The following is a 62,861-nucleotide window of genomic DNA, read 5'->3' on the forward strand; positions in this document are numbered from 1 at the left end:
GCCCCAGCGTTTTTCAGGCCAAAGGGCATCACCTTGTAGCAGTAGGTGCCCTTATCGGTGATGAAGGCCGTCTTCTCCTCGTCTTCTGGCGCCATTTGGATTTGATTGTACCCTAAAAAGGCGTCCATAAAAGTTAGCAGTTGGTGCCCTGAAGTAGAGTCGACGAGCTGGTCGATGCTTGGAAGGGGAAAGCTGTCTTTCGGGCAGGCCTTGTTCAGGTCGGTGTAGTCCACGCACATACGCCATTTCCCGTTGGCCTTCTTTACGAGGACTACGTTGGCGAGCCAGTCCGGGTAGGAGACCTCCCGGATGAAGCCGGCTCCGAGGAGTTTGTCCACCTCCTCGGCCGCAGCACGTTGCTGTTTCGGGGCGGAGCCCCTTTTCTTCTGCTTTACAGGCCTGCTGGTTGGCCTCACCTGGAGTCGGTGAACCATGACCTCAGGGTCAATTCCCGGCACGTCCGCAGGCGACCAGGCGAAGACGTCAGCATTGTCCCGCAGGAAGCTGACGAGGCGATCCCTCTCGCGGGCGCCGAGGCCGGAGCCAACCTGCATGGTTAGCTCGGAAAAATTTTCTTTTAGTGAAACTTGAACAAGAAGCTCACCGGGCTCTACTTGCTTCTTCCAGAGGGTGTCCCTCGCATCGAGGGTTTCTATGGGCAATGAAGGGCCCGTTGGCTGAATTGTCGCCTCGGTCAGTTGCTTTACTCCGTGGGCCGCCGTGTAGCATTGCTTGGCGACCAGCTGGTCTCCTCGGACCTCGCCTACTCCTTGGCCGGTGGGGAACCGCATGAGCAGATGGTGGGTTGAAACTACGGCTCGAAGGGCATTCAGCCCTGGCCGCCCAAGGATGGCGTTGTAGACCGAGGGCAGTCGGACCACCAGGAAGTCCGTCCTCACAGTGCTCTCCCGGGGGGCGAGGCCAACTGTGACAAGGAAGCTGGTCTCACCTTCGACCGGGACCGAATCTCCGGTGAACCCGACCAGTGGGGCGTTGATCCTCCGGAGATGTCCTTCTGTCAACCCCATTTTTTGGTAGGCATGATAATACAAAATGTTGGCTGAGCTTCCATTGTCAACTAGGACACGCTTTACATCAAACTTATTTACAATCATTGAGATGACCACAGCGTCATCGTGAGGGGTCTCGACCCCTTCTAAGTCCTCGTCCGAGAACGAGATGACTTCATCAGTGCGTGGGCGTTTCGGGGGTGCTCCCGGGGCGGCTGCTCCTGCTGAGGCCCTTCCAATCATGTTGATGGTGCCGGCAATGGGCCTGTTGTCGTCCGGATTTTCGGTTGGTATGACATCCTCCGCCGGCCTCCTTTCCTCGCGCCGGTTTCTCACGAACCGGTTGAGTACTCCTCGACAGATGAGTGCTTCTATCTCGTCCCGGAGCTGGAAGCAGTCCTCCGTGTCGTGCCCACGGTCTCGGTGGAAGCGACAGTACTTCCTGGGATTACGGGGAAATCCCGTGTCTCGCATAGGCGGCGGGGGTCGGAAGAAGTCCCGACCCTCGATTTCCATCAGGATCTCGGCCCGGGGGGCGTTGACGGGTGTATAGTTCTCGTACCTCCCCGGGTACGTCCGAGGCCGTGGTGGGGACCTCGGTCGAGGAGGGGTCCTCTGCTGAGGTCGCCCCTGCTGACGGGGCGGGCTCCTCAGTCTGGAGAGATTCTTCTTTCGACGGGGGGATCGGCTCCTTTGTCGGTCGCGCTCCTCGCGGCGCTTCTTCTGCTTCTTAGAGGCGGGCTCAATTGCTCCCCGCCTAGAGGCAACTGCCTCCTCGGCCTTGGCATACTTCCGGGCCCGGGCCAACATTTCGGTGAAGTCGGCCGGGAAGCTCTTCTCGATGGAGAAGAGGAATCGGTAGGAGCGAACCCCAGTCTTCAGAGCCGACATGGCTATCGACTGGTCTAGCTCGCGAACCTCCCATGTGGCGGCGGTGAAGCGGTCCAGGTATTCCTTGAGGGACTCCCCCTCTTTCTGTTTGATGTCGAGGAGGGAGTCTGACGTCCGTCGCTGGCGCCGGCTGGCAGCAAAGTTGGTGGCGAACTGCCTGCCGAGTTGCTCAAAAGAGGACACCGTGTTCGGCTTCAGTCCAGAAAACCAAAGCCGAGCGGTCCCTCGGAGGGTTGCTGGGAAGGCCTTGCAAAGTATGGCCTCCGAGGACCCTTGTAGGGCCATGAGGGCCCGATAGCTCTCCAAGTGGTCGAGAGGGTCGGTGATTCCGCTGTAGGGCTCCATCTGAGGCATTTTGAACCTCGCGGGAACCGGCTCATCCTCGATCCGGCTGGAGAAGGGGGACTTGGTAGTGAACTCAAAGTCTCCCTCTTGCCTCGCCTTCTTGCTGTGGAGTGCCGCGATCTGGCGCTCCAGATGCTCAACTTTTCGGTCGAGCTCCCCTGCCTGCGGAATTGTTCCCGTGGTTTGCACCGGCTCACGGCGGTCCGGAGCTGACTCAGCCTCAGAAGGCTGGAGTCTTCTGTCGAGATCTTCCCCCGGCAGCTCTCTCTGGGGGAAGTCCGCTCCTCGTTATTGGCTCTACAGGAGCCATGTAAATTCTGGCCGGGGAGAACCGGGCCGTTGGGAGGAAATTCCGGCGGGAACTGGGCCCGCGGGGGAAGCGTTGGTAAAGCTTCCTCGCGTCGCAGGCCCTGAACGGCGGCGGCCAGGGCCTGGACTTGCTGTACTAAGGCGTTGAACTGTTCCGGCTGGACCTGAGGAATTGGGTCAGCCGGAGTTGGAGAATTCTGGACGGAGCGTCCAGGACTTTGCGGGGGACGCCGGGAGACGTTGGAGGCTCCCTTACTTCTCAACTTCATGACTGCTACTCGGGCCCTTCCTCTAGCGCCAACTGTTGCTGGAAATTGGACCCGGGGGCAATCTTCGGTCGAGTGAGAGGGAGCAGCGGGTCACCACGGCGGGGCGGCGACCAGTCGGCGGGCGGCGTCCTCCGCTTGGGGTGGCCGGAGAGAGGGAGCTGGGGGTCCTCACGGCGGGGCGGCGATCCGTCGGGGAGCGGCGTCCTCCGTTTGGTGTGCCTGCAAACAAGCCGGTGGCCGGGTCTTCCGGCGCCGGCCCTCCGACGCTCAAGTCAGGGAGGGGGCAAATAGTGTTGAAGAGGAGATAAAGTGTTTGTAGAGCGTGTAATTTCCCCCCCCCCCCGCCTGAGAAGCCAAGGTTCCCTTTTATAGGCGGGGGTTGGTGTACCTGTGATGTAACGGGGCAAGGCCGTAGTACGGCTTGGCATGTTGTCCAGGTCGGCGCACGGTCAGGCGAATTATTACATCGATGTCGGCGGTGAGGTCGTCGTACGACCTGAATTGGGGCGCTGCCAGGCGAATTATTGCATCGGTGTCGGAGGTATGGCCGAGATCGGGGACTTATCATGGTTGACTAGACTCTGCTGGGCTAACTTGCCGCGGAGAGCCGAGGATCCGTAGATGTCAGGAGCCATGCGCATTAATTGTGGAGTAAGCCGGAGATCCGCATTAATTGTCAAGTAAGCCGGAGATCCGCATTAATGGTGGAGTAAGCCGGAGATCCACATTAATTGTAGAGTGAACCGGAGGGTTACAACGGCCATGCGCAATAAATGCTGAAGCAGTGGCAGAGTATGGTCTTCAGTTGGACCTCGGAGGAGTATGGCCGTAGTAGGTGGCTGACAAGGGTAGACCTTGAGCATCAAGATTTTCCTAGGTCAGATGTTTTGAGGTCGGGCGTTCCGAGGTCGGACGCCGACTTCGGCTGTTCAGGGTCGGCGATTGTGCGGCTTCTTGGGGGCATTCGTGTCACTTGGGGGAAAAATCTTATTCCCCCAACATTTTTCTTTGTATAAATATAATTAGTGATTTTCTTCGAGATGGAAATCAGCTATCTGATGCATTGGTAGGCTGCTAGAGTCTGTTGGGTTAGTTGTAGATTAAATAGATAAGGTGAATCTACAGTAATATATAGAAAGTATTAGAAGGATGATTTTTTTTTTTTTTTTTGCTGAGACGGATGAACTATATATAGCGAATAGGAATATATCAAAAAAAATTAAAAAATAATAAGTACTAAAGCATATCGGATAAATTCTATTTTTTCGGCCAAAGCGTTTTTCTAGCATGATTAGTTAGGAAAATTGGTGAAAAGTGATATTTCTAGAATAAGTGATATAATTAGTACACCGATTTCATTATATTTCTGAAAGTGTCTAGTCACGGGCAGCACGCAGGGAGACAGACGGGAAAGAATGGAGACGCATTCGTGGAGATAAGCTTTCCTGGGCACATCTGGATCCAGCTGGAGGCTACACAGATGTCACACATATGGACACCGGTCCTATCACCAGGACTCCAGCTTTTCTCTTGGTAGGCTTGATGTTGAGTCAATCAATGTCGTGCGGCCCCCTTAACCGATAAATGATGGCTATATATATTTAGGCCACATTTAGAGGGTTGTTGCCGGTTAGACTTTTGAAAGTAGAGATTTTATAAAAAAATATTTATTTATTGGTAACTATATTTTTAAAATATTAGTACTGCAATATGTTTTTGGTAAACAAACTAAAAAAAATATTTTTGTATTACAAAATTATCATAAAGAATAGTGCATAGTATTATATAACAGAGCATAATAAAATATAACATATATAAATATATGATATAGGAAAGAAGAATACTTTTTTTTTGTATGGAAGAAAGTCTGATCCACGGTTAGGATTCTTTGTTAGGGCTCCAGTAGATTTTTAGGTTTATAAAGAAACAAAGTATGTAATTGTTATATTTTTTTATAGGTATTTTGATAAAAAAATAGCTTTCTGACAAAGTTCAAAACAATTTTTTCGGAAAGCTCCAAAATAGAGTTTCTTCCAAAAAGCTATTTTTAGCTTTTCTGCAAAAAACTAAAATAGTTTCTTAAAATTTTTACTAGACACCTTTTTCATCTATATTAGATTCTTAATTGCCAAGATCTAATTGCATCCATCTGTTGGCTTTTCTTCAGAGGCATAGTTTGGTATGATTCCACTTGAGAAACAAGTCTGCCCGACTCTTTGAGAAGTTAGGCGAAGATTTTCCTCCTAGATTTCCATAATCAACGGAACGGCTAGCTTTAAAATGCACACCTACCCATAGAATTTCATGATGGTTTGGGTCATTCTCTCTCTTCTATTAAGACGCGAGGAGCTGCCTTGCTTAGTCTTTGCAGGATATTCTATAAATTATTATGAGAATTTCAATTATTCTTGGTTTTGTCCTTGAATGAATGATTTCTTTTGACTTATTCTGCGGAGACGAACCGATCCATGAATTTTATGATTTATTCATGAACATATCACGACTAATTTAAGAAAGTTTTATTGCGCCGCAAACTAATGAAACCGAACACCTTTTGCTGCCGGTGATATTTTTCACAATCATTTGTTGCTCGTCTCTCCTATATTTGTACCTGAATAAATAAAGTTACAAATATTTCAGAAAATCTATTTTCTTAATTTTATTATTTTCTAATTTGTTGCTATCCGGAGTCATTCTAAATTGCTGATGCATTTCTTAGTTTTTTCCAAATTCCGGATCATTAAACTTGTGATTTTGCCTTACTGCATTGAATCCTTGCAACTTAGTCCACAAAGTTTGGTATCAAGTTGGTGCGGAAGCAAGAATGATGTTAGCTAGGTGGTCTCAAATCTGATTGCTGTTGTTGTTGTGGTGGTGGTGGTGATTCCACACATAAAAAAAGCAGTAGTAATCCAGTGAGATCAGCATTGTTTTATGGGTCAACATAGACCAAGGTTCCATGGTCAGAACTTTATTTTTGTTTAGTCTCCTCGCTCATTGATTCATGAAAAGTTACCAAGTTTTACTCGAGAAAGAAAATTAAAAAGGCTGTGGTTTGAAACTCTCTTAACGCATTTCTATGACGACCAGCGGTCGGGGATCGGAGCACTGCCATTGAAGCATGGGAGTTGACGACAATAGCTTCGCACTGAGAAACATGCTACTATTTGATGCTCGTGGGCATGGGGCACCGTGCTGACGCCTACAGTGTCGTCCCTCCCGGCCCAAATCCAATGCCAACAGAACTATCTCCAGCATTTTCTTTATCGCCCCATCAATTGCCTGACTCGTTCATGAAGGTTGATACTGTTACGAGGTGCATTATTGTTGTTTCCCTCGGATCAGATCATGATGGACAAAAATGTTGGCTTTGTGTTCCCTACTTTACATGCATGATTATATCGGAGTCAAGTGCTGTCATCAACCTTAATCTTGAACGCATCAGAAATCAATTTAACACTGATAAATGCTGATCGTTCTTTCTTTCTTTCTTTCTTTTGATTTGAGCAAACATCAGCACTGCATGCATTTCCACAAAATAAAGATAAAAAAAAAAAGAAAAGAGAGAGAGAGAGAGAGAGAATGGCAGCAGCACAAGTAGTCACTCTTATCATTTTGTAAGGAGCATAATTTAGTATGTCCGTATCAATTTCCTTGTTCATGATTGCACTTTTTGCTAGTGCAAGTAAATCGATTGCATCCAGCTTTCCACATATCAATGATTAGCATCTTTATTATATAATGCATGGTGGTGGATTCCTCTTTGTTTCTAATGAATTTTCCTTTAATATATATACATATATATATATATAGAGAGAGAGAGAGAGAGAGAGAGAGAGAGATAGATAGATTGGATAGGAACATGGAGAGGAATTCAATAGCAGGAAATGTAGGTCCTAGAAGCATATTAAAAAGTCCAATCATATTAGGGAAAGCAATATGCATCACAGTATAAAAGGCAAGAGATTCCACCTTTTTTCTTATTGGAGGTTGGAGATGGAGTTGGCTCTTCCTTTGTCTTGGTGGGTCTCCTTCATGGATGAGGGCAGCAGTTCTCTTAATTAAACCGAACTGCTTCATACTTATGCCCTCGGGTTTTTCCTTTTTAACCATGGCTGGACCACCGCCACTTCTCTCCACTGGAAAGGGGCATCATGCATGGCCCATGCTGGCTGCTGCACCCAAGCTCACCCTAAAAACTGGCCTCCTTTTCATTCCTGCGAATATGGGTTGGCCTTGTCCCTACCATTGATTTCCATCAGCGATGAACATTAAAGGCCATGCTCGCTCCATCAGCTCCAGATTCTCGTCCCTCAAAGCTGGCCCAAGCCAGCCAACCACCCACTCATGCAGCAGCCAAGGAACTAATAGAAGACGGCGACCTGCATGTGGAAGGGGCTCGACGACAACGGAGATCGATGTTCGAAGCTGGCCATAAAGCATAGCCTGTCGTTAATGCTGATTCGGCGTGCATGGTAATTGAAATGGTCATGGTGCAAAGATTGGTTTTCTTGCGAAGCCTGTGGATGGACTGCGTGATTCTTGAGTAATAATTCAAGGGCTGTTACTGCCAAAGGATCGAGAAATTAGTGAGGCAGCACGGAAGTCCTGTAGGATGGGCGCAAGAGGACAGGAGAGGGAGGGGAAGGCGGTAGGAGCAGCCATGTGATGCTTGGTGCTTCATGTGATCAATGGATTATTAAGGTCGGAAAAAGTACCCTTTGTATATATTAAAAGGCAACGGTGGTTAGAGAGAAGGCGCCACCAAAGTAAAGGAGGGAGGGAGAGAGTGAGAAAGAGAAAGGGGGAATGCGGCTTTGGAGTGGGGAGAAAGAACAAAGCTCCTCTCCGCGCAGTGGGCCGCTTAAGCTTTCCTCTCCATGCTCCCACCGCAACGTCAAATGTCTAAAGTTAAAGATACAGATGACACTCATCATCTAGTATATGCGGAATGTGGATAAGATTCGCATGGGATGCTTAGCCAGAGGGTTTCATGTTTTCTTTAGCATTGGGCATAAGTAATGTGAGGACTCATGCGAGCATGTATTTAGTTCTACATCGGTTATTCTTTAGATAGATTTTAAGTACTTATAAAGGATCAAGCAATCCAAATAATACATTTTAGCTAGTCTTTTTGGATGAAGTCCTCCTGATTTGTTACAGATTGCATGTCCAAATTAAAAAAAAACAAAAAAAAAAAAGAAGATTCCATTTTCATGGGCTTTGCAAGAAAGGGAGAAAAATAAAAAAGGTAGAAGCTAGCTTATAGCCCTTTCAGCCTTGCACTTGTTCTTCTGCTCTTTTCTTCTTTACGCTTCTTTTTAATCTTTTTCACTTTTGTTCTTGAATAATATATTTGTTTTCTCATCAATCATTGTGTTTGGTCGATGGTTGGATAGCCCATGCGGGCTCCCTCAGGACCCTCCCCTCACAAGAGGAATATTGTAGCGTAATGTCCTCTGTGCTTTGTCATGTTTCAAGAATCATCATGAATAAGTAATTAAGATAATTGATAAGGTATTGATATATAAGCTCGATTTAAACATTGTCCATGGTGGCTGCTAAAACTTAATTATTGATGCCACTCTTTGTTCTAATAGGCAACTAATTTTTTTTTTTACATCTTCCCTTGACCAAATTATAGTCGGTCTATTGTCCTTTTAAGATGTCACATTATACCCAAGATCCAAAGTAAGAGGGGCCACTTGCGAGTATGGATGTTCCATTCGGACAATACGGTAGCTTTCCAAGGCCAAGACAAGTTTTGGAGTTTTGCAAGGCATACGACAGATCTTCTTTTTTTTTTTTATCCTTAGTAAAAATATGATGTTATGACCATGAGTCCACAATTAGGGTTGTGTCGGTCGACAAGATTCCAATGTGAGTCATCAGCCAACAAGAAAGAAAGAATAATTTCAGAGAATTTAACATATCTTATTTACAATATCTAGTCATAGCTTGGATTTATTTATCAGTAAAATGATGCCTCCCCAAAAAAAACCTCTAAAAATACTTTTAGTGATTTGAAAATGTAAATTTAAAGTATGAATTGCTATTGTGCATTATTAATTAATCAACATGGTATGAAAACATAGTATGTGTGTATATTAATATAAACAGAGGCATTTGAGATTGATGCAGTGTTAAATAGATTTTGCATAAAAGTTCTAGATGGTAGTCAGTTTTGTACTCTAGCATTCTTACTCAGACTACTTAGCCTCTACTATTATTAGTCAAAAAAAAAAAATCTAATTTTATATGTGTTTTGAATAAAAATGTTGTTGCTTTAGGAAATATCTTCATGTTAAATGCTATCATGTTTGCATCTAGAATGAATATGCATGCTAAAATAATCTATGCACTAATATTCATGATGTATATATCGATGCACATATGAATGTTTGAGTAAGTTACAAAATCTTCACGATATTAGGAAGAAATTATACTTATATTTAATAGTTTGAAAATTTTTGTTTATCTCTCTAAGTATTATTTTCATCTAATATTTTAATTTATAATTTAACAGAATATTAATCTGACCCGTTAATTTTCAACAGGACCTAAATACCATGTTAGAAAAATTTTAAAAATAGCTAAAATAATCTTAATTAATATAACGGCCATTCAAGAATATAAACAAATATTTATATCCTTCTCCTCATATTAGAACAATTTTGACTTTTCATGTAAGTTGAACGGTTTCATTTTATAAACCATTGGGTGTAACTTTAAAAAACACAAATCTTAAGAATATTGTTGTAATTTATTTTAAATATTTAGCAATAGTTTTATTAAAAATTTACAAATATATGATTCTATATAGTCTGCAATAGATTTTTTTCAAAAAATAACATATTTTCAGTAACAAAATAAAATTAAAGTTGTCTTGGCTCCGCAGGAGCACTCCATTCCCATACCATGTTCTTTTTGTCGCATACGCTGGATTCCAAGTTCTAGTGTGCTGTCCGCACATGGAAGCGGTCGGTACGGGAAAACAAAAGATTCTGACGCCACACATCTCCACTCAGCCCGAATCTTAAGACAACTCAGTCCACAGCTCGGGTCAAACTTTTCCAAGAGCAAGTCAAAAAGCCAACCGCCTCAATAGTCGTGCAGGCCGAGGATATACGATGTCAGATTCTCGCCTACCAAGATACGGTATACATATCCTATTACTATCCTCTGCACACCGCTGCATGGTCGATATCATTAAATATAGAGCGGGTTCTCCTCATGGGCCATCAGAGCCGTCCGTCCCTCGATAAGACTTCTAGACGGAGGTACAACATGTACAGCATCAGATCATGTGATCTAAGGTCCCCCAATTCTCACACGTGTGAGTTTGGCGGTACGTGTGCGGGAGAGTGGACGGTGATGCAAAACTTGGCCGACGCCGACAAGCCCAAATGACGGCAGGCTCCTTTGAATTCGTTCTTGGCAGGGAGCAAGTGGCTTCCAAGTTGCGACCTGAAAATATATTATTTTAAAACGTATTTATGGCTGTTATTAAAAAATATCTGTTGTTACTAATAAGAGCTTTGGATATATGGCAATAGGATCTAATCATAATATATATCATATAGTTTGGTTTTTCTGATATCATATTTTTTTATGCAAAATTCAGAATGATCTTAGTTGTAATACTTTAACAATTGTTATAAAGGCCTCTCCTTATGTTATAAATAATTTTGTAAACAATAGATATTTATATGTAATATTATCATAATGTGGATAAGTTATATGCAGGTAAAATAATATTTAACTACGCTAGCAAGAAAATCATATTTTTATTTGATTGATTCCAACTAAAGTAGTTTGTTTATCACATGGATAATAATAGTTACATTTTGCCACCAAGGTGGTAGTCTGGTGCTAAGGGGGCGATAATTCCATTCGAGTTGTCCGGGTTCAAAACGTGCGGCCGTCGATTAAATTTAGGAACTGGATGTCCCACGTTCGGACGGCTCGTTGGTAGTTATCCTTGATGGTGCCAGATATGACGTATTCACTTTCGGATGGAGAGGATGTGAGTAAAACGGTGCCACCCGTATCGAACATTCTTCTGGCGGGGCAGGAGCCCAGTAGGGGCTGCTACATGGGGGGTGGGCTGGTTCCTTCCTCCCCTACCCATTTTCCTGAGAAAAAAAAAAGTTACATGGCTACTCTATTTCTTTTAGAGAAATACAAATCAGGGCTTTTTTTTTTTTTTTTTTTTGAGATGGTATGCAATGCAATACCATTATATTCATCGATTCAAATTGTTGCAGCGCTGCTTGCAAGCAATTGTGTTATTTATAAGTTAACATAATAGCTCAATTTATATGATAATGCCATGTTGGATATTAAAAAAAAAGGAAAATGAGTATATCATGTAGTATAGCATTTTTTTTTCTTTTCTAGCATTAAAAACCAACCTATTGCAATTCTATTTTCCCAGTATTTTTCCTTCACATGATTTCATGAATACAGAGAAAACATCTGGCATTTAGCAATCTATGCATTTAATATGAAGGATATTTGCAATTTTATAACCACAATATATATTTACTATAGAAATTATCTGCACAAAAAAGAGTTTCAGAACTAAACAACAAAAGAGGAAGTAATTAGGTTATTCCTTCAAAAAACTCCCCAGCTCCATCCAAACATTTATTACCGTAGGCCATCCCTAACGGTTCCAACGGCCGTTAGTTGACCGCATGCGGTAGAGAAAAAAAAAAAAAAACCACCAGTCCAGGGCGGAGGACGGGGAATGGCAAAGATTTCGAATCCGAGGCGTCTCCCACGTGCGACGCCTCTCGGCCCGTGGGTGGACACGGAGCGTCAGAAGGCGAGGCCACGCGGGGGCATTTTGGGAAGACACCTCTGAAGTACACTCGGAAACAGTAAAAAGTTGGCGAGCCCGGGAGCGAGCGTCAGTTATCTGGGCCCCACCCCCGACCCCACCCCCCATACAACGCGACACGAGGGGCTAAAATAAGCTTCTCTTATTCCAATCCGAACAACACCGACGCACTCCTCTCTCTCTCTTCCCGTTATGCCCCTCCAACGGATACATCGATAATAGAAGAGAGATAGTGACTCCACGAAAAGGGAAGGGGAGAAAGGGGAGCAAAAAGAGGGAGAGGGAGAGAGAGAGAGAGAGAGGAGTTTGAGTGGGTGTGTGCGAGTGAGGGAGAGTGCTTGCGGGTGGTACCGGCGACGAGGTTAGGGGATTTATTTGGTTGATGATGAGATAAGGGGAGGGGGGATGAGATAAAAGAAGGAAAGAAGGGGATTTTTATTTGATTTTCAGCTGGTGAGGGATCTTTTTTTCTCTCTTTGAGGGAGGGGGAGAGAACGAGGAGGCGGCCATGGCGGCGCATGTTAGCGTGAACCATGGCTTGCTGGCGCTGTTACTGGTGCTGATCTGCTTATCGTGCGCCGAGGGTGGGGAGCAGGCCACGAGGCAGTGGCTGGAGGTGCGGCGGCACCTGAAACGATTCAACAAGCCCGCCATCAAGAGCATTAAGGTTCTGCCATCCCACTCTTTTTCTTATTCTCTCTCTCTTTTTTTTTTGTTTTTTTTTTGGATTTCTTTGTGGAAAAATGGCTCTTTTTTTTTTAGTTCATTCCTGGAATTCTTTGGCTAGATTTTTTTGAACCATTTTTAGGAAGAATCTATTTTAAAAACATATGGTTGTTGATTTATTAGTTTTTGAAGAATATTTAGTTGGTCGGGATTTCTTAAGATTATTTGCTTCATTATTAATATTTTAAGAAGCGTTTTGATCTCTATATATTTTTAATAATATTGCTGGGTTTAGGTTTGCTTCCCGGATCATCCCTGCTTAAAATAATACCTGTACAATGCTCGCATGTTGATGTCTTCTACCAAAATAGCAACTTTAGATTTTTTTTTTTGTTGCCTTTTTAGAATCAAAATTAGGAATTTTCATTTCGTTTCCTTGAAATAATTTAGTTATATTTTATTCTCTCACAGCAGTTCAATCTAATTTCTTGAATAAATATCATTCCTTTCTACTAATTTGTGAGTCGCAAATTGTTGAGCTGCTATCTTATTCCAATTTTTTTAACCTTGTGTTCTCCATTATTGGTGTGTTCTTGCCTAATCTTTCAAAGATTTAGCATTTCTTCTTAGATCTCTTTCCTTCTCGGACTAATTCTGTCTGTGTGTGGGTGTGTGTGTGTGTTTGGCATATTGGATTTTTTGACCAAAAATTACAAGCTAAGATACTTGTCGGAAAAAGAAAATAAATCTGATTTCTATTGTTCTTCTGGGTTAGTTTTTTTAAAAAATAAAAGTTTTTATTTCATTTCAGTTGTTCAGTACTGACCCATCTAGTTTCTCCTGTAAAGTTCCTCATTTGTTCACTGTAATGTTTCTTAATCTGTGGTCTCATTTGTTCTAATATCCTTTTTCCAAACCCACAAAAAAAAAAAAAAAAACAGAGCCCGGATGGAGATATCATAGACTGTGTCCATGTCTCTCATCAGCCAGCCTTTGATCATCCTTTTCTCAAAAACCACACTATCCAGGTCTACTCTCTTTCCCCTCTCACTTTCTCTTCTTTTCAAATTCTACTTGTTTCCCTTACTGTTTATACCTTGTGGTTTCTTTGCTTTACTTTATCTCCACTTTGTGTGAAATCTTCAGGTGAGGCCAGCTTTCCACCCATTTGACCTATATGATGAGAACAAGGTGGCATCAAAGAAGAAATCTAGCTCCATAGCTCAGCTTTGGCATCAAAATGGGAGGTGCCCTGAGGACACCATCCCCATTAGAAGGACCAAGAGGGATGATGTGCTGAGGGCCAGCTCTGTCAGAAGGTATGGGAAGAAGAGTCACAGGACTGTACCAAATCCCACTTCTGTAGACCCTGACCTTCTCAATGAGAGTGGCCATCAGGTATATGATTCTGAAAATATATGAAAAGAGTAACTTCGGAACAAAGTGGCTATTACTTTTCCATTTTCTTCCTTTCCTTTGCCCTTCGCCTTTCTAATTTGTGCTGTTTGTGGGTCTTTTTTTGAGCAGCATGCAATTGCTTATGTAGAGGGAGATAAGTACTACGGAGCGAAGGCAACCATAAATGTATGGGAGCCAAAGATCCAACAGCCCAATGAGTTCAGCTTGTCTCAGCTCTGGATTCTTGGGGGTTCTTTTGGAGAGGATCTCAATAGCATTGAAGCTGGTTGGCAGGTATATTATTATTGTTTCAACTGTAACTAAATAGAAAGTAGTTTTGATTTTGTGAAAATCTTATGAAGGTGCTTGCTCTCTTCATTCATGCATTAACTTCTGTTGGTTAATCCTTTGTGTGGGAAAAAATCAGGTCAGTCCAGATCTATATGGAGATAATAACACAAGGCTATTTACTTATTGGACTGTAAGTTATTTCTATTAGTTTTTTTTCTTTCCTCATGTTCTTCCACCTTGTCTTCTATGAGTTAGTTCTCTTCTGTTGTTTTCGGTCAATTATATGAAAGAGATAAGGTGCTACCGACGTTCTTCGTTTAAATAGACGAGACTAAGGCCAGAATTATCGCATATCCTTATTTTAAAAAATCGGGTGGCTTCTAATATTTTGCCATGAAAATTTCAGAGTGATGCTTATCAAGCAACAGGCTGCTACAACCTACTCTGCTCTGGGTTCATTCAAATCAACAGGGAGATAGCAATGGGTGCCAGTATCTCTCCAATTTCTGGCTTTGGTGGTTCCCAATATGATATCAGCATACTTGTCTGGAAGGTGAAAACAAGATTCACATGATCTTAATATTAAAATACAGAGAAGAAATAGAGAATCTCTGCCACTTGTTCTTTGTTATTTCTCATGCAAGCTCAGACACCCTCCCGAATCTCTACACAGTTCATATTTAATATTGCATCTTCACCTTTTATCCATAAATAATGATAAATATTTGCATGCAGGATCCGAAAGAGGGGAATTGGTGGATGCAATTTGGGAATGACTATGTGTTGGGCTACTGGCCTTCTTTCCTGTTCTCCTACTTGGCTGACAGTGCCTCCATGATCGAATGGGGAGGCGAGGTGGTGAACTCGCAACCGGACGGCGAGCACACGTCCACGGAGATGGGAAGCGGCCGTTTCCCGGAGGAAGGTTTCGGCAAGGCGAGCTACTTCAGAAACATTCAGATAGTTGATCAGTCCAACAATCTGAAAGCTCCCAAAGGGGTCGGCACCTTCACCGAGCAATCCAACTGCTACGACGTGCAGAATGGCAACAATGGTGACTGGGGAAATTACTTCTACTATGGGGGTCCTGGTAAAAATCCCAACTGTCCATAGAAGACCCTAGCTTTTTTTTTTTTATATATTCCCTCCTCCCCCTTAAGATTCCCCCGTGTACCCACTCAATGTAATACACTCCTTTTAATCCTAGGCAGTGGTGACGTGCATTGTTCTCTTCCTCAGAGATTTTGTGTTGGCTCCCCTCTTCTTCTTTTTTTCTTTTGTACCTACTCTCCTTGTAAGAGTTTGGAGAGATGGGAGGTCAAGTTTCTCAAGAGAGACAGGCCTGTGGTGTAGTCCCCTTATGTAATTGTTTCTTTATCCTTTGATCCTCTCTTGGAGTCATTTGTTGTTGAATTATCTTAATGGATTGATGAGATTCTGGTACCTATGAGCATGGTGACAGAAGGGTGACTAGATGTCTGCTATGGGCAGCATGAAGCATGGGACATGGCAGAACAAATAGATTTTTATAAGCAGTATGTAAAAAAAAACAAAAAAGCTTAAGTCTTTTTATATAGTTTTGTTGGTGAGATGTTGGAAAGGTTCAGGGAAAGAGAGGTTCTTGGGGACGGATGTTGGTGCATGTGGTGGGTGGAATGGTCTCACGGTCCAACATCTTTATTTTATGGACGATAATGGCTTCCTCCACTTCCCCTGTGGTCTTTGGCTCAACTTTTACGCTTAGATCCTTGCTTAGATTACACTTTATTCCATGACCACATCTTTTCTATATCATGGTCACGAGCATCTCAAAGAACGTGTGGTGCAGTCACATGACATACAGTGGGGTTTTGGTGGGATTCAAACCCCCCCCTTATGCCACTCTGATCTCTTGAATTCAGACTTACTAGTGGTGGCCTGCCAACTTTTGTATTCATGTGGGGGAAAGATCCTTTGTGGAAAAGGAAAGCTACTCCAAAGAAAGTTGGCATTTTGGTTGCTTGCAAAAGAGAGAGCTGTGATTCTTTTCTTTCCTGATCTCTGCATATTTAGTTCATATTGGAATGGGATTTGAATACTAAAATAAAAGTAAAAATTGAATTTTAGGAGATTGGGATATTTTCGAAGAATCTGCATGAGAACGAGACTCTTCTCAACCAAATGGCCGGAATGAGTCATTTCTATTCTCATTCCAGAGTTTAATCCTCCAACTAAGCATGCCCTTAGATCCTTATCTGAGATGACAATTTCCTCGTCAAATTTCTATCAGAGGATCTGTTCTAACGATGTCAAGGGTCAAACAAGGAAGTTGTTCTTGAGCCGGCTTTCTTTGCTTGTTCGACTTAGGGATTGGGTTCAGTTCAGTTTGATTAATCTCAAAAAATAAAAAATTTTATAAATTATATATTATTTTTTAACTATTTTCAGGAAAAATAATTTCATATTAATTTATTGTAAATTAATATAATTTATATTATATAAAATGTAAATTAATACTTGTCATGAAGAGCATAAGCAGAGGCTTTTACGATTTCATCGTACTCTTAAACAAGATTTCCTTTTAATTTCAGAAAAACATGGGAACCCAAGAAGATGGACCCATCAAATTCCATTGGGACCATGAATTGAGATGCAAGTGAAACAAGGAAGTTCCTCGGAAGGAGTTAAGACTATATTTGGATTAAGTATGGGCTCTTCGGAATAAGAAAATATTATATCAAATATATTAATTTATATCGATATAAATAAATATAAATCACAATTTCAATTTTAGACAACTCGGTATTATACCAAGCTTTTTATGTTTGGATACTGATGGGGGATAAGAAATGCTATTTAGATGTTACATGGAAATAAGGGGATGAGAAAGATGATTTTTTTAAAAAATTAGGCAAGTTTGCCCTTCAAAACCTATTATTCTATAATAAAATAATATATATTATAATAATATTATATAATAAGATAACAATATCAAATATTAGAATATTATGGTATGATATTATATTATGTATTATATCATATGATATGATAGAATTATAATAATATTATAATATCAGTATATAATATGATTATTGTACTATATCATATCATATGTTAGCACATTATTGGAGGGCTAAATTTATCGTTTTCTTTAATAAGAAGGGGGATGAGGGAGAGCCTTAAACCAAGTTATAGTGGATTAAACTTGTAACATGGAACCTTTGGTATAGAGTTTGGCTGAATAAATAGACCAAACTCTGAAGTTATCCACCGAAAAACACGTTGTGCTTGCCCCTTGTTCCAGGGTAAGCAGGTATTAAGTCGTTTTCGTTGCCAATCCAAACATTGCCTAAGAGATCGGTTTTTAAGGAACAAGGAATAAGAATCATAAGATCCTATTCCCAACCGAAGTCCAATCATTTCAAAGAGACCACTTCTTGGATCAGCATGAAAGTTAGTTAAAAATCCTTGATTATTTTTTCCACCAAATGGAGGCAGCAAAAATGTCCTAGGTCATTTTAAATTTTATAGAATTTCTTTTCCTCCACACTCCCCAGAAAGAAGCAAGAAAATGAGAAATAGAGCCCCACACCATCATTTGACTTTAGCTTTGAAAGATGAATATGGGCAAGATATAAATAGGTGCGATAAAAACACAAACCGGAGGACTTGGCCAAGCTCTCTTCCACAAGTTGTCAGCAGCAGCAGCAGCAGCAAAAAAAAAATAATTTTATGCGGATTTTCTATATTTGACTGAGGCTCTTATCCAATCTGCCACCAAAGTTAATGAATTTATTGTATAATCTAACAGTGAAAATCTGGTTAGGAGTCCATTTCCATCTAATCTTATCCTTGTTATAACATGGTCTAATAAGATTCAAAAATTTCATAAGATAAAGGAATTCATTTAAAATATCCCCAACAAGAGACATTCTAAGTGTAATAATAAAGAAATTCATTTAAAATATCCTCAACAAGAGACATTCTAAATGAAATAATCCATGAGTGATTATTGTTAAAAGCAGTCTAATATAAAGCCGCAGAAGCAATCTGATCTAAAGCAATTTGAAAAAGATTAGGGAATAGATCAAAGAAGGGAATATCACCAGGTCATCTATCAAGCCAAAATCTAATTCTTTGACCATCACCCAACAGAAAAGAAGCACCACAAAAAGCCATCTTTGGATTTGAGAACACCTTTCCAGCTTGAGGAAATAGGAACAGAATTAAAAACTCTGAAGCGAGCTCCTGTAAAAGAAACCATATCTCTTAAACAAGATTAATCAGATCTTTTTGAACAAGTTCATAAATAACCTTAGTTCAGCTCAGAACAAACATGAGCTTACTTGAGCATAAGCTCTATTACAGAACAAGCTAACCTTGCACCAGACCTGGCTCACTAAAGCTCCACACATTTACAACCCTACAAATCTCCTGCAAGGCTAGCTGGCAAGGATCTTTGCTGCATCTAATTCTTTCCAGTTACTAGCTTCACTCAACCTTTTGTTATGACACACTTTGCAACCTATGGCCGCTTCGACATTCTGCTTGTCTAGGAGAATATTAGGAAGATTAGGTGGGTGGATAACTTGTGTCATTTTCTTCGATTAATTGGAAGAACAGTCCAGACGAAGTTTCTTATGAATGCAAAGCTACAAGAAAGATTGGAGAAAACTTTTGGCGAGCCATCTGTTTCATGATCCCAATTTTTCCTTTCATATAATTCAAAAACATCAACAAAAACTACTTATTGCATTCGCCACCAATGGGTTTGCTTGACTACCTAGGCCTAGTCTTCCATCATAATGATCCCAAGCAATCAGCCTAAATTAACTTTTGCTGTCTTCCGGTATCAGTTTTTTTGGTGAACGATTTCTGATATAAGTTAATTCAAGGACATGGCATCATAACCAGCCTAACCTGCAGTATCCAAGAGAAGACAAAATATTGCATTCTAATCTTTCAGGAATACACAATGTGTCTCCGTAGCAATAAAAATGTTTATAACATGAAAATGATGATAATGCTGGGCAAAGTAAGCTTACAGACACAGCTGAAGAAAATTTAGTGGAAGATAAACTGCAAAGTCCCCTATATTCTCAACATGATAGCTAGTACTCGTTCTTACGTCTCTTTCCACTCTTCAAATTTCAGGAACATCAATCTCTACTACCAATTTAAGACCTAAAATGTACTGAGAAAGGAAAATTTGAGATATAATACATCCTTTACAATCAAATTGTTTATATCTGATTTAAACTTTGAGAATAAAGCCCAAATCCATGTAGCTACCTTAGAAGCATGCCAAGATTTCCATTTGCCATTACGGCAACAATTATTGCTTTCAAGTTTCCACATTCCTCAGAGTTACCATGCCCACGGATATCCTTATATGTACTGCACAGAAATCAATGATGCCTTTTAGACTTATTTCTCAGCAATTGGAAGTGATAACAGAACAAACTATGAAAAAAATACATGGACTCAAAGGAGAATAAGCATGAAATGTAATTATATACTTCATCTGATATCAGACAAACAACCGATAACTTCTCTCTCCTTAGTAAATTGTTCATTCAGCTGTGGAACTAGAGGATTTAGCAGCTTGAAGCATTTCCACAATGAGAGTCTTCACATCCCTAAATAACAGAGCACAAAAACTGGATCAAATATAAGCTCAGCTTTCACACCATTGTAAAATCATGGAAATCTTGAAGTGTACCTGCATATATTCTAGATAGTACAAAAGAAGATACATCTGACACCAAGGAGTTAACTATTGAGAGAATTCATAAAAATCTAAGCACCCACAAACAACAGTATTGCTTCTCTACATATATGCATATGAATGCACTAATTTATAAAATATCTTATTAATAGTTATTAGATCATGTTTTAGGGAAAAACCTTTAAAAGATTCCATATCTAACTGCATAACCTCGGGCATGAATGCTTATAGATCCAAAGGGTATCATAAAAAAGCCATTAAAGCAGAGATTTTCAGAATTGAATCACTAGAGCAGTGAAAGGAGGTATATCAATCTAATAATGTCCCGAGACGGAAAGGCTAACCATAAAGTAATTAACTCGGGTCCTTTGCCCTTTTTTAAGTAGTTAAGATCAGCCCAACGCACAACCAATATGGAACTAAATATATGCATGCACAAGTCCTCACACAGTCATCCCGTTTAAGCCCTGACATCCTCACGCAGGAAGGGTACGATCACAAATAGAGGACTTGTGCTGGCATGTGTTAAGTCCCACAATCAAATGTGCAGTATCGAGACCATGAGTACTTGAGCAAGGTCAAGGATCCCTAATAATAACTTCTAACATTTTTGGGAGAGGTTTTAATTCAATTATAAATAGTATCAAAGCTGACTTAATCCACGACCCACATGGAGTAGAGCTTACCACGAGCTAGTCATGGTATTTTTGTTTCTGATTGGACCCTTGTGAGGATGTTTGGGCTTAAAAGGGGGAGCATGTCAGAATCTGTGCAAGCTTGTATCAGTCCCATATCGGTTGTATGCTGGATAAATAATGGATACTTAAGTAGGGCAAATGAACCCAAATATAGAGTGCATCATCTTACATAACAATTATTTGGTCCGCTATAACATTTATTTAGGATATTAAAATAAGCTTGAAAATGGCTTACTTCCTATCTTGGGCACGCCTAGGAAATGGTATCCGAAGCTTCTGAGTGTTTCCTTGATAACCAGCCTGAAACCATAAACATGAATTGCTGTAGTATCAGTTGAAAAAGAAAACTGAAGTTGCAAGGTCCCTATTGAAATAAACTGCACAACTTTGTACGCTTGGAAACAGGCAAACAAAATACCAATAGAAATTCAACATTGCTCAAGGTGCTCGTGCCATATGACATGCATCATCGAACCATTTTGGACGTAGAATGAAGTCATACGGTTTCATGCCTCATTGCAATAAAGCATATTTTCAGTATCCTCATCTTTGCTGCTAATTTTGACCCTTTGAATGGATAGCCACAATTTATTTGTTTTATTTCCTTTGTTTAGATTAATAATAGAAGGTGAAAGACTAGACCAATAAATTTTGTAGTTTAAGAAGTAAGTTTCAGAATGTTACAAACAACCATCCAGGAGAAGAGGGTTACCCAATATATACAATTACGGTAGCGAACAATCCCTTATGCATGAAGTGAACATACCACTTAAAGACACATGTCAATGCATAAATATTTTTGAAGTACATATTCCTGCAAGTCCAAAATCTTCAACACCTCCACTACTAACAACTCATGGGAGATTAAAAATAACATTTGCCCAGTTAAAACTGGTATTTTGCCATCACAGGGGTATTTGGATGGTCTAAATTTCATTCATAACATGAGATGCAGCCTGATAAGTTAAAGATATTTGACCTGCTCAAATGAAATAGCTTGTTTCGCACTACAATATTGCTTTTTTATCTGATGACAGCTTTTGTTAAAGCTTAATGAAACAAAATGGACAAACATTTTATAGCTTACAAGGTAATCGTGTAACATAGGCATGTCTTGCAATTGATAGTATAGAGTATTAATATGCAACTTTCCAATCTTATAGATTTTCTGCTATGATCATCAAAAAATAAACTTTCTAGTTTTGGCTCATTTTGTCAGCAATCCTTTGAAGATGAAATTAAAAACCATAGTGTTTTGTCATTAGTCTAAGTCAATCTGTGCTCCAAGATCATAATTCAATCAGTTATAAAGCAATGAGTGCTTGATAAACCAAATGTAATGCATAAGAGAGTTAAAGTCATTAACAAAGTATAAATTGGACAATATGTGCTCTAGCTGCTCATTAAAAAAAAAGAGTATGAGCTATGTAGAGATTGCTGCCGTCAAAGAACAAGTCCTAGGAATATTAAGAGTTTAGCACGATTAATTAGAATCATTATAAAATCTTCTACTAATGCATTTTCAGAAAAAATTAACGTACCACCAGAACACTTGGTGCCACCTAATTACACAAGTGGAGCCAGGTAGGACCTCCCCTCAGAACACTTAGGACCAGACCATCTACCTTACAAAGATTGTGTGCTAGTAGGACAATACTTGCAAAATAAGTAGTAAATTCTTGCCCACAATTGGGACTCTCTGTATGTCAGTAGAAGCACTAAAACCAATAACCAAGCTATATTCTTTAGCAGAAAAACCAAAACCCAAATCAATGTCCTCCAGCATATCATCAGTACATCTACCCAAAAACCTTCCATCAAAATGTAGATGCATCTTCACCTATTTCACCAGAAAATGTGTTTTTTTTTTTCAAACAATCTCATCCAGAAAGCACCACCAACAACTTCTTCCCAAGGAAAGTCCTCCACTCTTGCAGCTCGTCACCCAAGTGAAGAGGGCTTGAAAAAATAAGAGAAATGACTTGCCACGGATAGACCAACCGCACAATGCATACAAACAAGTACCAAAGAAATGTTGTTATAAATACCTAGCATCTCAACTTCTCCAAGAACAGAGATCATATAACTCAAATGCCTTATCAACCGTTGTCAGTAAGTGATTCCACAACAAATCCTTGGTGAAGCTCAAATCAGCTAGCAATAGGACCTTTAGAAATGCGGATGCAGAACACTGGGGGGATTAAGAAAAGTAGCAGCAGATGTTGTCTAGGTAACAACCACAGCCCGTTAAGAAGGAATTAGAATGTCCTTTTTTTTCCTGTCTTTTTTTCTTTGTTTGTTTTTCTTCCTGCAGGGGCAGGGGGGGGGGGGGATGGAAATTAAGTCATACAACCACTGACAACCAATTACCTAAGAGCAGGGCTCCTTAGAAACTAAATTTTGAAACAACGTTCTTAAACTAGGCCAGGGCATAGACCTGTTTAGGGGTTCGAAACTGGCTCAGATATCGACCTGTTTTGGTTTCTGAGTCATGGGATAGTAGATCAACCCATTGAATGAGAGTATATATTGAAGGTAACATGGTAATAACAGGACTGCTATCATATTATATCGAAAGAAAGATTTAGTGTGGTGTCAAACTGTCAATGACCATCTTGTCAAAGATTAAACTTTTGAGCATTTGATTGTTTTTAAAGTACCAAATAGCAATTACCTTAAGGACTCTAAATTTGTCTTCTGAACTACACCACTGTAGTGAGCTATCACTTTTACAGATTTTATTCACTTACATATAAATGTGACCATAAATTGGAGGTCTACATATAAATTTTGTAACAATTCTTTATAATTAAACAAAAGTATGAAGTGCACATTATACTATTGAAAACTTTATCCGATTCACCCTTCTCATTATTGTATAGCCGACTTATTCTTCCTCAATTTTTTGTTTGCCAGTGAACAATCAAGAAGTAAATTTACTTTAGATGTGTGAATGGAAGGAAATGTGAGAGTTTCAATAAAATATAAACATCATGGAAGTTTCATGCATCTGACAGAGAACGTGCACAAGAATCCAAATCAAATGAACATTAGTAGCACCTTTACGTTGAAACCAAGACTGTCAACATCCAGCATATAAGCAGAGTCCACCTGAAAAATGTTCTTCCTTTATTTAGTCTGTCAGCCAGCCATAATGAACCAAAATCTTTGTAGTTGATGTGGTTGTAAAAATAAAACAACAAAAGTGTAACACTGAGAGAGAGAGAGAGAGAGAGAGAGAGTAACGCACATAAAAATTTCTTAAGGCAGTTGTCCATATTCAATATGAAAATTATTACCTTAACTGAGGTCGAATATTGTACTATAGCTTTTGTATCATCAGCATGATCCCTATTCATGTGGGACTAAAAAGAAAAAAGAAAAAAAGGGTTAAAAGTGCAAAAAGCATAAATAAGCATCATAATAACAGCCCTGGAAAGGGTAAGAATACCGTGATAGGCTTTGAAAACTGGTATATTGGATCAACTTTTGCAGATTTATACTCCTCCGCATCAAATTCTAGTACGCATGGAATCATAAGTAACAACCATCACATTTAATTTCGATGTCCTCAAGTAATAAACATGCAACATTTGAATTTGCTATGATCAGTAGCATTACTAATGTAGCAAGAAAACCTTCAAACCAATTTAGACAATAAAAAATGCAAGAGACGTGTAGAAAGATTAAAAGGACAAGTTGAGGTCGTGAGGTCATCAATTTACAGTTGCCACAATCCAACCAACAACTATCTTTTTTTGAGTAGTAATCCAATCAATAGCTCTCAAAAGGACTACAGAATTGAATTAGTTAGATTGCCGCTAACATCTCAGCATGATTCCATCCTCATTAATATCACACGGTATCTTAGGTCCAAAGTTTTTGAAGGTAACTAAGGCTTCTAGTTTCTATTAGACGTATGCTACTCCAGACCAGATTATACAAAGTGCTAAGATGATATGCCAACATGCCACATACCTCCTGATCCTAACAGAGCAGTAGCAACTCCAGATACGTATCGCACAAATTTGGGTTTGATATGGATGTAATTGAAGTCACCAAAGTCAACCTTCGATTGAAGAGTTTATATTCAGCAATCTAAGAAATGCATAGAATAGTAGCATAGCAAGGGGGGAAATGAGAAGGGAAAAGAAAAGCCAGAAAAACGGTCAGTAAAAATTACCCAGAATGCATCAGGATGTCTTCTGAGGTATGCAGTACGTATGGCCTCTCTATCATTTTCAGAGACCTAAAGGACAGTTTATGTTACAGAAAATTTGAATCCAAAGGTATAGAGGAAACAAGTCATAATGTTCAGAAAATGAAGTAAAGTAAGGCATGATAACAAGAAGAATGCATTTACAACAACAAAATTTACAAGAGTAGTCATTAATTTTAAGGAAAGAATAACCATAACCAAAAAATATCATCTCGTAACTTTGACTTATCACAATCCTTAAGAAAATGGAAATTTATAACAGTGGGTACTTTAGATTGCGGTGCAAAAAAACTCATTGCTGAACGTTTGAAGATGAGAAAAACTTTAAATCAAATGAATACATGACTACAGAAGACCACTATCAAAGTGAATTGAAATCATAAGGCTCATGTGCAATTCTTATAATTCTCTTGGTACTAAGTATCTACTTGTAACGTCCTGTGCCAATATAATGGCTCAATTGCTCGCTAAGCAACAGTTTAGATGATGTTAGGATGTCACAGTACAAATTTACCATTGAGTCTGCAGAAGATCTATGAAGGACATAAATATCCTCCAACACAAACATTCCATGATAATTAGGATATCAATAGTCAAGTCTGGACATTCTCATTTGAGCCCATGTTGTAACTGAACTGCATCTTTCTTATTTTGCTTGCACTAATTACATAGATTGGAATCCTTAATATATTTCTCATAGTAACCTGGCACTTGCAGATTTTTGACCACTCCTGGAACCTTTTTCCCAAAAAATTTTCAAGCAAAGACTATCAAGAGAAGAAAGAGACTGTATATACTGGAGTAGCACCTCCATATAGGGTGATTACTGTATCAGTCCTATCTTCAAGATCCTTAGCAACAAGCTAAGAGTATTTAGCAAAGACTATCAAGAGAAGAAAGAGACGGTACATACTGGAGTAGCATCTCCATATAGGGTGATTACTGTATCAGTCCTATCTTCAGGATCCTTGGCAACAAGCAAAGAGCATTTAGGATTTGACATGAGATTCTGTAAATGCCAGTGAGTATTTAATTAGTTGCTGTGTCATTCAAAGCATAAAGACAATGCTAGGAAGGAAAGGTTAAAATTATGGAAAATGCAAGTTTATTGAAACACATCAATTTGATATTCTGAAATAAATCAAAATTGTCAAGCTAAAACGTTCAAGGAATGACACTGCGTTAACAATCACACCTTTGAATGAACTGCTAAACTACTAACTGCTAGTATTGGAGAGCCATCATGATCACACGCAAAGTCAACCATCGACCCTGCTGGATAACCTTCATGCTCCTGTCACAGTTGAATAGCCAAAAAATTTATTAGGTGAAAAAAAAGCCCCCAAGTTGACATGCCTCAGAATTCTAGTTGCCTGATAATTATATTTTCACAATAAGTAAATTTACCAGTGTTCTTAAGATCAGGATGGAGTCGTAAATCATAAGAGCGGGTTAGATCAAATTGGATCGTGGATTTGATCGCAGGTCATAAGATTTTTCTGATTTCTTTCAAATTTTTAAAATATACAAAAATGAAAAAATTGAAATATGAGGCAAATACAGAATAGATGAATGAAGAACAAAAAGTCACACGTACAAGAAGTCTACTTTCCACCAACATAAGATCATGTACATAGTGTGGCTGGTTATTCAAGATATTTATATACTATCTATCAATATAATTATCATTTTTGTTAGATTTTTTTAGGAAAAAGAGAAGGATAAAATTTTAATACGCAGATGGAAAAATATGAAATATGTCTCTTATTTTTAGCTCCATAAACTCCAAAAGCAAAGTTTGCTAACTTTACTGCTCAAAGGTTTATTAATATTAAGTAACTTAAAGGCATATTGACAAATAAATAATAGAAAATGGAACGCATATATTTAATATCTAAATAGAATAATCAAGTCATATCTTATGATCCAAGTGATTGTACATTTCAGAATATGGAACTAGATCCCAATTTCCTAACAAATTCTTATTCAAAGATGAGCTCTGGATTGTTTAGTCCATTTTGATCTGGATTGTAAGATATGGATTGTGAATCGTAAGATTTTAATAACAATGAATGTTGACAATTAGCATAGTAAAGATAACACAACAAGCAGAAGTGCTCACACCTAGAGTCATACAGAAATACTTCTTGATTGTATAACACAAACTAGACCGGAAGAAGACTAAGATTTAGGTATTTAGCAAGTAAATTATCACATAATGCAAAATGGTACTGTAAACTTATGCACAATAAAAACAAGATACCCAAGACAATACAACTCTAAGAAACAAAATGACAGCATCCTTAAACGCCTTCAAAAGTTTAAAGACCTGTGAGAACGTAGAGAGCATTCCCCTGACACTATGATCAAGTATAGTTCGTATTTCCTCAATTGGAGAAAGTCGAGCTGCTGCCTCCTGTAATAAAAGAAAAAGTGTTTGCATAATATATATACCGCCAACATAAGATTAGTACAACTGAAATAACTCACAGATTACCGCAAGTAAAATAACTTACAAGTATCAAATGCATGTTAACTCCAAAAAAACCACTATCACCAAATATTATGCTCGAATAGTTCATAAACTATTTATCTCAGTTTACCCATTTTTAATTGCTTAGGATATGCGTAAGATAATTTTTTAACCAACTAAGTATGTTGAATGTTAGTCAACAAGCGACTAAATTTGCGAAACATTCATGTTCATTTTCATTTTTTCAATTTCCCCTTTATAGATCATTCATGATCCAATACACTGAACCTCGCTGCCTTCCTCTCCTATCCCTTCCACTGTTTACAAAACTTGCCGCTTAGTCTAGTACCTTTGGCATCAAAGAAGAACAACAGTTGTCCCAATTTACACAGCACATTATAAACTTAATATTTCAAGAAGGAATGTAAAACACAGTATTACTACAATTAATACTTTTAAGTTAGATGCTAAAGGAAATGCTACAAGGTAACCATATATAAATATGTCTCGGTCAAGAAATATCAAAGAGAAATAAGTGGAGGGTGAAAGAAAGATGCAATGCTCTCTGCTAATGCAGTAGTGGCCTAATTAATGTAAAAGACAGAAGTATTATGCTAAAGAATACAAACATACAAGCATCTCCTTTCGTTTAACACATTAGCCTATAAAAAAATAATCCCCTGTTTGCCTCCCCTCCCTTCCTTCATTTACAAGGGGGGACAAACTCATGATGGATAGCACATTGAAAGCTTCTCATATCATTAGCAATCATGATTCTTGGCTTTCCAAGAGACTAGAGTGTTCCCAACAAAGATATACTAGCTAACATACGAGAATCGAATTGTAACATCACCAAGCCAAAAATACTGTACTATACTGAGATTAGGAAATACAAGAGGAAGAAAAGAAATACACAAGGTTATGGTTTCATCAAAGGTAGAGGCATAAAGAGGTAGCATGTAAGATATTAATAAATGACTAACATCTTCCATGACACAAACAATGCCAGTCTCCGATCGTGGTGAAGAAGCAGAAGAAGAAGCTGACACATGCATGTGCAACTTAAAGGGCCTGTTTTGGATGCCTGGATACATAATCCATTGATATTATCTTCTGAACAAGAAAAGTTTTGAGAATTCTTGAAAAGGAATTGACTTGGTAAAAAAGAAATTTCCACCGATTTTGGGACGCTATCAATCACTTAATCCTAAAAATCTAAATAGCAAAAATGGATGAAAAGGTACTTTGTCTTGTCACTAAAAATTGGCATAATGAAATCTGAAACTCGTCTGACTCTTCAATCTCCTCCAACAATGTAACTTTCTTCCTACAAGTCCTTCGAACCCAGGATATTGTATCAGCGGATTATAAATTCAGGCATCCAAATAGCCCCTCCTATTATTGAAGGTTTGGGTATCTCACCCTTCCTGCCTTGTTTAACTAGAAGATTTTAAAGAATATATGAAGATCAAGCTACAAATGCTTGAATATGCACACTCAAACAGAGATAACCCAAATTGTGAAAATGAGGTCTAAGACTTCGAATTCTTTATTCTAGAGCATGACGTGGCTAGGCTAATAAGGGAAATAGGAGCATTCATTTAAAACCCAGATGGAAATGCAAAAAATAAGAAAGAAGAAAAACTCTATAGCAAGTGAAAGCAGAGTAAAATTTTAAAAAATGAATTCAGTCTTATACTACAAGTCAGGGTTTCTCTATACATTTCAAATTTGAGGGTTTGAGTATGTACTATGATGGAAGCACCAAACCCCAGCGGGTTCAGAGGCCGAAACCGCATTACTTGGCGGCCATCGACCACATCTCCCATGAAGCTGCCGACTCACCAGTGAAACAGACGAGGCCGAGAACAAAGGAAACCGAGTGTCGTGAGAGCGGAGGAAACTCGACGACTTCGTCATGCATGGGTTCTCCAAAGCACGGACGTGGGAGTGGGGCGTCATGCATAGGTTCTCCAAAGCACGGACGTGGGAGCGGGGCGTGATGAGCGACGGCTCGGATGTCATGTGGACAAGGAAAGAGAGGACGCAGAACGGGGAATAAGGATGTGTGCATGGCCCGGGTCTCTCGTGGATGTGGGACGAGAAGAAGAGGAGTCCGAAGCAAGGGCGCGGACGTGGGATTTGATGAGTGATGGTGAGTTGATAAATGATGGCCCGGATACCAGGGAGGGGAGGAAGTATTTAATGGTGTGGAATGTCTTGGGTTGAGGGATGTGAAGAAAAAAGTTTGTTTCTTGTGTTGTTGTTTTGCATGGGTTGCTCTCACCTGAAGTAGAGCTAGTAAATATCATTTCCTTCTCTCTTATGTTTGGCTTCCTCTTCTTCTTTGGGTTGGGACCTATCATACTATATGGTACCCTTTTCAGTGTTCTATTCTTTTGAAAATTTTAATATTCTAGTTTCTGATATGCAGAGTTATATGTTGTCAATGTGGATTACCATTTTTGACACATGTAGCAGAACATTGTGTCCTAGTTACTATTAACTCCATCCATATTAGCATCATAGTATGTGTAGGTTATGTGGAAGTTACGCTATAGAATGTTCATATAATCATTATAAACACTAGTAAGTTATGATAGAATATGGTTATAAGAGTAACAAACAATCTCTAAGCAGCCTTTAATGGTCTGCCAATCATTTAGTTTTCTGGAACTTGAGATGTTGAAGAAGTTTGCCTTCTTAGCCATCAACCATGCAATGGACATGGATATTCTTCTTCTCAGAAAAATCTCCTTGAATGAAAGGGGCATTATCATGCTTAACAAAGAAGTTTTTCTAAACAAGGCATTTAACTACTACATGGAGTCATCCTAACACTATATAAAAGTGAGAATATTTCACCTACTAATCAATTTCCATAAAATACACCCTGATTTGATTTTGTTTCTTAACTAGTGTCATCGTTCTTAACTTTGGCACACTGTTTCTAATTCTAGACCTGTTGATTCTCGAATTCCTTGCCAATCTTCCTATCCAATGATTCTAATCCATTTATCTACCCCAGCCAAATTCTAATCCGGAAAGCTCTTTAGTTTTATCAATTTGGCAAACTGCAATCCTTCACTCGCAATAACTATTACTTTCCAAAATTAGTAGTTAACTAACCCCAAACATTTTGAAAATTTAGATTTCAAGATTATTAAATTATTACCACAACCATAACAATCAATCCTTGCCCAAGTGTTCGATTTCAGCTTCAAGATCAGTGAAAAAAAAGAAGAAGATTCTTTTCTTCTCCTACTATAGAAAAAAAAAAATCGCACCTGGTGAGCCTGAATTCGCTGAAAAGCATCGGAACCGTCATTCACATCACCAGGCGCTGCTACCTGAAATTAATTAAGAAGAAAATCGTCCAAGATATCATAAAAATTAACAAATAAGTAAATAAGGAAAACATACGTCTTTCTCAAGAATAAGATCAGCATTAATCTTTAAAAAAAAACGAAAAAGAAAACAAATTTCCCAAGCAGCTCACAGAAATTGATACACAGTATCGAATATGATGGATTAAAATAATTGAATACAAATCAGAATCACGAGATTCTTGGGGCCAAAAAAGAAACCCTAGTTTCATTGATACCTGAGAGGACCGAGGCGCGGAGGAGGCCATGGCGAGAGGGGAGAAGACGACGAGGCGGCGGCGTCTAGGAGGACGAAAGAAGTGAGGTTTTGTGGAGTGGGAGACTTTAGGAAAGTTTTTGGGAAACGTCGTCAAGCCATGGATAAAGCGAGAGAAGGGAAGCGGGGGAGAGCGGACGGCTGGCGTCAGAAGCAGCGAAGTCTTCATCTCCCTCAACGGCTGCCTCCCAACTTTCATTAATTTTTCCACTCCACGCCGGAAAACGCTCCAAGATAGCTTTCTGCTCACGTTATTTCCTTCCCTCTTGCTTTCTTGCTTGTATTTAAAGCATCTTCCAGGGTCCACGTAGGGCCCAATCCGGACACTAAATTACACAGATAAATTCCCAAGTAAGCTGGCCTTTAGATCAGTATTTTTTCAGGGAAATTTAAACCAGCAACATTATCTGTTTTTTATTATTTTAAAGTAGAAGGAGGGTCTAGATTCTCCCCAATCTTGTCGACTTGGGGAAATCGTTACAAGATTACTTCATTGCCATTTGCTACATTACTATTACAAATAAATGTAATTTATTTTAATATTGTCGACATTTTACCCTAAATTTTTTTTCCTTTTCTTGAAGATTCCGGAAAAGCTCGTAGTTACTCCACACCATCTAGGTTTAGTCTATCCCCTTGCAAACCAAGAAAATCCACAAGAAACCAATCGCTTACTAATTGGAAAAGCTAACATCACTCAGAATTGAATCTTTAATCTCCCACTCAAAAAGGTAAGAGCTAATACCATCCGAGCAAATGCTCAAACGATTCCTGAGCGATGGTAACATGATAACCCTAGTTACATGAAAGCATAAAATTTTAGAGGACTTGGCTGATCTTGCAAGGTCTTGAACTTCATCATTGTTTTTTGGCTTTATTAAAGAGTTATCTGAAACAATTTTAGTAGTCCACAAAACTCAATCATCTATCCTTAATAAGCTGGCATTAGGTTGCTTGCTCCATGCAAAGGGAATCATGGATGGCGCTTCCTGTGATTATTTTTTTATGGAGGCCTGCATAGTACCATACATAGATCATAACTTTCCTATAAGTGCTTCTTTCAAAAATAATCAATCTCTAAATCCTCAAAATATATAAAAGTGGCTTAATTTTAATTTATTTATTTTCGGAAATAGCCTACTCAGACAGCTCTATTAAATAATTTAAATATTTCTGTATCGATTTCAATCTAATATCTTTTAAAGGTTAAAATATGCTGGACTTCCTAAAGGGCTCCAAAATTGATGGGATTTAAGAAAAAATAAGATTGAGCACAAAAGAAAGATGAAAATCTACTAAATATGATATTTTAACAATCTTGGCTTTAAAAGCTTTGAAGGAAGAGGAAGAAAAATACTTCTAAACCAAGAATCTGCTAAAAAAAAGAAATTAGTCACTAATTGATTCTTATCATCTCTTTCTAGACCTGAGACTACAGTCAAGTTATCCCATATTTGTAATCTTAGCCATACATGCACATACATGTGTATTATAAATAGTTTTAATAAAAGATGTTATTTTCTCCTTAACAAAATAAAAGACATCGAAAACACTCAATCATCACGCCTCTAACAATATGCCACTTCTATTGTTTTTGATCCATGTTAATGCCCTTTTTTGGGCAAAAACAATCTTAATACCCTTATATTTGTCGAGGCAACATTTCGAAACTTCCGAGAAGAGATCTCCTCCAACACAATATAGACGATAGACCATTGTGTTATATCATTTGTTTGATCAAAATATACCACTTCTTTAGCTACCACCACTTCGTATGGCATATCGATATTAAATATGCTTAAAAAAACTTCGTACCATACCGACACTGTGCTAGCATAGCACCGATATAAAATCTGGTAACCGTGATTTCAACCATGCACAAATATCTTATACAAGCTCATAATGAATAGATCCATGTTTGCAAATCCATCATTAGTAGTGCTCACTTGATGACAAATCTCTAGCTTCATTTCATCTACAATTCCACAGCACTTCCACATGAACATAAAGTATGGTTAACTACAATGATGTTCCAAGAAGCATGGTTCTGTAATACCTAATAATATGTTAAATGAAACTCTACTTCAATCCAGTACACTCGTCTTGTTTCTTATCTCCTTGAAGCAAGAGTTCAATTGATCTACAAGGTAGCACAGATGCATGAAGCCTAAAATGTGGCAGCAACTGCACACGTATCCATGTCCACACAAGCAAATGCTGATTTGCATCCATTCACCATAGCTTTCCATGCATGTCTCCCACATACATCTCATTAGTTATGCAAGTGAATCATCTTAGTTTTTGCCTCTCAAGAGAGAGAGAGAGATTCCTTTCAATCAACAGAGACATATAATCCCATCCTCACAATCATCACAAAAATTTGTAAAAAAAAAAAGAAACAGAAAAACTCGAATCTAATCCAAATCATCCATGCAACATCGCGTGTACAGTGTTTACCTCATCCTACATCAAAATTAGGATTTGGCTTCAGGACCACAGATGTCATAAAGAAAGGAGGAAAGGAGGAGAAAAAAGAAAAAGCATATCTGCAATCAGAATTTTTTCACTTGCCAGAGAAGAGAAAGGAGAAAAAATATAGACGTGATGAGAGATTTCTAATCTCTTTTAAAACCTAATACAGCAAATTCCCTCTCGTCCTCTTTGAATCATTCGGAATCACTCTCCATACACATAGCCTTCAATCCTCTCCTTCTCTGCAAAACATTAAAAAGAAATGAAAAAGGAAACATTTAGAAATAGCAAGTCATGTATGGATAACAAAATAGAAGAGAGAGAGAGAAAAAAAAGGGATAAATTTTAGGATAAGCCTGCTCATATGATTCTAAATCCAGATATGAATAAAAATTTGGAGTTCACACTGGAACCTGAATAAGAGAAAAATCAAAGGAAAACAGAGAGAAAGCGAAGGAAAAGAAGAAAAATACACCTTTCTTGAGCTCTTCTTCTCCCTGACCTCATACCTCTCCTGAGAGAGATCCGATAGCCATGCCCCCGGGCTGACCAACTACACCCATCCGACAAGTAAATTAGAGACGAATCAAGTGTTAGTTCAACTCAAAAATCAACAAAAGCTTATCTTTTGTCTACCAAAAAAAAAAAAAAAAATCTCTCTTTGGAAAGGAGGAAGAAGGGAAGACTTACAAGCAAGCATTTTTGGATCAATTTAGACCTCTTCTTGGGTCTCTGTGGGAGCTTGCACCCCTTCATAGCCATGAAATCCTCCTCCTTCTCTTTGTTGGACAAGGACACGAAGAACCTTGGCAAAACCATCGCCTTTCTCTCCTCCCCTCCAGCTCCTCCGTTCTCCTCGCACCCCGCAGCCGAGCCCCTCGTCGTGTAGAACCGGTCCTCTTTCTCCGGGGAGGAGGACGGCGACGCCGACTTCCCGTTTTCGCTCCCCGCCGATTCCGACTTCCTGCCGAGAAATCGAGGCATAAGGCTCGGATTTCGAGCTAGAGACCCCAAAACAAGATCAAAATCGCACTTTTTTTGCCTTTTTCTTTCGTTACGTTTACCTTTGGTGGAGAGGGGTGGGGTGACGGACGGGCGGCGGCGACGGGAAGCCTTTCTCCCCTCCGATGACGCGGCGGCTCACGCGAGTGGTGGTCCTCTTCTGGCCGTCGGATTTGGCCAGGGAGCCCTCGTCTCTCACCTTGACGCAGCGGAGGCGCTTCCGGTTCCCCCACTGCAACAGGAAATCGGGCTCCGAAGCTCCCCTCGGCCCCCTCTGGCTCTTCATCTCCTTCTCCATCTGAATCAATGGCAATACATCCATTAAAACCCCTTCTCCATATAACCCCCAAACCTCCAGAAGAAACTGAAGCAAGAAAAATAAAAATCTCTCCTTTTACCTCAAGATCCAATCTTTTTGATGAAAAGAGAGGGAAAACGCGGAAACGAGGCCACTGTGCTCAGATTCCCCTGCGGTTTCAAAAGACCATTAGAGATCGATGGAAAAGATGAGATTTTTAGAGCAGGGAAATGGAGAACAGGGGAGGCAGAAAGTGGGGAGGTGTAGGACAGAACGCTTACGATGAATCCACTTAAAAGAGAAGAGAAGAAGAGGGTTTTCCCTTGGTATCGGATTTGAAGCAAAGAAACGGCGGGGTCTCTCTGTTTCTCTCACCGTGCTCTCTCCCACCCACTCTTCTCTTCTCCTCTCTCTCTCTTTCGCTTCTGCGCCCAAAAACCAACCACCCTCTTCACTGATATATCTTTATTCTTTCCATATAAGAAACTTTCCCCACCCTCATCCAAACCGTTGGATTTTCTGCGGGCGGCCAGATTTAAGTCCTTGCCATCGCAATGCTTGGCCTCGTCCCTTCCCCTGCGGGATGGCGCCCCCTGCGAGACCTGAGAGCAGTGGACTGCATGGCTCGGTCACGTGGTCCTTGAGATTCACAAAGGACTCATGACTATTTTTTAGCTAGATCTCGATGTGCGCATGATGTGTTCCACAAGGAGGAGCCTTGGATGAATGGCTCTGGTTCTAACAATTTAAATCATGCATTTAATATACTCTTTGCATGGTCATTTATTCAAGGGCTCGTTTGGTTCGCGGGAAGCATTTTTCTTCCTAGGAATATGATTCCTGAGAAACAAATTCCTAGGAAGAGGATGCCTAGGAAAGTACTTTTGGCATGTTTGGTTGACCATGGGAAAGTGACAAATTTCCAAGATGCTTATGTTTGGTTGGCCATCCACTTTCCTAGGAAAGTTATATATAATTCCTATTATGCCCTTAATAAAAATTAGGTTTTTAATGCCTCTTTAATGCTTCTTTAATGCTGAAGGGACTTTTTGGGAAAAAGTAAAAATGGAGCGATTCCCGCCTCATGGGAAAGTAACTTTCCCATGTTTCTCATGGGAAAGACTTTCCCATGAAATGTGGGAATCACATTCCCATGGGAATACAACTTTCCCTTCTCTCTCCTTTGAAAACTCCAACCAAACAAGAGGCATTTCATTACTTTCCCGTTGACCACACTTTCCCTCCTTCTTTTCCCGCGAACCAAACGAGCCCCAAAAGTAACTGTGTGTGCATATGTTTATTGGTAGGGCTGCAAATAGGTCAGGTCGAACCTAACTTATAATCCGATCCGACCCAAATTTTAGGACCTGCGGGTTCAGATCGGGTCCTAAAATTGGACCCGAACCATTTTCTGAGTCGGGTCTGGATTTACTGAATCTAGACTCGATCCGACCTGACCTGATCCATTATTTTTTTGGGCCTGTTTCGGGTTTGCTGAATCTGAACCGATCCAGACCCGAATCGACCCGAAAACCCGATCCGAATCGACCCGAAAACCCGACCCGAACCCAAAATGGAGCGGTATAAAGCACTAGGGTTTTCTTCTACCGAAACCCTATCACCATTCTTCATCCTCCGAGCACCACTCTTCCGAGGGCCTCCTCTAATCCCCTCCTTCGAGCGCCGCCTTCTCCGAGCACCTCCGCCTCCTCCCAACTCTGGTGAGTCCCACCACCCATTTTCTTTTGTTACATATTTATATTTTCGCCTTCACAGCGGTGGTGGAGAGAGCTCGCTGGTGCTCCATTCGGCAATGGCGATTCGAAGGACGTCGCCTTTCGACGCCGCCATTGCGGTGGCGCTGCTCGCCCTCCCCTTGATCGCCGCCGCCGAGGTCTACTTCGAGGAGAAATTCGGAGGTATGGCCCCAGATCCGTTTCTTGTTCTTGTTTTTTTTTTTTATCCCTAAGCCCTAACTCTGTTGCTCATTGTTCTCTGTGTGATTAATGGTAGTAGCTTTTGATTTGCATTTGCTTAATTATGTTAATGAAGTGATTAATTAGTTGCGGCATAAAATAGAAGGTCTAGGAGGAGAGCCATACGGGGAGAGCAAGAGGCGAAGAGAGAGAGAGCGGGAGATCTTCTTATTTGCAAATGCATAATCTCTCACTTGATTCTATCTTTGGTGGTTTAATCGCTGGTAACATCTGACGCGGACCCAACTTGGACACAGACCCGACCCAACCCAAACCGGACTAGACCCGACCCCGACCCGAATGACCCGTTGGGTCAAAAATTATAGGCATGGACCCGACCTGACCCGATCTTCAACCGGATCAGGTCTGGGTCTAAAATTAGAACCTAAACATAAAATTGGGTCAGGTCGGGGTCACTCAGGACCCAACCCCACCCATTTGCACTCCTATTTATTGGTGGATAGTGCAATTGTAATTTATGATACATTTAATCGTTTATGTAAAAAAAAAATCTTTTAAAACTTGATACCATAGATGAATTTCCTTATGAATGGATCCGGGGTCAGGGGTGCTTAGTCAAGAATCAGCCGCTGCTCCACGACATTTGCAGAGTACCGGAAGAGTGGCAGAGTGCGACTCTTACCAGGCTATGCATATATATCAGACGGCGAACGATGCTACAGACTAGGTTGCTTCCTTCACTGCTCATCACTCTGAAGATTTCACCTCGGATAGACCACATAGTTGCGCCAATGCTTTGACGTAATATTTTGTTTTTTTTTTTTTTTTTTTTTGCTAAGGGAAAAGGGGAAGGGGGGAGGAAGGGACAAGCCCCACCCCCGTGTAGCAGCCCCGACCACTGGGCCCCCACCCCGCCAGGAGAATGTTCGATGCGGGTAGACCGAGTCGTGTGTTGGGCACTCCGACCTATTTTATTCATACCCTCCCCACCCGTGGGCCGGCTCAGTTTTATCCGACCCGACCCTCCGTGTGAGTACGTCACACCTGGCACCACCCAGGCTACCAGCCGACCAATAGCGCTTCCAGACCCCGTGTCCAGGCGTGGGGCATCCGGTCCCCGAATTTAATCGACGCCCGCGCGTTTCGAACCTGGAACCACTTGGTTGGAAGCAAACGCCCCGTTCCAACTGGGCTACCACCTTGGTGGTTAGTATTTTGTTTTTGGCCGCATTCACATCCATTGTATGTGAGCCGCCAATGCACCAAAGAGAGAGAGAGAGAGAGAGAGAGAGAGAGAGAGAGAGAGAGAGAGAGAGGAGTGCTAAAGGAGTTTGCATTAGTACTTGGTATATTAGAAAAATATGGATGGAGATTTTAGACGAAACATAGAAAAGGAGGAGGGCAAGTAGGCGTGCATGCGTATATAATTCCCAATGCTGATCTTGGAACTCAATGTGCATGTACTTGTATTTGACTATATGGTCGGATATTTGGGTCCAAGCATCATCAGGCACTAACCCAATATGGAGAAGATAAATTATGTTTTCCTTGACTTATGTTAGCAAAATATTCTAAAGTTTAGAAACAATTCAAACATAGGTTATTAATCCAATTTGGGTTGCGGAACAAATAACAAGCCAAAGACAATCATTTTTTTTTAGGTTAAAATTGGTTGAATTCGACCAATTGAGTATAAATACATCCGTGTGAATCAAAAAGTACAATATTCGAAAATTGAGCTCGAAAATATGATGTAAAGTCCTATAAGATAGTTTTGGAATGGTTAGCCATATAAGTAGCCATCCAATCAGCTACACTATTAACTTTTCTATAAATATATCATGATATAGACAAGACAATCCTTTTATAGTCTAAGCTTTTTTAGAGATTACTCCCTATACTTCCTACATTTTCCTTCCCTCATTTGCAATTAGTATTGCTAGCGGTCAAGAAAATCTTGAACATTCTGGTTTCTATAGCTAATCGGGGTGCAAATGAGTTGGGTCGGGTCGGGTCGGGTTATGAGTGACCCCGACCCAATCCGGTTTCTTGTTCGAGCCCTAGTTTGGAACTCAAACACAACTCAATAGAAAATCAAGTCAGGTCGAATCGGGTCCACCATTACAATTTTTGATCCAACGAGTCATTCGGGTCAGGTCAGGTCGGGTCTATGTATAAACCGAACCCCACCCAAAAAAATTAGGTCCGGTTCGGGTCAACCCATCCATAGCTTTAAAACATGTTTGCACGCCTATGGGCTGCAGCCCACGAGCTCAAATAATTTTACAGATTCTTGTTGGGTCGGGTTGAAGCGGGTCGTAGGGTTGAAAACTCAAAATTATTGAAATTTCAAATAGGTCGGGTCGGAGTTGGATCGGATCTAAATTCAATAAACTCAGATCTGATTCAGAAAATAGAAGGAATCCAATTTCTGAACCCGACACAGCCCCACGGGTTCTCCCAAATAAGTCGGATTGGGTCTAAGCGGGTCGGATCAGGTTACGGGTCAACCTGACCTATTTGCAGCCTTAGTAGCTGATAGCAAGCATAGGTGGGTTTGGGCTGGAGCATATGGCTGATATTAAGGTGGCCAAATCTATTCACACCCATTCTACTTCCTCTCATTTGGAAACGCATCAGTCATGGAAAAGTAGGATAGATGGAAGATGATTTGGAAATCCGGTGTGGCCCCCGGGGGGGTAAAACCTTTTTCTTTTTTTGTGGAAACTACTTTGTTCCACAACATACGTCTCACTCTTCTTTGTCAGCTTTGCTGTTTAGCTCTCGGAGACGTTAACCATATTATTATTATTAAAAATCTTGCAAGTAATGCCATCGACTGCCTTTTATTTCTACTACTGTTTTTGAAAATCCGCAAGGATGTGAAAAAGGAGATATTGAAGCCTGCATAGAGACTAATGGGATGAACCATTTCCCCACTCAGCTTGGATTTTTTTCTATTGAACAAATCGGAGCACCATGCCCTCAATTTAGTGCTCTCAAACCGGTTGGAAATTCAAGACATTATATTTCCTTGGCTTTTATTACCTATGCGTATTCTTTCATTCCTTATGTTCACAAGTGAAGGTTATACTCATCCGGTCCAGGTTGTATCCTTCGCACGAAAAAAAAGATCGATATTCTTTCGTGACATCAACCATTAGATCATATTTTGCACAGATCTCAAAACACTCCAAACTCTCTCTTTCATCTATCTGCATAGATCTCACCATGGCTATTGTGCGATCCAACAATGCATATCATAAAATAAATAAAAAAGAAGATGAATCATTCTTCCCTACATCTAGCAACGGGGGCAGCTTTTTGTTAGGAAAAGAATAGATGGTAAGAAAGAACTTATCAGTTGAGGCGTGTTGTCACTGTCCTTTAGAATAGATCGCGCCCCTCAGAGAATGAATCTCGGCGTAGCAGGTAATGGCGGCCTTCCGCACCCGCGCAGGGGGGTCCCCCCTTGCACATGATGACCGAGCGCGATGCACCCGATTAACCCATTTCCGGATTGGATTTATCAATTTTGCTTTGGACCTTCATTGGGCTCGGGTGCGCGTGGGCTACTTACTTTCTTTGCTTCACCAGGTTAAAAGGTTGAAGACTATATAAAGACCATTTGAGTTTCATTCTTTCTAATGTAGGACTAACGAAAGTATATATGACAAAAGAAGAGTAGGCTTGGAATTTTGAAGTACTCCAACACTTGTGGGTCCATTTGTGCGTAGAAGTGCTAAACAAGAAAATAGCAATTTTTTTTTTTTTTAATACGATCCACCAAGATAGCATAAGGTGAGATTAGATATTGTATCCATGATGATGGCAATTTCCTGATAAATACCTGGGTCACAGATTAGGCAAGTTCGGCACTGGTAGACAGGTGCGAGTTTGATATTTAAAAGAAAGTTATACTGTAAATTTGATATTTTTGTGGTTAGGATTGGTTTGGTTGGGTTTGGTTAGTGTTGGTTTTGTATCAAAACACATCTTGCCCACCCAACCAGAGTTCAGGTTGGGAGAAACATTTTGGTCAATGAAAGGATGTTGGAAAGCTACAGCAATAAACTAGCTAAATTAACCAACTGCTGTAACGAGTCTTGACCAAAGGATAGATGCTGGATGCAAAAATATTTGTGTAATTTTCCTTCCATGTATGCACATGTCGCGAGCAATAACAATCATGGAAGTCCAAAAAAAACTGGATGAGCTTTTATCACAAACAAAGAATGAAAGAAAACCATTCATATTCCAAGATTTTCTTTTAATGCCTCAATTCTTATTGATTAAAAACTTCGTCAAAATCTTCTATCTTTAACAGTGTCTCACCACTATCAGATGGGGTTGAAACACGAGAGTGCCTGCCTCTGAGCTATAAGCTCGTAAATTGTATCAATTAAAAACTATCGAAGTATTTGTCTGATTCCTATTGTCTCTGTTCTAGATACAAAGCAGGTCCACCATATGCAGCCAGCTTTAAGTTTAGATATGTGGGTGGATTAGGGTTGAAATGGTTCGAGCTAAGCTGGCTTTAGATTGGACTTTGGATCTTTAATTGATACAAATGGGAAAGTACTTGGAATTGAAATTTGAGCTCCAACAATTTTCTAGTGGTTTCGAGTCTAATCTTGACTAAACTTGAGCCTGACCTAAAATTCGTGATTGACATGAGGCTTGGCTGAGCATCTTGCCCCCAACTTCTATCCCTCCACTTCGGCACCCCACATAGTTATAATATTCTTCAAATTATTGAAAAATTCTTGAATTATACTTGGTTTTTCTTTTAATTGGATGAAAATCACAATTATTGTCCAAAAAATGAAATTCATCTAGAACTATTCAATTATTCTTGAATTATACACAAATTCTATGATTTTAACATGTATTCTTACTTATTTTTAAAATGTTGCATTGCAAGTTAATAATACTACATATCAGTGCTAGGTAATCTTTTTTATTATCATCAAATAGCTCTGCTTCTCCTGTACCTATTTTGAATAAATACATTTAAAAATATTTTAGAAACTCTACATTTTTTTTATTCTTCCTCACTTCTTCGCTATCTAAACTCTTTTTGAATCTTCAGCAAATTTTTCAGATTTTTCTAAATTTTGAATTATTACATCTGGCCAAATCATTCTCTATTTTTTTTTTTTTTTTTGATGTAAGGGGAGGCTAGAGCCACCCAAAATTATTGAGTTATGATAACATTTACAGTATCATGTACAGAGAGAAAGATATAAACAGAGCGTGATATGCACAGCCTAGTTCTAGAGAGAACATTGTCTAATACTGAACCTGTGAATATGTTCACAATCCCTCCTCTTCTATCCCTCTTGGTTAGCTCTCCTCTATGGCATTCTCTCTCTCTCTCTCTCTCTTCCTGTTCTCTCTCTCTCTCTCTCGTGTTTTGCATCAGAGAGTGATTTTTTCTGTCAATCTTAGATTTGGGTCAGCTCAATTAGACTTAAGCAAGACTTGGGATTAGGCCCAAATAGGGTTCGAGCTGCAACTTAGCAAATTTTCCCGAAACTAAGCTTGGTCTAAAGCTCGAACGCTATTTCTAAGCTAGATCCACGCTATAGGGAAGCTCGACCGAGCCGTAGCCAATTTCTAGTCGTAAGATGGATCGAATAGTTTGTTTAGCGAAGCTATAACCTAAAACATCCATAACTAACCTAATACTTGTTTGTAACTAACCTACCTTATCCAATTTTCCAACTTTTGTTGATATATTGATTCTGTTTCCGTTGCCTCATCTAGAGTTCCCTGAGGAAGTAAGAGTGCAAAAAATTATAACCAAATGAGCCAATTGAGCTATCATAGGCCAAGTGAAGTTAGCCATCTTGGCAAGTCAAATCCAAAATTCTATCAGGTCATTTGGCATGGTTAGGGCCATGAAGTTTGGTTCAATTTCGCATGGACCAAGATAGCCGGCTTGTTTGGCTCGAATTGAGTGTGAATCTAGCTAGTTTAATGGTATAGGTCTAGCAAGCAGCTGCCATAGATCTGGCCTGGTAAGTTGGATTAGAAAGGCTCATCTATGACATTCTGCATCATATCTGGATAGCTATATACCTACCTCATATTCCTCATATATGTTTTGGACAAAACATATTACTTGCATATTATAGCAATGTAGACATGAACATAAACTTAGAAACATTTATCCTATAAATTACCATATTTCCTCTTTTCTAAGAAACATAAACTCCTGAAAAACTATCAATGTCATTGCCATGGTTATCCACAAGAATTATTCAAAGGCATGATTCAATTATCTTCCATTATCTGTGTTTGTTCGTTTTGTGGCATAATTCACAAGGCAAATACAAAGGGAGCAACTAGGATGCAGCACAACGGCTAAGTGATTTTCTAAGTTACACTCGGAAGTTACTAAAAACACGGTTGGTTTGGAGTAAGAGAAGAAGGAAAAGTATGATCAATGGAAAAATTGAGAAAAGCCGCATATTTGGTTAAAGTTTCAAAATGAGATAAATGAAAAACTAGCATTCCGATGAGAATAAGATTTCTATATTTCATGAGATAGAAAAATCCATATAGAATATAGAAAAATGCAATTTCCATCGGCTAAGAACTGAGGTAAAACTTTTTTCTAAATATGCCTTTAAGCTTTTAGTGAATAAGATATAAAAATTTTCTTTATTAAGAACACAACAGATATTTTATACAATTTTTTTCAAAAAAGTAGATACTCAATTAGATATAAGCTATTTTGGAATGTGCCACTTTTTTATATCAACTAAATATACAAAAAATATTTTTTTTAAAATATTATATATCTAGATATTAATTTTTTAAAAAATATTTTAATCAAAAAAATTCTAAGAACCAAATGAGTTAAACATATTATTGGGCTAGAAATGAAACCAAATTTGTAGGTTTTAACAATGTGGATTACCCCGAGTTTTTTTATTTTTGGTACAGCAGCGGCTCATATATAACGGATGTGCATGCAGCCCTACCTTGAGTTCAATGAATAGAAGAGTGAATGCAAGGCACAAATGCTAGTGTTTGAGTTCGGCTACCGAGGATATGTTGCTCATGCTGTCGGTAATTGTTCTTTCGAGGCAAATTGTTGAAACGAGCATGCCACGCGTATACATCAATCATTTTCGTTCGTGGTGAACACGCATCTCGAGACCTATACTTTATAGGCCATGGGGGGATGCTTGACCCAAATCTAGACCCAACCCACTAGCTTCTCAAGTTGGATTAGGTCGATATAAAACATAACTTGAATCTCATAAATAATATTTAAATCTAGGTTGGAGCCAAATATAGTCATATTCACCATTTACGTGAACCATCTAACAATCAAGTGAGAGGAGGTCAATACTTAACTATTTAACCCATTTAACTTGTTTCACTCTATTGTAGATATAGAAGATGAAGAACTTTTATTAACCACACAACCATAATGATTACAAGGGGAGATATATATACAACTAATCTGATCAATATGCTTAGAGGGAAGAGAGAAAGTTGTTGCAATTGCACACTATTTTACAGAAAGATCAAGTCTGGTATAACAGACTAAAGTGATGATAGAGAGAGATATTTCTACAGATAGGAAGAGTCGGCAATATCTCTATAGATGAGATATATCTGTTATACGCCCCCTTAAGATAGGCATCCCGTCAGCCATGCCTATCTTAGACCGTAAATCCTGAAAACGATGTCGATCAAGAGGTTTGGTCAGAAGATCGGCCAGTTGATCATGAGTATTGATATGAGAAACATTCAAAAATCCTCGGGAGACATAGTCATGAACGAAGTGAAGATCTATGGCAATATGCTTCATTCGAGAGTGAAGAACAGAATGAAGACTCAATTGGGTTGCACCAACATTATTACAGAAGAGATCTGGCAGCTTAGAGAGCTTGACACCCAGTTCCCCAAGCAAGAAAGCTAACCAAGCAATCTTAGAGATGGCCGTTGCTAAAGCCCAATATTCTGCTTCCATGGATGAGCGAGCAACAACTCGCTGTTTGCGAGTATTCTAGGAGATTGGTGATTGACCAAGAAATACGATATAGGCCAAAGTAGAAGTTTGGTCATTAACGTTGTCTGCCAAATCTGCATCAGAGAACCCGCAAAACTGAAGTGAAGAAGGGGAGGAGGTTCGCAGCTGCACGCCATAGAAGATTATCTGCTTGAGATACCGAAGCAGACGCTTCAAGGCAACCCAATGGGATTCAGTGGGACAATGCATATACTGAGCAAGTTTGTTCACTGAAAAGCTAATGTCAGGATGGGTGATGGCTAAATATTGAAGAGCTCCAATGAAGCTTCTGTAGACAGTGTTGTCTGATAGAGGTGAACCATCATCAAGCTGCAACAGAGGTTTGGTTGCCAAGGGAGTGTGCACTGACTTAGATCCTTCCATGTGGGCATGTTCAAGAAGATCCCTGATATATTTGTGTTGAGTTAAAAACAACTCCTGACATGTTGGAATGACCTCAACACCAAGAAAAAAAATGCAAAGGGTCGAGATCCTTCAGGGAGAACTTCTTGCCAAGGTGCTCAATAACCTGGGAGACAAACTTCGGCTGATTCCCTGTAATAATGAGATATCTACATAAACCAAAAAATAACAAAGAACACCATCTTTGTTGTAGATGAAAAGAGAGGAATCAGACTTGGAATTGATAAAACCTAAACCTATGATAAAGTGTCGTAATTTCGGATACCAAGCACACGACGCCTGTTTCAGGCCATATATTGACTTCCTGAGACGGCAGACATGGTTGGAAAAATGCTGATCAATGAACTCTGCAGGCTGAGCCATATAGACTTCATCCGTTAGTGTGCCATGCAAGAAGACATAACTAACATCCAATTGCCGCAAGGACTAGTAGGGCCGGCCCGAGCCCTAAGCGATCGAGGCGGTCGCCTAAGGCCTCGAGCCAATGAAAGGCCTCCGGAAGGCTGACCAAAAAGAAGCAAAGGCTCCATATAAAATGGGAATAGGAGCTGGCTACGAGTCTTTCCCCTTGATGGAAGGGAGGTGGAGAGTTTCCTGGCTTGCAGAGGGGCAATTTGGGAAGTTAGGGACAATAGTTTTGTTTTGGGTGGAGAGAAAGAGAGAGGAGGGATTTGGTTGGCTTGATACGCGTCTGAAGCCACTATTATCTTTCATCCCTTCTCTTTTTTGGTTTTGGTCTTGGTTTTCCTTCCCTCACATTACTCCTGATCCAGCTGGGCCATCAGGAAGAAAGATAGGGGGATTGGAGATGGACTTCTTGGAGGGTAGAGAAAGAAAAGGAGGGAGGGGGGTTGAATGGCTGCTGTGCTGTGATGTTGCAGTACTCTGGAGTGAATTTCCCATAATGCCCCTACTTTCTCTTTATTTAATCAGTTTTATGGCCCTTCCTTAAGCATAATTAGTTTTCCGTGCTTTCATTCAAATATTATATTAAACTAGAAAAACCTTTTATCTATCATTGTTGCATACATGCATTTTTGTTGAAATAATACACTTGATGGCTATCTATTTTCATATCTTTTTTCTAAGTATTTTATACTTATTAAATTTTTTTTATTATTAAAAAAAAAAGGCCTCATTCACTGAATCCGCCTTAGGCCTCCAAATATATTGGGCCGCCTCTGAGGACCAGCCATGCTGAACAGCCAAGGAAAGAATTATGCAAACAGTCACTGGTTTAATAACAAGGCTGAACGTCTCTGAATAGTCAATATTAGGACACTGATGGAAGCCCCTGGCAACCAGACGAGCTTTAAACTTCTCAACGACACCATTAGGCAATCTTTTAATCCGAAATACCCACTATGATCCAAGCAAGTTCTGTGATGGAGAGGGAGGAACTAAGTCCCAAGTACCATGACGAAGAAGAGCATTGAACTCAAGAGACATAGCCTCCCTCCATTTCGGATCCTTCAAGGCCTGAGACACACATGTGGGTTCCATGATCAATGGTATAGGATGTTTGGTGACAGAGAAAAAATGTTTAAGCTTGAAAATATTATTCATAAATCTAGTAACTATGGTACATCGTGAAGGTGGGTTGTGCGGGGAAGGTGAAGGTTCAGAGGGTAAAATCGGACACGGAGAATGCGAGGAAGTAACAATCTGTGAAGACTGAAGCAGTCTAGGTGTAGCTGGTAATGGTTCGGAGCTAGCAGAAGGAGAAATAGAAGCAGAGGGCACACAAGTCCGAGTAGCAGCGGCACGAGAATATTGCTAAACCATAGGAGGGACCTCTGGAATAGACGCATCAGAGATAGCTTGTGATGGTGAGGAGAAAACAGAACCTATTCCAACTGAGGAAAATCCTGGGAGACGGTTGAAGAAGAGCAGAAGGACACAAATGGCATGGACTCCTCTGCAAATACAACATGCCGGGACAAATAGATTTTCTTTGTTGATAAGTCCCAACATTTGTAGGCACTTTGATGAGTGGAGTAGCCAAGAAAGACGCACCGGTGAGATTTAGACTGCCGCTTATGAGAATTATATGGCTTTAGCCATGGAAAACACAAGCAGCCAAAGGTCTTAAGGTAAAGATAATTGGGGTAGCGACCAAACAACACATGAAAGGGACTTTTGAAATGCAGAAGAGGAGTAGGCATACAGTTTATAAGAAAAATAGCTGTTTAAAAAGCATGAGACCAGAATTGAAAGGCATCAATGCTTGATGAAGAAGAGTTAATCTCATTTCTATAATATGCCTATGACGACACTCAGAAGTACCATTTTGCTGTGGTGTATGGGGAGCAGTAGTAAACCAACCAATACTATGTGTAGCAAGATAAGGTTTGAGTTTTAAAAACTCCCCACCATTGTCTAAATATAAGTTTTTAACAGGGTGTTCAAATTGTTTTTCTAACAGAGTTTGAAGCTAGATGAAAAGTTGTTCAACTTCAGATTTGTGGACCATAGGAAAGAGCCATGAGTACTTTGTATAATGATCAATGAAGACGACATAATACCTATAGCCATCCACTAACATTTGAGGAGCTGGACCCCAAACATCAGAGTAAAGAAATTCAAGAGGTTTTGTACTAACAAGTGAAGATTGACGAAAGGAAAGTTGATGAACTTTATTGGAATAACATGAAGTACAAACATCAGAAGTTTTGGAAGAGTTAGAAACAAGAAGCGAATGTAGGTGAATGATCTTGGAGACAATCTTTGAGCTTGGATGACCAAAACGCCTGTGCCAACCGTCTAAGGAGGTTTTCACACCAACGCAAGTTAGCACTCGTGACGGTAAAGTTCTTGACAGAGCCTTCAGTGGATAGACTCCATTCTCATAGACACCCCCCGTAGGAGTGGTGCCCCCATTCTCATGTCCTTCCCCAGATAATGCCTTCAATAGACACATGATTAGTTTTAGTGAATTCATGGACTGAGATAATGTTTTTCTTAATAGCAAGAACATATAAGGTGTCATAAAGTTTAAAAGTGCAAGAGGAGAAAGGAAGAACCACAGAGACCACGTGAGTAATTGGCAAACCTGATCTGTTACGAATAACAACTTCATCTGTACCATCATATTCAGAGTGAATTATTAGATTAGTAAGCTTAGAGGTGACATTATGAGAAGCTACTGAGTCCACTAGCCATTTCTTCTGAGCATAAGCAGTAGAAGTAGCTGTGTAATTTGCATTTGTGTCTCCTCCTTTAGCCTTAATCATTTGACGACATGTGCGAGCAGAATGACCAACCTTATCACACCATTGGCAAGTGATAGTCGGTCGATTTTGCTTTGGGAAGAAAGATCTTTGATTACTGGCAGCAGGGTTACGATTTTCCTGGCGATTGAAAGGTTTATTATAGGAAGACTTCCTATTAGTAGCATTTGCGGTAACCACCAGAGGGTTGACAGGGCTATCAAGATGGCGCAAATAAGCTTCGTGAGATATTAAGAGATCATGAAGCTCTTCAAAGGAAAAAAGGTTTCTCCTTGGCACAGATAGGTGCCACAATATCTCGGAATTTAGGGCCTAATCCATTGAAAATATAAAGTGTTAGATCATCAGGAGATAATGGAGTGTCAATAGTAGCAAGCTCATCAACAAAACTCTTGACTGATTGTAGGAACTCAGTCACAGAGGAAGATCCACGTTGAGCCAAGGATAGAGACTCCTTGAGTTGCGTCACACGGGAGCGGGTTTTGTTTGCATATAACCGAGTAAGAGTAATCCACGCCTCATGAGATGTTTCACATGTTGCAATAAGTGGAATAACAGTCTCAGAGACGGAGGAGAAGATGGCATGAAGAATCAGCTTATCTTGGCAGAGCCAATGGGAGTAGGCGGCTACCGGAGCATCACCTTGAGAGAAAGAGACAGTGGTCGGACGCTTAATCATTCCATCAATGTAGCCCATTAGATCATAGCCAATGACCAATGAAACAAACTGAGCACGCCAAAATGAGAAGTTTATCGGCTTGAGTTTGAGAAAGAGCTGAGAGGATGCATTCACAACTACTAGAAGTGTGGTGGCATTGACAGAAATAGGTGTGTGTATGACTAGAGTGGTGGAGGAACTTGAATCTGCCATGAGCGGAAGTAGGAGGATCCTTTGTTGTTCGTGGGAACTAAGGAAGCTCTGATACCATATAGAAGATGAAGAAATTTTATTAACCACACAGCCAGAATGATTACAAGAGGAGATATATACACAACTAATCTGATCAACATGCTTACAGGGAAGAGAGAAAGTTGTTGCAGCTGCACACTATTTTATAGAGGGATCAAGTCTGGTATAACAGACTGAAGTGATGATAGAGAGAGGTATCTCTACATATAAGAAGAGTCGGTAATATCTCTACAGATGAGATAAATCTGTTATAGTAGATGCAGCTAGATAGATTACTTATTTAATAAAATGATCTAATTTGGATCTAGATTTTTAACTTGTTTAATAAATTAGTTAGACCCAATCTATCTCTTATTCGACCCGACCTAATTGCCATCTCTAGAAGGCAGATTGCTGGAATAAAATGAGAGGGATTAATCTAGATGAACTTTATTCAATAAAATGAGAAGGGCATTTGAAAATAAGGAGAGTGGGTTTTCTATACATTCGAGTTTTTATGTTGGAAACATTTTCTATCGACCCAAATAGGCTAAAATAATTAACGAATTAGGCCAGCTTAGGTCAAGTCGAAAATACAAAACTCATGCTCGACCTTGTTTTGAAAGCAGATGTGATATTTTAACCCTAGCTTGATCCACATATCTTAAAAGTTAAAAAACATGCCGGATCGGGTCTAATCAGGTTGAGACTGCATCAGGTCAAGGGACAACCCTTCTATTTGCTGCCCTAATCTCATCGAGCGGCTTCTGTTATAAGCTATGTCTTCTATAATAACTTCTACATGATGTTATGCCTCTTTTAGTTATCATAAGGAAGGGTCTTTATATCGAAGTATGTGACATCATAATGAAAGCATCCTACCATCCTGTAAAATGGTTTACTACACCTCGTCACCAAATTGTAAGCATGTTTAGTGCTGCATCAGAATGGCTGTTGAACAATTATCACCGATCAGTGCTGTGCCATATGCTGGACCTGTGGAAGCAGGTTTGGGAATCAAAGTTGGTGAACAATTAGAGTTAGAAGCCAAATTTGGCATTATTAGGGCTCTTAGTGGGCCCAGGAGAGTCCAGCTTACTAGTAGTTGTTTCACTTTGGGCACTGAGATTGGTTGATATTCTGTGAGGCAAGATCAGGTACATATATTCAATATAATAACATCTATTTAGTTGCTTCCTCTTAGTAGGACATGTCTTGCTGACCACTAAAGAGAAATTATGTAGATCTATTCTGATATGTAACACAAACTTCCTGAACTTGGTTTTGAAGCATGTCCAAGCATTCCTATTTCTCCACCTCATGTCTTCATGTTTTGCAGGCCACCTAGAATTCGAAGCAAAAATTGATCATATTTCAGGTGTTTACATTATGTGGAGATTTGTTTTGGGTGTGAAAATCTATATTTAGGCCAATTTTAGGCTTAACTTGAATATTTTAGTTTAGGCTCAGGTCAAGTGTAGACTAATTAAAACCTTTTTCAGACGGATCATAATGCAATCTGCCAATATAACTGATGTTGTCCATCTTTGAATTGGGGCATGTCCTATTGGTCAAATGGTCATATCCTTTTTTTTCTTAACCATCAGATGTTATCACTTCCTATCTTGGATGATGCATCCTTGGATTGTAGTTCAAGTGGATTTTCCTCTCTTCCTAGCGCCCACTCTCTCTCTATATATATCCATGCATGCATGCATGCATGCATGCATGCATGCATACATACATGCAAGGCTAGCTTCAGGTTTGATTTTACCGTTAAACTCTCAGATTTTTATAAGAGATACATCATTTTCGTCTACTTTGATTTGATCAACTTAATTCTGGCACTTCTTTCTAGTTGGTCGCTAGCTAGATAGTTGAGATACGATATAAACAACTATATAAAACAAACTTCCTAAACTTATTCCTAAAGCATGTCCAAGCTTTCCTATTTTCCTACCCCATGTCTCCACATTTTGGGGCCACTAGTGTGCATAGAATTTGAAGTGAAAATCTATCATATTTCAAATTTTTACATTAAGTGAAGCTTTGTTTTAGGTGTGAAAATCTATTTCCAAGCCAATTTCAGGCTTAACCTGAATATGTTAATTTAACCTCAAAATCTCTATTCTATAATGAATGATAAAGCAAACAAAGCAACAACCAAATAATAGCTATTATTTGGACAGTCATTCACTAGGTAAACAATTTTAAGACAGCGAGGACTACTAGAGATTACCAAAACTTGTAATAGAAAATTAAGAATTTCGATTAGCTCAAATGATAGCCTTCCAATATAAAAAAAAGACACATATTTAATATATTTGTATGATTTTGATCCATACTCCTGTATATCCTAATTCTAAGAATATAGATACCTAAAGTAAGCCAAGCCTGCCTGGCATTATTGTTATTTTTGTTGAGGATAGCATTTGCAAAATGCTTCGATTATTTTCTAATTTTATATTTTAATTAAAAACAATTAATTCTCACTTCAATGTTATTTGCTAAAAATTTTATAAGTACTTTTTTTTTGTGCAATGACTGCTTATACAGCTCTTGCATGAGCATAGCCAACGAGAGAAAGGAGTATAAATTATTTTACAAAAATTTTATAAGTACTTTTTTTGTGCAATGACTGCTTATACAGCTCTTGCATGAGCATAGCCAATGAGAGAAAAAAGTATAAATTATTTTACAAAAACTATATCTATTAGATGTGGTTAGGTTTATTTTCTAATTGTTGGAAATAAAAAAATAAAAATAATACCAAAGTTGGTCTTTTTTAAAAAAAAAAGAAAAAGAAAAGAAGAATAAGGAGGAGGAGGAGGAGAAGAAACGGAAGTTACGGCGGGTTCCAAAAAGCTAACCGTTTTGGGGCAGCTAAAGGAATAAAAAGGGAAAGAAGAAGGGCAGGTAGAAGAGTGGGTGGGCCCCACATAGGTTCACGCCAGCTGTATGGCACCGCTCGGTGGACACCCTGTCAACGACACATGCGCACACGATTCAATCATCACTTCTCCTCCTCCTCGTCGCCGTCTCCGCCTTCCACACCAAACCATACGAAACCGACCCCTTTTTTTAGCCCTCAATAAACGCTAAAACCACCTACCGCACGCCAAAAGCAAGCGAGGCGCCAGCGGGACTTTCTCTCCCCCCGGGCAGCCCGGGCAGCCTGCCCGAAGCACCTTTCCCCTCTATAAATCCCCTCCCCCCCTCCAGTAGCTCTCTACGGAATTCCTGCAAACACCTAGCGATCTTCTTTTCTCTCCCTGTTCGCTTAGTTATTATTCTTCTCTGATCCCAAATGGAGGCTGGTTTGAAGCTAAGGTTCTTCGCCGTGGCCATGCTGGCCGTCGTGATGGCCTCCTCCCTCGTGGAGAAGGCGGCCGCCGCCGACGCCCCAGCCCCCAGCCCCACCTCCAGCGCCTCCGCCGCCGCCCCCGCCCTCGCCTCCCTCGCCACCATCGCCTTCGGTTACCTCTTCTGCTGAACGGAGAGAGCGTCGTCTTCGGATGCGGATGCCTCGCTTCCGTTGTAATTTGTTCATCTAATTTTGTTTCTGGTTTTGTTTCATGACGGCTGGTCGGGTTTCATTTCGGGGGGTTGGCGGAAGATGATGACTCATCCGGTGAGGGATTGGTGGGGTGGGGATGTAACGTATGTGTATGGGTGTATGTATGTGTATGCATGTGGTGGATCTGCGCATTGTATCATGGTGTTGATGCTTATGTGATTTATTTCATTCATTGGTGTTAGAGAAATAAAATGTTGTATTTTGGTAGCATTATTGTTGGCATGATCAAAAATATTACGTTTGCAGTGCCATGCAATTTCTTTCAATTATATTAGGTTGATTGTGCTTTTTTTTTGTGTGTGTGTGTGTGTGAGAATCGGCTGCTCCCACTATCCTAAGCACAGCCAGCTACGTCAGAATCAAACAAGTAACACAAAGCAAAAAATACGCAGTGAAGAAGACGATCAAGTTAGCATCTTGGTTCATCTCCCGAAGGATATGCCTAATCTAGAGAATCCGACAATTCCAATGGTTGTTTATGGTAGTTCCAAGTTAGGCACATCTTGAAAATAAGTAGCATTTTGCCTATGCAATCACCAAGAATGAATACCTTCAAACCTTAGAGCAAGCCTTGAGCTATCTTGCCTACCTTGTTGCTTCTGCTTGTGTTTGCTTTGACCTTGAAAAAGGCCGGGTGGTTAACACCTCCCTTTCAATAAACCAAAAAAAAGAAAGAAAAAAGGATTCACATGGATTGAGTTGGATTGGTGGGATCTATTATCTGTACCTTTACATTTGTTGACTTTTTGCTGTCCGTTTATTATCTAAGCTAAAACTTAATTAAGTTGGAGTTAAAAACATGCAATGCAAAAGTTTCTATGCAACTGAACTCTTGGGCCGAAGCTAGGCTCTTTCTGTCAAGCTTCAAATCCTTTTTCTTTTGATATGAGTTTAATGTTATGTGCATATCACCCAACAAATATTTTTTGAGCAACTATGTCATATAAAAAGGACATGGAGCTGAGTGTTTTATTCTCGAGACACGACAGGCGAATCAAGTGGGTGGGAACAGAAGCAGCCGGGTGGCCTTAGCTGTTCACATGGGCTATGAGCATGCATGCGTCCTATCGCTGGCAGTCTTCCATGCATCGCTGGATCCACGAGTTTTAGCTTGCTCCGTACCACCGCTTTCTCTCTTTGGTACCGGTCCTCTGTTACGTGAATGGATGCTTCACCCAATTATCTCTGCTCACCCACCGTGTGGGAGGCCAAACACAACATTCCCATGTGAGCTGCCCGATCTGCATATCTGATTTTTTTTTTTTTAATGGTACATCGGCTGCTTACACTGCTCTTGTATGAAGACAGCCAGCTACATCACTATTAAGAAGACTATATAAACCAGAAGTAACAGAAAACTGCTGGGTCTACAAAAAATCTCCAGAATGATGAGCAACAAATGAGGCAACCCAATCCGCAGCTTGGTTTGCCTTCCGAAATGTCTGCTGATTTCACAAGGTATAGGTGACAAAGAACACCTCAGAATCTTAGAGAACTAAGGTTTAGGGTAGCACATTTCAAGCTAACCTTAGGCTGTTATACATCCACTATATCAAGGGAGGAGGGAGCATGATCAATTAGAAAATAGAGAAATGTATCATGTTTGATTTGAGTTTTCAAAGGAGAAAAATAGAAAAGTCACTTTTCTATTGGCTGAAAATTGGTATAATTTTTTCTTTTTCCAAATTACTCTGAAGCTTTTAGATAGAAGAAATAGCATATTTTTCTTCATTAAGGATATAACAGATATTTTATACTACTTTTCTATAAAAATATATATTCGCCTAAATATAAGCTACTTTAAAATGTGTTATTTTTTTATGATTAATCAAATATTCGAAAATCACTTTTCTATATAGTGTATGCTCAGGTATCAACTTTCCAAAAAAAAAAAGGGAGGGGGAGCGCGGTCAATGAGAAAATAAGAAATGCATCGTGTTTGATGTGAGTTTTCAAGGGAGAAACTGAAAATTGGTATAATTTTTTTCCATAATGCTCTAAGCTTTAAATAAAATAGGTAACATTTTTTTATTAAGAATATAACAAGTGTTTTACACAACTTTTCTATGAAAATATATGCTCGGCCAATATAAGCAATATGCCACTTTTTTATGGTAAAAAAAATTAAATTCTAGTGAGATTTTTTTTTCTATGAATGAAATAAATTCTAAAATCTTACAAAACTTCACAATAGTTGGATGTAAAATTAGGACAATTTTAATAAAATTATTTTTTATTTAAATACAGTAAGAATGCCGCAAGCAATTATCTATTAATTAGATCACCAACAGCTTATTATGCCAATGTGGTAGCTAGTTCAGAATTGGTGCGATACATGATATGCTCGGCGATGTCGGTTCGGCCCCATCTACTCTTCATCTAGTCATAAATTTTCATATTAGACAAGTAAACTGGATCTTTAGCATTTTCCTTGCAACAATGTAAATATACATGAAAATTAGAAGCAAAGTTAATGACCGTTAAGTTGGGATGCAAGATCATTATCCTAAGGTCAAAATGATTTCTGTAACTATGCGTTCTGACATGCTAAACAATCCTGACAGGCAAGAATATGAAACAAGGATCTCTCTCAAAGGAACCTTAGCTAGTTCATTGTCATCATAAAAAAAAGAAAAAAAACATTTTAGCAGATTTTTATTCACTAAAGAGTATCTTGATTTTCTTGCGCAAAAGGTGCTGAGCGGTTACCACGATAGATACAAAAGAGGCTACTGAAGACTTTGTTTTGTAATTAGGATCGACGTACATCAAGACTGAGGGAAAGAAGCATCCAAATTAAGCTTGGCAATGACATTTTAGCAATGTGCGACACGTATTAAACATGAAAATAAGATGTGGTGTTTTAATGAATTTAATTGGACTCTGTACAAATTTTTCCTATTCTTGAGGAAAAAAAAATCGCTGTGATATCTATACTTCATAAATAATTGGGCTACAATGTACGTATATTTTTTAATATATATATATATATATATATATATATATATATATATATATATATATATATATATATATATATATATATAAGAATGATAATTTTTTTAAAAAAAACTTGTTTAACTATTTGTTAAGAACCCCCTAAATGAAACGAGAATGTTGCAAATTTAGTGAAGTTGACATAGAATTCACTAACCATCGAAGGTTAGTTCCAACCAATCCAAGTGGGAATCCACCAGCTGCTCTCTAGTCGTGAAGGAACTGACTTTTTATATTTTAATGTAATTTGCATCGACTCAGGGTTTTTACTCTCTTTCTATTCTTGCAAACATGCAGCTCATTAAACATTACTACTTTGAACGTTAAATTTCGATCTAAATCAAGGTTGTCCCCAATTTCTTTGTTTTATTCTCATAAATATTTTATGAGAACTCGTGCGAGCGTGTGTTTAGTCCTGCATCGGTTATTCACTATATAGATCTTGGATATTTATACAGAAACAATGATATACTTTGCTTTTAATCTTTAATAATATTGTGACCCGCAGCATCCAAACTATTGAACAAATAAAGGATTCAATCAAGAAGTCATACGAAAAAAGTGTTGTGGATCATGTCGGAAAATATATTACCTAAAAATTGTTATATTATTATTATAGAATAGCATTATAAAAAAAATAGTCTACTAAAATAAATTTAGAAGATTGAAACTTATCTGGATCGAGGTGTGTGATGCACACTGCTCTAAGAATGTGATCTTGATCATACTAGAAATTGCAAGTTGATTGTATATCAAATTAAGTTTGATTGCATAGAACTAAATTTGTAAGAGAAGAACCAGCACATCCGGATTCGTCATAAATTTGTAAGGCAACTCAAAAGGAGTAATATTATTTCGTTGGAATTTGTCAAGTTTGAAAAAAACTTGCCAGATCAATTAACTAAGGGTTTGTCTAGGAGTGAAGTCTTAAAATCATCGAGGGGGATGTGGCTTAAACCTACTATTTGGTCACCGACAGTGGATCCCCAACTTCTGTGCTTGGAGATCCCGTGAAGGAGGTTCAATGTGGTAGAAACGAAGCTGATTGAGTGATCATATCAAAGCATATTTTCGGAGTACATCTCCTCTAATCTCTATGATGAGTGCTTTTATCAATGACAAAAAATATTTTGAAAATATTAAGTTATACTCTTAATGAGTGCAAGACAAAATTCTTCAGGGTATTAGGTCACAAATACTTTTGGAGGACTTACCTATATGAGAATTATAGTATAGACCACAACTAGCGGTTTGGGCTAACCCTAACAAAATTATCATGAAAAATCGAGGTACTAAGTGCAAGACCTTTAAATGGCATCGACCATAAAAATCTAATTGATCCATACTATGTGTGTGATAAGTAGAAATCCGTGTCAAAGGACCAAGTTCAAGGTCTAATCCACTATGATTCCTTTAGATAGATATTATCAATACTAAGTGAGGTTCAAGTCCACATAATAGTATAAGTTATTCAAATATACTACTTTATGACTTTCAAAAAAATTTACAGACAGAGAGTTTTATTTATATTTGTAATTGCATATCACAAGTAGCAATTTCTAGGTGCACGTTAACTTTCCAACGGATCAAAATTATGCAAGTAAATGTAAATGCGTCCAAGGCGATCGAATTTGTTTGTGTGGTCCTCCGAAAACTTGGTGCAGTGAAGCACAGTGAACATTGACTACCAGGTCAAGGGCAGGAGCTCCCAGGGACCTCAATGGTACAGGCCTCATCGTTATCACCGACCCAAGTACGCATTTAACTCAATCTTCTAAATTAATTTGGTATCATTGGCTTATGTGAATGCAGTAGTGCTTACAAATCTCTCATTCTTTTTTCCTAACTGCAGGCCATGAGATAACTGCAAGTACGTTTACATTTGAAGAAGATGTGGCTGGTCAGCAGAAGATACGAGAGGGAATGCGGAATGTTCTCTTCTTGGCTGGTTTATGAAGAGCCGATTCAATCTAGTTGTATGGAAGCACAAAAAACCTTAATCTCTTCATAATAATTAACTTGCAGCAATCTCCATTTACTTGATGATCTCAAGTAACATTCTAACATATAATAAACCTTGACTCTTGCGGAACAAAGGGAGAGATTTTTTTTTTTTTTTGGTTGTTTGTCGATAAAGAAGAATATCTAGAAATCATCAATGTCTCACAGAGCTCCAAGCACACCCATCCATTTCCTCCCCACTAGTCAACATCTTCTCCTTTCTTTTGGCTCCCTTTCCCTGTCCTTTGTGTGCACTTTCACATTCGTCTAAAAACTTCCTTCCTTTTCCCCTTGGAGCCGTCTCTGTGTCTCAGATATTCTTTACCTTCTTCAAAAACAAAAGTTCCAAACCCTCCCGCCAATCTCTTCTACAGTCTCACTATCTCTTCACTCAGCCTCTAGTTATAAATCCCATCGCTATCCCCCTTTTCTAGACACAAACTGAATAATCCCAAATGGCATTGCTCCATTACCATCTCCTCTCCTTCTTCTTCTTAACCATTGCTTCTGAACTTGGACTAGCTCTCCACAGCCAAGACCTCCTTTCCCTTTTCTCCTTCAAGGCTTCTGTCGATCCCCTAAACACTTCGTTGTACACTTGGGAGGGTTCCAATCCATGCTCGGGCTTATGGGTCGGGGTTAAATGCTACCAAGGAAGAGTGGCGAGCATCTATCTCGATGATGCCTCGCTGGTCGGGAGTGCAACTCCACTGTTTGGTCTGAGCCAGCTCCAAGTCCTCAGCCTCAGATGGAATGCTCTCAGTGGCTCCCTACCCCATCTGACCAACCTCACAAACCCGAGGCTGAGGCACCTCTTCCTCTCCCACAATCAGCTTGATGGAACTCTCAACATTTCGCTGCCTTCTTTGCTATCGCTTCAGATCGAGCACAACGATTTCTCCGGTGGGCTGGAAGGATTGCAGCTGCCATCTGTGGAGGACTTCAATGCATCAGCGAACCGCCTGGCTGGAGAGATCTCCGGTGGCCTTTCGAAATTTCCAAGTTCAGCTTTCAATGGGAATCCGGCTCTTTGTGGTTCACCTCTTCCAAGCTGCAGCAAGATCTCCCATTTGTCTGATGCTGCGAATACTAGTCCGTCTCCAGCTCCTACGGTTGTTAGTACCTGCTCCAGTAGAAGCTTGTCTAAACTCGGTCTGACCGCACTACTGTCCGTCAGCATCGGTGACATGGTGGTGATAGCAATGGCTCTGGCTATCGTCGCAGGAATGTATACATGGTTTAAGAGGAGGTTTTCGATGCCTCGGAATGCTGCTGCCGGTGCTCGGGGGCTTGAACTGCATCATGGATTTGCTGAAGAGAAGGAGGAGACGGATAGCAGATTGGTTATCTTTGAAGGAGGGGAGGATATGAGGATGGATTCCCTTCTAAAAGCTTCAGCTGAGGTTCTGGGGAAAGGGATATCAGGGAGCACATACAAAGCAGTTCTCGAAGATGGAATCATGGTTGCAGTCAAGAGGCTTAGCGGGGTGCAATTTCCTTCCCACAGCAAGGCTTTCAATCAACGCATGCATCTGATCGGAAGGCTGAGGCATTCCCATGTGGTGAGCTTGAGGGCATACTGCAATGCCCATGAGGAGAAGCTTCTCGTCTATGACTACATGCCCAATGGAAGCCTTCACTCCCTCTTGCAGAGCAACAGTTAAGTCTTCTGAACACTTCATAATTTCTTGGAGCAGTCTCCAGTGAACGAACTGTATCCATATCTCATCTACGAAGGAAAATAGTTTTTTGAAAGGAAATTGCAGTAAAAGAGCTAGTAAGTTCAGATTTGAAGAATAATATATATATATTCTATGTTTTCTTTTGGTTCTTTTGCAGGAGGAAGGAACTTGGACTGGAGGAGTAGGAAACAGATACTGATGGGAGTAGCCCATGGTCTCAACTTCATCCACACCTTCCCTGCACGGCCACCACTGGTTCATGCCAGCATCAAACCATCAAACATCCTCATCGATGAACACGGCAACGCAGGCATCTCAGAATGCAGCATAATGTGCTTTGCGACCAACTTTCAGTGCCAATCTTTGCCCCCTCATGCTTCCACCCTTTTCCCCCAAGGAATGAACGCTGCAGCAGCATCAACTTGGCATGGCTACAGAGCTCCCGAGCTCTCGGTGGGCAAGGGGAAGGCGACCCAGGAATCGGATGTCTATAGCTTTGGGATGGTGCTATTGGAAGTGGTGACAGGTAAAGAGATTGATGATGGGGAATGTGGAGGGCAGATGATGGGGATGGTGAAGATTGGAATGATGTGCACCGCAGAATGCCCTGATGAGCGGCCGAAGATGAGTGAGGTCTTGAGGATGATGGGTGAATTTTTGTAGGGAGTAGCATGTGCTTCTTGATCATGTTCTCTGAATTCCAGCACTGGAGGCTAAATTTTGTTACTGCATAAACAGTGCTTGCTTCACAATGAGCCCTGTGATTTTATTTGGATATGTGCAATTTTTCATCCAAAGGTACCAGTTCCTAGCACATCAATGTAGAGCACCTTTAAATCCTGACTTTGCCAAGATAACTTAGAGGCGTTTTGCAGAACAATGGGCCCAAGTAAGAATTAAAAAAAGCCGAAAATGGCTCAGTATGCCAAGAAAAATTTTACAGAAAATTACTTTTTCATCCCTCTAAAAATCCTACTGTAACAGGAGGTCCCTGTTGATCGAAAACAAAACTTCCGGTCCACCACTAAATGGTTCTTTAATTCCCAGTCCCTGAGTTACTATTTCCTTTAAAATATAGTATCCAAAGTGCCCCCAGGTTACGGTAACTACCCCCATATTGCCGGAAGCGGAAAAAAAAATCTCCCGTGTTCTGTTTTCTATCCGGAACACACTTTGTTTTTCTCTACCGAAGATGCTCCCAAGTAAGCTTCCCACTTGCAGCCCTTAAGCGAAGATGCCCCTGGTGATCCCACGGAAGATGTTTACCGAAGATGACTTTGGAGGAAGATTTTGAAACAGAAAAAAGATGAAAAAATAGCCCGCAATAGGGTACACGTTTTTGTCTCTGTTCTTCTCTGTTTTGTCTTTGCCAATGAAGATTGTTTGGTCAGGGAAGAGACAGGCACCCATTAGGATGGATGCTAGACGGATAGGGAGAGAGCATGTTGAGCCTTGTGTTGACCTAAAAACGTTGAGAGTTCCTCTTACTCTTTACCTGTTTCCTGTTTGAGCGAACGCTGATAGTCTCTCTTTCTCTATGTAGTGAGGCGCTGCTCCACTATATTCCTAACTCTGTTTGCAATTCAAAATTATCTATTCATTGCCTCCTCTTTTTTCCATTGTCATGGCTTCATAAGACATTGGTAGCTCTGTTTTTATGGCCATTTGTTGTTATGGTAGCAAAGCTGTGATTATTTTCATCTCAAAGGACACAATTCTTGATTAAATTTTTAAGAAAATAGTTGAAAGGTGGAGACATTTATCTTCTACAATGATAGAAGTTAAGTTTTATATTCCAAACAAATATAGAATGCTTGTTACGCTCATGAGCGATAAGGATGTTCGTAACATGCATCAAATACACGTCAACTTAAATGCCAAGGTGATCGAGATGGTTGTTACTCATTCTCCAACCTTGATCGAAGGTGCTGCTGTGGTAATTGAGAGGTATTCCATATTTAAAATTTTAGTTTGTGCAACGGACTTTAGTAAGTTTGCTAAAATAATGTTTATCCTATTGTATGGACAGTGGCTCATCCCATTGTGCTGAAATTAGTTCGAGAGGAAAAAAAATTTTGAAGGTTAGCTCAAGTAATTTTGGTCATGTTGTTGAAGAAATAAGAGCCGCAATTGAAGAGGAAGCAAGTCAAAAAAATTCGTTGGATGCTTGGAAAAATAGTATAGAGGGCGTTGGTCAGAAGTTCATGAATGTGGAAACTCTACATGATACCATTCGCAATTATTGTATTACAAATTGCCGAAATTTTGACTTCGTGAAGAACGATCGTGATCGAGTTGCTGTAGAACGTGTATATGAAGATTGCGAATGGCGTATCCATGCTTCTCGCCTTGGGAATGGTGAAAAGTTTGCAATTAAAAAAAATGCACCGTAACCACACATGTGGAGGAGGGTTGCAAGTGCGGTCTCATCCAAAGGCTTCAAAACGTTGGGTTTCAGCCAACCGACTTAGTGTGGAAAATCGACTATTACATCACATTATTAGCCAAATCCTCTTTCCCAAAACAGGTAGGTTTTGATTTTGTGTCTGAAAGAGATATTCTTGTTATGTTCCACATTCTGAATAGTAGCCCCCAAGTTTACCTCACCTCATGATTAGACACATGGTAGAGTCTGCCTCTAGAGCTAGGGCATCCTTGCCATATGGAATGCTCTTAACCTTAGTCTTTGAGAAGTTCGGTGTAAATATTGAAGGAGAGTCATCTACAACTCTTTCACGTTAGGATACTTACAATGACCGGTCTCTACATCGAATGGGTTTTCGTAAGAAAGTCGGTCAATGGATAAGAAAAGATGAAGCGAAGACCAGTGTGTGCCATAGAGAAGAGCAGCGACCTGTCGTAAATGAAGAATCTTTTGATCCTCCCACTGAAGAACCAATTCCCCAACCTCAGCAACCCACTGAAGTTAGACTTAGTGCTAAGCGGTTCAGAGCACTAAGGGAAGATATCCTGCAAGAGTTAAAAAATTCTAGAGATGTAGCTTCTACAGACTTGGTACCTTCCAACGCGACCATCTCTCAATTAGTTGCTGATATGAGGGCAAAATTGGTCAGTCTTCGATGCCTTATTCAAGGACAGTACCAGAGATTTGTGGACATAGAAGAGGACACAAAAAAGCTTCAACAATCTGTCAGAAAGGACATCGAGAAATTGAATGAAAATGCAGAGGAAGTATGCAACAAACTTCTACAAGAACTTTATAAGAACAATCAGACTTTAGCTCAGCTGAACAAGTCTTATCTCCAGTCCAATTCTAAAGTTGCAGACATTCTGCAAAAAGTTTCAGAGGTACTAAGTCTTCTATTGGGGAGACAGGCAAGACCTTCTTCGAGTTTCACTGCCCCTTGATTTCTTCTTTTCCTAGAAACTTAGATTATTTTGTCTGTAAGAGTTTAATAGGTCTCGAGGACTCTCATTGTAATCTGTACAAGTGTAATGAAAAGTTCTATTTTTTACCAACATCGCTTGTCTCACATATATTTCTTTGCTGGTAATTGTGTATTTGCAACATCGAGAAGATTGCTAAAAAGGGGAAAA

At 39.8% G+C, this 62,861-nt stretch overlaps 6 protein-coding genes across 16 annotated transcripts; 3 read left to right on the plus strand and 3 right to left on the minus strand.

The window, feature by feature from the left end:
- The first annotated feature begins 11,925 nt into the window (after positions 1-11,925).
- LOC103723764 lies at positions 11,926-15,467 on the plus strand. The gene is made up of 7 exons (XM_008814792.4): positions 11,926-12,336; positions 13,277-13,363; positions 13,482-13,733; positions 13,863-14,027; positions 14,161-14,214; positions 14,431-14,577; positions 14,760-15,467. The coding sequence occupies exons 1-7, from the start codon at positions 12,178-12,180 to the stop codon at positions 15,135-15,137; spliced, it is 1,242 nt and encodes a 413-aa protein (XP_008813014.2). The 5' UTR covers positions 11,926-12,177; the 3' UTR covers positions 15,138-15,467.
- Positions 15,468-17,998: 2,531 nt separating this feature from the next.
- LOC103723765 lies at positions 17,999-31,032 on the minus strand. 10 transcript variants are annotated; one of them, XR_005507047.1, is made up of 14 exons: positions 30,726-31,032; positions 30,409-30,471; positions 26,978-27,064; positions 25,844-25,942; positions 25,562-25,657; positions 24,613-24,678; positions 24,408-24,498; positions 23,881-23,948; positions 23,729-23,794; positions 23,490-23,540; positions 20,665-20,729; positions 19,523-19,642; positions 19,296-19,400; positions 17,999-18,251 (listed from the first exon to the last, which is right to left on the minus strand). XR_005507047.1 is itself a non-coding variant. In XM_039116205.1 (13 exons), exons 1-13 carry the CDS (start codon positions 30,960-30,962, stop codon positions 19,635-19,637), a joined length of 1,008 nt encoding a protein of 335 aa, XP_038972133.1. In that variant the 5' UTR covers positions 30,963-31,032; the 3' UTR covers positions 19,409-19,634. The 10 variants fall into 10 exon arrangements, 2 of the variants coding, with proteins under 2 accessions (XP_038972133.1, XP_026656031.2); XR_005507046.1 differs by lacking the exon at positions 17,999-18,251 and adding an exon at positions 18,932-19,197; XR_005507051.1 differs by lacking the exon at positions 17,999-18,251 and adding an exon at positions 19,726-19,736 and having other exon boundaries at positions 18,932-19,400.
- A 1,681-nt stretch (positions 31,033-32,713) lies between these two features.
- On the minus strand, positions 32,714-34,988 carry LOC103723767. Of its 2 annotated transcripts, none has more exons than XR_003383008.2 (6): positions 34,636-34,988; positions 34,300-34,535; positions 33,926-34,199; positions 33,711-33,788; positions 33,335-33,477; positions 32,714-33,226 (listed from the first exon to the last, which is right to left on the minus strand). XR_003383008.2 is itself a non-coding variant. In XM_008814798.4 (6 exons), exons 3-6 carry the CDS (start codon positions 34,533-34,535, stop codon positions 33,430-33,432), a joined length of 636 nt encoding a protein of 211 aa, XP_008813020.2. In that variant the 5' UTR covers positions 34,636-34,705; positions 34,817-34,988; the 3' UTR covers positions 33,155-33,429. The 2 variants fall into 2 exon arrangements, 1 of the variants encoding a protein (XP_008813020.2); XM_008814798.4 differs by having other exon boundaries at positions 33,155-33,477; positions 34,636-34,705; positions 34,817-34,988.
- Positions 34,989-48,407: 13,419 nt separating this feature from the next.
- Positions 48,408-49,028, minus strand: LOC120104690. The gene has a single exon (XM_039116251.1). The coding sequence runs from the start codon at positions 49,026-49,028 to the stop codon at positions 48,408-48,410; it is 621 nt and encodes a 206-aa protein (XP_038972179.1).
- Positions 49,029-52,166: 3,138 nt separating this feature from the next.
- Positions 52,167-52,846, plus strand: LOC103724292 (arabinogalactan protein 13). The gene has a single exon (XM_008815507.4). The coding sequence runs from the start codon at positions 52,354-52,356 to the stop codon at positions 52,537-52,539; it is 186 nt and encodes a 61-aa protein (XP_008813729.2). The 5' UTR covers positions 52,167-52,353; the 3' UTR covers positions 52,540-52,846.
- Positions 52,847-57,974: 5,128 nt separating this feature from the next.
- On the plus strand, positions 57,975-60,140 carry LOC103724293 (probable leucine-rich repeat receptor-like protein kinase At1g68400). Its single transcript, XM_008815508.4, has 2 exons — positions 57,975-59,280; positions 59,461-60,140. The coding sequence occupies exons 1-2, from the start codon at positions 58,077-58,079 to the stop codon at positions 59,964-59,966; spliced, it is 1,710 nt and encodes a 569-aa protein (XP_008813730.2). The 5' UTR covers positions 57,975-58,076; the 3' UTR covers positions 59,967-60,140.
- The last annotated feature ends 2,721 nt before the right edge of the window (positions 60,141-62,861 follow it).

Source organism: Phoenix dactylifera, unplaced genomic scaffold, assembly GCF_009389715.1.
Source record: "Phoenix dactylifera cultivar Barhee BC4 unplaced genomic scaffold, palm_55x_up_171113_PBpolish2nd_filt_p 000076F, whole genome shotgun sequence".
In the NCBI taxonomy this organism is placed as follows: domain Eukaryota; kingdom Viridiplantae; phylum Streptophyta; class Magnoliopsida; order Arecales; family Arecaceae; genus Phoenix; species Phoenix dactylifera.

What these genes read in the sequence shown, in the direction of transcription:
- LOC103723764 (XM_008814792.4), top strand. Translation starts at nt 12,178, where the DNA reads ATGGCGGCGCATGTTAGCGTGAACCATGGCTTGCTGGCGCTGTTACTG. An exon ending in TCAAAAACCACACTATCCAG is followed by an intron (nt 13,364 to 13,481) that starts GTCTACTCTCTT and finishes TGAAATCTTCAG; the next exon opens with GTGAGGCCAGCTTTCCACCC. An exon ending in GGCTATTTACTTATTGGACT is followed by an intron (nt 14,215 to 14,430) that starts GTAAGTTATTTC and finishes TGAAAATTTCAG; the next exon opens with AGTGATGCTTATCAAGCAAC.
- LOC103724293 (XM_008815508.4), top strand. Translation starts at nt 58,077, where the DNA reads ATGGCATTGCTCCATTACCATCTCCTCTCCTTCTTCTTCTTAACCATT. An exon ending in CTCCCTCTTGCAGAGCAACA is followed by an intron (nt 59,281 to 59,460) that starts GTTAAGTCTTCT and finishes GTTCTTTTGCAG; the next exon opens with GAGGAAGGAACTTGGACTGG.
- LOC103724292 (XM_008815507.4), top strand. Translation starts at nt 52,354, where the DNA reads ATGGAGGCTGGTTTGAAGCTAAGGTTCTTCGCCGTGGCCATGCTGGCC.
- LOC103723767 (XM_008814798.4), bottom strand. Translation starts at nt 34,535, where the DNA reads ATGGAGAAGGAGATGAAGAGCCAGAGGGGGCCGAGGGGAGCTTCGGAG. An exon ending in CCCACCCCTCTCCACCAAAG is followed by an intron (nt 34,200 to 34,299) that starts GTAAACGTAACG and finishes ATTTCTCGGCAG; the next exon opens with GAAGTCGGAATCGGCGGGGA. An exon ending in AGAAGAAGAGCTCAAGAAAG is followed by an intron (nt 33,478 to 33,710) that starts GTGTATTTTTCT and finishes AATGTTTTGCAG; the next exon opens with AGAAGGAGAGGATTGAAGGC.
- LOC120104690 (XM_039116251.1), bottom strand. Translation starts at nt 49,028, where the DNA reads ATGGCAGATTCAAGTTCCTCCACCACTCTAGTCATACACACACCTATT.
- LOC103723765 (XM_026800230.2), bottom strand. Translation starts at nt 30,962, where the DNA reads ATGAAAGTTGGGAGGCAGCCGTTGAGGGAGATGAAGACTTCGCTGCTT. An exon ending in TGCTCTCTACGTTCTCACAG is followed by an intron (nt 25,943 to 26,977) that starts GTCTTTAAACTT and finishes CAACTGTGACAG; the next exon opens with GAGCATGAAGGTTATCCAGC. An exon ending in GTTTAGCAGTTCATTCAAAG is followed by an intron (nt 25,658 to 25,843) that starts GTGTGATTGTTA and finishes TGGCATTTACAG; the next exon opens with AATCTCATGTCAAATCCTAA.